This window comes from Apostichopus japonicus, chromosome 16 (genome assembly GCF_037975245.1).
Source record: "Apostichopus japonicus isolate 1M-3 chromosome 16, ASM3797524v1, whole genome shotgun sequence".
Lineage (NCBI taxonomy): Eukaryota > Metazoa > Echinodermata > Holothuroidea > Aspidochirotida > Stichopodidae > Apostichopus > Apostichopus japonicus.
Genome location: NC_092576.1, coordinates 29,820,236 through 29,877,293, shown reverse-complemented (window position 1 = coordinate 29,877,293; position 57,058 = coordinate 29,820,236). Strand labels below are relative to the sequence as shown.

Here is a 57,058-nt window from a genome sequence, read left to right as displayed (position 1 = left end):
ACATTAACACCCAGTGACAGTATTGAACGTATATTAATCACAATTACTGGCGAATACAGCACTTGGAATTGAGTCAAGGGTCAATTTAAGAGAGTAAAGTAAGCCTCGCTAGATATGTAAACATAGCTGACGCTAGACAGTATAGTATACAATGTTGATGACACAAATGTGATGACTTTATGGTGCATTATCTTGCTCTCATTTTGCAAATACCTTCCAAAATTCACAAACAAGTTAAAATCACTAACGTAAGAAGAATTCAGTTCAGCCGTCGTAACCAGCCAGACAGGTAGTAACGTTACGCGACTGTGCATAATACAAAGACTACTGTAAGGTTCAGAGGGATGGCATGTATTGCATACCACAATGGGATGGTTCGGTAGTGCCGTTTGGCTGTGCTTTTTACGTGCAAAGAAAACAGACACGTACCAAAGGTTAACAAAACCAAAAACAATCCCAGTCTGTTTAACAACCACCATAAACCCAACTGAAAACCAACAAACAGAAATCTTCTCACTCACCCACAATTGTATACAATGTAGCTTTCAACGTGACGTGAAATGGACACGGACCCAAAGGCCAACAGAATCAAAACAATAAAGCTCCACAAACCAGCCCCAAACCACAAACAGAACCCCCCAACCCATATTATGTAACGACCACGCAACACCCCCCCCCCCACACCTAACAACTAACCCACTCCAAAACTTCATCCGGGTACGCCGTCCCGATGGTAGACAACAGGCCTGCGCATTACCTGCGAAGTTTTCCCGATATGGGTCTTTTCAGCCGTTTGGCTGTCACGTTTTGTATCCCGCATGGCGGGTCACGTAAAAAGCACTGTAACCACTGCTTCGCAATGGAATATGTCAGTGCTTTTTACGTGACCCGCCTTGCGGAATCCAAAACGTCACGGCCGAACCTAAACATCCCATTCTAACAAAGAAAACTCAGGCCAAGCCAGCAAAAACGTAAAATACGCCCCAACAACCCACTCAAACAATGGAAAAACACAAAAGGACGACTAGCACTCAGCGACCAACAGCCCTCCCCTACACACTACCGTCCAAAAAAAGGCAGCCCCAGATAAACGACGAATATGGAATATGGCAATAATATCAGGTAATGCATTTTGCTTCTGTAGTGACAAAAATAATGGGATTGCGTGTACAGGGTATTTTCATATTTGTAATGAAAAATAATAGGCCTGCTTTAGGTTCGATTTGCTCGTTTCTAGCAACGAATCGAGTTGTAGCATGAACGTTAATATGTACGATATGGTTGGTTCGATTCATCTAGGCTAAGCAACTGCAGGACGTCTCTACGTTCCGACGTCTCTACGTTCCGACGTCTCTACGTTCCGACGTCTCTACGTTCCGACGTCTCTACGTTCCGACGTCTCTACGTTCCGACGTCTCTACGTTCCGACGTCTCTACGTTCCGACGTCTCTACGTTCCGACGTCTCTACGTTCCGACGTCTCTACGTTCCGACGTCTCTACGTTCCGACGTCTCTACGTTCCGACGTCTCTACGTTCCGACGTCTCTACGTTCCGACGTCTCTACGTTCCGACGTCTCTACGTTCCGACGTCTCTACGTTCCGACGTCTCTACGTTCCGACGTCTCTACGTTCCGACGTCTCTACGTTCCGACGTCTCTACGTTCCGACGTCTCTACGTTCCGACGTCTCTACGTTCCGACGTCTCTACGTTCCGACGTCTCTACGTTCCGACGTCTCTACGTTCCGACGTCTCTACGTTCCGACGTCTCTACGTTCCGACGTCTCTACGTTCCGACGTCTCTACGTTCCGACGTCTCTACGTTCCGACGTCTCTACGTTCCGACGTCTCTACGTTCCGACGTCTCTACGTTCCGACGTCTCTACGTTCCGACGTCTCTACGTTCCGACGTCTCTACGTTCCGACGTCTCTACGTTCCGACGTCTCTACGTTCCGACCATTTATTGGGACTCGTAATTTTTTTTAGCCCAAATTTTTTGCACCACAATTTTTCACCAACATGTTTTCGGACCAACTTTTTTTCGGACCAAAATATTTTTACGACCCAAAATTTTTACACCAACATGTTTCCGGAACATGAAGCGTATTCTACTTATTGTTATTATGACGTCACCCATGGCTCGCGCATTGGTGGTTTGCGCTGTGGTGTGGCGTTATATAAATCTTTTCTTATCTTTTGTTTAAATGATTCTGGGTTGGAAGACAGCCAAACTGATTCAAATTGGTTGAGTGCCCATTTGCATATGTCCATCTGCATATCAGGTTGGCACTCAACCAATGAAGGATTTTGGTGAGGGGTGAATAATAAGTTTACACCAATCGGGTTCAAGGGCAGAGCGTGTGCCCTGTGCAACGCGTCCTAATTTGTTATTTTGAAATCAGGGGTTTAAGTGTTTCATAAAGACATATCGAGGAGTTGAAGTTTATCATCCGAAGTCTACGGCCGTAGAACAGTAGGCTCCGTAATTTATATTTATACGTCTGTAGTCTTTGGGCTCTTTACATTTTAATTATCTACAGTTACAGTTTTATTCAGAATCAATAAAAGAAGACATATATTATCCAGTACCCGCTTTTCCTGATTATTTCCTGTTTCACGCTCGGTTCGACGTTATCAGTGTAAGGCCCGGCTTACCGTTCCCGAACTACCTAAAATAAGCCTTTCATTAGTAGTAATTACTCTTTGCTCTTCAGTTTAACCTAGGTTATACTCTTTAAGTTGGTGATCATGTAGTCTGCATATAATACATTTCTTTTATTCAACTGCCCAGAGAATGATTCTGAAGTTGGTGATTGAATTGAAGTTAGAAGTAGTCCTCCCAGTGACGGATCTGATGGCGCTGAACAGGCAGGAGGACGAGCTGAAGAAAAAGCTCTTTAGAACCATTAGGTATGGAATTTTCCAACTTGTTTTCTTAAATTAACTCACACTGCAATTTCAAAACAGCTGCAACAAGAACAAGCCCCTTTATAATGAACCATAACCCCTAAACATTGTTTCAATATAATAAACGAAACAATATTTTACGACTGGGTGTGAAACCCGTCAGAATCTTTATAAATGACAGATTAATGTTGTGATTTAGTGGAAATTTCATAAGTAGAAAATATCACTAAAGAAGACATTGATAGGTTTTGTAACCATGTTAAAAGGTTTGTCATGTGTTCCAATGCTAATATGGCGACTATGCAAAGTGAGAAAAGTGAACGGTAGCAGTGGGTGCAAGCGCGGTTTTAAGGACATTGTTTTCTTTTGGAGGGAGAGGGGGGGGGGGCTAATATGTCGTTTAATATGTTTAAAGGTGACCATCATCGTGCAAATGAAATAATATAAATTGTGCGGAAGTTTTGGGAAAGCCAGTTTACTGACAGAAAGAAGAAACTAGGTTGTTTACCAGAAATTATCGGAGGGAGGGGATGATTGACCAAGATTCAAGTAAATTTCCTAAACCTCGAATGGAACGTATCAGAAATACACTGGAAGGTTCTGTCTTCTGGAAAACATGAAGCAATGGAGTACACTACGATGAGATTCAACGAAAAGCTATAGTAAAATGGCACAGACGAAATGGACCTAAAGCACATCTCTTTCTTGGTGAGGAAAGACCTCTAGCACGCTGGGTTCTCACAATGGGAAACCGGGGATTTCCTGTTACTCCCAAGTAGCTGAAGGACACAATAACTGATCACAAAAGATGGAAGAAACGCTCCCTTTCGAAGCGGAAGGCCGTATAACGGCTGGCATACAGGTTTCCTGAAGAGGAATCCTAGTATTCAACTAAAGCCTACAAAAACGCTCAACTACACAAGAGCCAAAGCTACCAAACTGATGTATAAACTCGCAACTGTTTCATTTCTGACCTGAACCTTTCAGACCGGATCTACAACTTGGATGAGATAGGGTTTGGACTCAGTGGCAAACCACCTATATATGCCCTTGGATCTCCACATATTAAAGGAGCACTGCCACAAATGACTACCGCTGAGGGTGAAAAAAATCTCAGTGGGTGTTTGTGCCAATGCAGATGGTTTGCTTCTCTCTCCCCTTTTCCTATTGAGAGGAACCAGTCCCAATTCTTGGGATCCCCTGGCAAGTGAACCTCCGAAGAGTGGCATACTTTACAGCGTCAGGATGGATGGCACAAACATGTTTTCAATACTGGTTCCTAAACAGTTTTGTCCAAATAATTGGAAAAGAAAGACCACTGGTGTTACTGTTAGACTCTAATGAAAGGCATTTTGCCGATGATCTCTTCCAAACAGCAGAAGAGAGTAACATATATATCTTTACCGGTTTCTACCTAATGCCACACACTCTTTTACAGCCGCTAGATGATGTCTTTGGACACATGAAATGGTCCTACTGGGACTATCTCAGGAAACGGGTCGCACGTAATCCTGGGGAGGCGATTACACACAGAAATGTTGCTGGAATTATTGGCAACATCTGGGAAGATTTGGAAATGCCTGGGCTAATCAGGAAGAGCTTCATATCATGAGTTATGGGGCTGATGAGATTACCAGTGACCAGAAACTAGTGACAGAGAATGTGCAGACAAGGTGACAACAAATCAAGCATGACACATGCCAACAACTCAGATGCACAAAGAAAACTGTCAGCACACTGAAGAAAGGTAACAGAACTTCCTTCGGTTAAACCACACAAGAGGCCTGTTCCCACGAACGCGGGCTTGCTTCACTCTTGATCGACCTATCGAGGCTAGGGCAACTTGATCCACCCTTTTACTCCATGGGAACGGAGCAAGCCCGAGCTTGATTAAGCCCCTCATGAGAGGTGGGGTTAGGACAGCTTAAGCCCGGGTAAACGTTAATCAATGTAAATAAACTATTGCCTTGGGGTGAAAAAGATACGATGGATTTTATCAGTTGTGGTTTGCGACGCTTGCGTATTTCTATATCGACATTAACTGTGTCTATTTTCATATTGGTTGTCCATTTGTACAATGGACCGATGCAGAATGGAGGAATTACATAAGGCATTGCCGAGTAGTACACATTGTATAGCTGCCCGTGTACATCCGCATACATACAGTATAAAGTTTCAGTTGCTTTCTTGAAGACATATCCAGATAACCGCAAAGGCTATCATTATGATTATTATTATCGATATTTTCCTGTACAATATGTCGCAGAAGTAGACAGAGCGAAGTATGTGGTCGGAAGATGAAGTATTCGCATTGCTTGGCATTTGGTGCGACGAAAATAATATGTCGAAACTTGATGGGATATGCCGCAACGCTCCAGTGTACTGAGACATCTGTATGCGTATTGGAGAGAAAGGGTACGGCAGAACGGTCATCCAAATAAAGTACAAACTGAAAATTTAAGGTAGGTCTTACTGTTACTGGATTCTATTTTATCGATAATCATGAAAATAATATGTAGTAGCCCAACTTACACGTAGCCTATTTACTTACCGTACTCATCAGGCCCGTAAAATTTTACAATCTTATAGGCCTGTATAAAAGAACAATTTGTAAATCACATACCAAAGTCAAAATAAAAGGATAAGTAGAATGCATGCATTCTGCATTCAGTGAAACAAGAGCCACATCACACATGTTTGCTAACTTAAAAAGACGACTTACAATTCACCGTAAAGAATTATTGCTGTGTACATATTCCGATGCGGGAACATGTTTATAGACATGTAACCGATGTGCTGAACTTTTTCCCGCCGTTTAGACTGGGTGTCCCCGAGTCAAAATCATGGTCAATGAAGCTCGTAGTAAACGTCCATATAAGGGAATATGGGTGGAGTTTACATTCGCTATCTACAGGGTTGATGAATGACGTTTACCAGTTGAAATATGTGATTGGTTAATTGCTATCACCTAAAAACATAAAACACAAATCGCAGGACCAGCTGTTTAATAGTGTAGACTGTAGAGCTCGAACTGAAATCATGGCACAGTGCCAAATATTTCAAGGTACACGTTGACAGTCCGACACGTTTTCAGTCCGAAGATAAAATACACGTTTTTAGTCCGAAAAAAAAGGAGTTTTCAGTCCGACACCTTTTCAGTCCTAAAATAAAATTTACAATTTACATGCATCTTGGTGCATCTGTGTTTCGTCTTAAATGAGAAAAAAAAGCCCCCACTGTATGGGTGAAAAAGTAATAACGTGATTTCAAATAATCCCTGGGCTCAACCCATGCAACAACATGGATAATTAAGTGACTACGCACCATCCATGACCGAACAAGAACCGTGCGTGGTGATTACTTGCCGAAATGATCCCACCTCGCAACTCCCACCTCGCATTCCAGTGTTGTTTATTGGTGATATTATGGCATTATAACTGCTTTCATTGCCAAACTGAATACGTGTATCTCACTTTCGGACTGAAAAACGTATATTACACGTTTTCAATCTGAAAACTTGTCGGACTGAGGGGTGTACCCTCCCCCCCCCCCCCATTATCGGACTTTCAACGAATAGAAGATGGATTTAAGTTGCGCATAAACTTCGTAACGTTTGGATAAAAATAATGTCAAAGCATATGAATTCAAACTGAATAGAGGGTAAATATGTGGCTACAGTTATAACACATGGAATAGTTGTAACCACAGCAATCATTATGAATGGAATATATTTAAGATAAATATTATCATTGAAACATAAATAAGAAAAAATTGCTGAGATAAAATTCACGGATCAACTTTACAGCAAAAGGATAAACAAGGAAGTCTTCTGTTCAAACTTTCGTCGTGTTACACAAAACCACGAAAACACCGATGCACTACTTATGTATATGACGGCTGAACGATGTTTTTAAAACATATATAATTTATATTGAATTTCACCGAAAATTAACAAAGAAATTAATCTGTATTCGAACGCGGTATTTGTCGTGATTACTGCAGGAACTGTATGGATCGTGGTTTACGTCGCCATCTGCATTTGCGAAGATGACGTCACATTCTCTACTGTTGTAGTATATTTGAAATATCCATCCTAAACGATTCAAAATCGTTTCTCTGTCAAACGCATATTTTTAAAATTATTTATTGCTTTTAAGGAAACGTCCAAGGGCTACCAGACAATTCTTTTAAAGATAGCATACTGTTGTTTAACTGGGGGTGGGGGGGGGGTGGCATTATCGTGATTTTGGCACGCCAGCGAGTTTTCGTTTCACGTCATTCAGAATATGGTCCGAAATAAACAACAACAAAAAACAACAACAAAATAACGGTGGACGAAAGGTATGACGTGTTACACTTGTAAGATTTCCCGCGACCATCGTTTGGGTTAGCACTAATTTCCCGATAGCACTAATTTCTTGTAAAGTGTAAGAAATGAATTATAAACGCTGCTTAGGAGTCATACCACGTTATCTTACATCTGAACATACGACATAAGGGGATGTACAAAATACTTTTTCTTCAAATAGTTATGCGTAGGCCTACCAGGTGAGATGAATGTATATTTAGCCAGCATGAATTGATCTAGTAATAAAGGCAAGGGCGGCGGAACCGGGGGGGGGGCACAGGGGGCACGTGCCCCCACTTTTCCTCAGGATAAAAATGTGCCCTTTCTCTACATAAAAAATTTTACTCTTCATCACTTTATTTGGTCAGTAACAGATCATCTAATCCTAATTTAGAAGTATTAATGAATTTCTGTGGGTCAAACTCAAATGTTTACTATCACAAGGCTTCTAACATTCTGGTGAGTGCTTTTAAGCATATTCAATGGGTCCAAAAAATAATCCTTATACATTTCCAAAAAATACATTGCTATATTACATTGTGACTTTGTATTAAGCAGAAGCCATTTATAGCCTACTATGAATAATGAGTTTAGTTTTTATATCCCATAACCTATACCCCATCCTTTATTATTTTCACATGTTTCATGCATGTATCGATCGCGTGTGTATGGACTTGGGCTTTATAATGTTTTCACGTCATTTTGTCTCATCGACAGAAAACTTGTTCCTTCTTTCCAATGTGCACATTGGATATTGCAGGCCTAGTATGCATTTTTTCCTTGAGGGGTGGGGGCGGTGGCGGAGCGTCCATACAGTTACAGAGGGCGGATGCCCCCTGACGGACTCAAATTGACTGCTGGCGCCCTTTTCAGCTTTTTACTTATCATTGACTATTTTATTGCGCTCTCAAATACCTATTGACATTGTCACACTTTGTTGGTGTAATTTTCTGACAAAATGGCGATGACACCTATTTATTCTTTGTTTATCTGCAATTAGCAAGGCCCGGAAAGGGCCATTACCGGCAATCTAGGGAGTATCTTTACTCATAAAAAAATTATGTTCGCTCCGCGCCAACCTGTGGTGGCGCTCCGCTTAGATAGTGTCGAAAGCGCCCCGGCCTACAAACCATTCTCGCCCCCTGACCATACCCCTAAGCTCCGCCACTGAGGGTGGGGGGGCCTTGATGTAGTGATGAGTATACGCAAATAAGATAATCAATAAGAGGTTCTTAATATCAGGCTGCATCAGTCCAATTTCTGCAAAGTGCTTCCGCCGTGGAGTGTTCTAGACCTACAAAGCCTGGTCGATGAGGCGAATGTTTGTAAAAGCACACCAAAACCAATATTGCGCTTCAGATAGGAACAAGGATTTCCCTGCCCAGTGCATTGACTTTTTCAAAGATAGTAAACGTTGGCCATATCGGGTAAGCCCCGGTAGAAAATAGCGTGTGTGCGCTGCTTGGATGATATATACCCCCACGAAAAGACTCACTGCATAGCTGCCGATCGTTCTTCATATTCTCTATTGCAATAACCAGGTTCGGGCGTTTTCCAAGCCTGCCGCTATGCCCGGAGTTGACCCGTTGAAACGCGGGTTCAAATTGCAGGGCTTATCTGCGGTTACAGTTTTTGCTCCACCTATCCTTGCTTGAAGCAAGACCGGGGACCGGGGTAAAGAAGGCTAGGCGCAGGCTATGATATGTAATCAGCAAATGCCGCTCAAAAGAGTTGGATGCCCTATCTGTCGAGGAATATATGCAGAAAGTGTAAAGGTTGGGTGGCTTGGATGTGACACATGCAACCAATGGTATGATTGGTATCATATGTCATGAACGCCAAAAGAACTTGTGACTGCTAAAATGATCAGGAAAAACAATGGTGTTGTCCAAATTGTATTCTGACATACTAAACTCAGGTCAAGCGAGCCAAAAAACATACGCCCGCCGACCTGCAGAGACAAAACGCCCAACCCCCCTCTCAAACATTAAAAAAAAAAACACAAAAGGAAGGACCGACCAGCACGCAGCGAAACGAAAAACCCCTCCCCAGCACACCACCGTCCAAAAAAGACAGCCCCAGATGAACGGCGAAGATCGCCTTCAATTTGAAGGCGAATGTCACAATGTTTGTAAGTTGGGTATAGGCAAAATCTTCAATTGGTTCAGCTGGTATTCCCATGAATGGTGTTCTCATCAATGGATTCTAGCTGTCACATATATTGTTGCTTATAGGAAGCCTGTTGAGGCAATGTGTACTTTGGAAGATGAAAAAAAAACATTCCATCTATCATCGATAATTTATTTTCTTTCAGGAGGACAAAAAAACTATTGTAAAGATAGAATTTGTGTTATCATGAGTACAAAATTGCTCCACCTTTGGCCATGCAGATGGACAAACGATTATCTTGTCAAATTAAGACAGCTACTACCAAACTGAATAAGGGTATGGAAAACTATTACCAGGAGATTGGTGGACAACCTTGTATATTCAGGTGTGTGTGATTGCATCCAAAGGCATGGAAACAACCAACACCAGTCATATATCTCATTAAACTATCCCTACCCATGTTAAGAGGCAGTGGATTGACCTTGTCAACAAACTTGACAGAAATGTGGAAGAACTCGCACAGTTCAGTTTGAGGAGAACTTTCAGCATTTTTGTGGACAGAGAGAACATATTTTGAGCCTTCTTCAAGTTAATGGTAAGAGTTAAGGACAGAGATGTCTCCTTAATCACCTTGAACACCTTGAAATCATACAACATCCGTTTTATTTTTGGACAAAGGAGACAAGAAATGCAGTATAGTACTCGTTTAAGTTTCTTGGTTGGTATTCTTTTACTTATCGGTATAAACTTCTCTTGGTTCTTTGTGTTACAAAGTACCTTGTTGGTAAATTTTCTTGTCTTGCTATTGTAAACATGGCTGTAAATTCCAGCCACACTGATAATATACTTTTTATTCATGCTTTTTGCAAGAACAGATGTTTTAAAATTGAGTTTTTCGAACCAATTTCATAGGATTTGGAATGAACTCCCCTCCCCCCCCCCCCCCCCGGACCAGGAATTTGCTCTTGTGTGGTTCTTACCAGTCATTTGTGCGCAATATTAAGGAACATTTCTTAGCTTTATCACATGTGTAATTTGTCTTTTTAATTCTTATACTTGTAGGTCTGTTATTGCAAGGGTGTACAGGCCTTCGGGCTACAGGAATTTGGTTTACGTTTTGTACATCCTGATCCGCTATGTGTTTTCGTACTTCGTTCTTTGTATGAAATATATAATGAAAATGTAAAATGAAAAACAAAGATGATACTGCCATCAATTGTTTCACACCCGCTTTACCGAACTTTCTACATACACATTACCTGCACACTCATGTGACATACCTGACGAAAACATTGACATTGACAACCTATTTGGGGTGTTGCAGCTGCCTGAGGATGTTTCCTCAGATGAGGAAGACTGACTGCCCTTTCTTGTTATATTACTATGAGTGACATAACCTTAGCATCTGCTAGTAAACACAGTATGTGAAGGTCGAAACCAATTTTCATATTGAGTGTGTACAAGTACCACATTTGTTTCTTATGGAGATCCAAGGTCATTTAGGGTCACCAGGGGTCAAATTGTGAAAATCTTGTGAACCTCGGTTCTTTCAGGACAGCATGTGTCATTGTTAATTTTCGGTTGTGACATCACACTGTTTTACACTGTATTACTCAGATCAAGTATGTTGTACACCATTACTATACCCTCAGAACACAAATATTGTATAACTTGTACGGATGAAACTAATTATGTTTTAGAGTTTCATATGGTTAAAAGAAGATATAAACGAAGAAGCAAAAAGTGTATTTGTGTCCCTTTAAATCAGTTACATTTCTCTTACACTGAAATATATTTTCAACCATGCACGTCAAAGTTACTTCATCACAAGCCCTGTACTGAATGACTTGAGACTTTCCTTTAAAGAAACGCTTAACTTTTTCTGATGTGACTACATAATCATCCCGTGACTTAGACCCTAAAAAAAAAAGGAATAGGTGAAGTTGAATGGCAAGAACATAAATGATTGATATTGTGACATATGAGGGAGTTATATTTAGGAACAATATGTTATGATGACCATTTACACTGAACAACACCACCATCACAAGTTTTAAATAAATGTATACATATCATCTTTTCAGATTCTGCAGTCTATTCCAAAGGAGAATTAATTTGGTGAAAAATTTGTTGTTGAAAAGACGATTGCTTCTTGTGCCAATTCAGTGATGGGAGGCCCTCAAGACAAAACAGACATTTGGATGAGTAAAAGTAATGTAATCTACAATGGTATTGCCTGTTTCCTTTGTAAGAAACATCACAATCAATCAACTACTGCTTCACCAAATAGTCATCATTTTCATTGCTTTATCTGCTACAAGACAATTCAAAGAAGACTAGACTTTGAGAAACATTTCATTAAGTGCTGGAAAGAGTTTGGGTTCCCGGCAATCATTGAGCATGCAAGAAAAAACACTTTCTCCGAAGTAAACAAACTCAGAGATAAGAGGAAGTACTGGTAACTCTTCTAAAGATTTAATGAACACATGCCAATAATACAACACACACAAAATAGACGATCTCAAGTGCAACCGGAGGACATCCTTGAGCCGAAATGAAACCACAACAAAGAAGAAACCGAAGAAGACGGTCAGAAAAATTCCCAAAATGGTATGTGATATTTGCAAAGGTAAACTACAACAATGCAGTCTCAATCGCCACTTGCATACCAAACACAACACTGGCACCACTACCCATGGAATTCGTGTAGACAGTGCATCTTGCACTATAAGGTACATAAAACAACCAAGGGATTAAACTTCCTCTGTCATGTCCACAAACAAGCATGTGGTAAAGAGAACGCGTTGAAGTGCGTGTTGAACGACCGCATCAAGTGCAGCAGAAGTTGCTTTTAGATCTGGTTACCAGTCCTTTGAATGCCAACATTAAAAAGGTTCCAAAAGTCTACCGGAACCATCACCGCTGCCTTCAAGAAAACTCGTTAATGATGAGGTCCAGTACAGAGAAATACGAATGTTTTATAGATTCATCAGTCAAGGAAGCCATCATATTGAGATACAATGCCACAAGTCATTGTTAACCAGCCGTTCAGTTCGATTGTCAACCTCGAGATTGTAACATTATTCAGTTTATGACGGGCATGTGCACAATTACTGTCGTCTCAAGCGATGCGTTGTCTCAGTGAGTACGTGTGATCATACACGTATGTTGTAACACATTGATGTTAAATCATCGAAAGTAAAAGGAGGATTGTGGTTCATAATTGATATTTGTTCTGTCGAGCTATCATATTCTATTTTTAAGGTAATTTAATAATTCTAAGTTGGTACTTGGTGTTCCCGATTGTGAACCACTAACGTCAAGGTTTCACGTTCCATGGTATCTTCTTATTATTGTAAGCGAGAACAGTGGGCCACTCGGGCACTGCAGGCTGCATAGCAACATGCATGCATGTATACGTGGGTTTGATTATTATTACGGTAGGACTGAGCACAGTGAAGTGAGTTAATAAAGTCGAAGTACAAGATTGTTGTGTTAACTGTTCTATTTATCCGATTTGAGGAGCGGTTAGGGAACCGTCTTTAAAATTGGTGCCGAAACCCGGGAAGGGTTATTGTTTGCAGTTTTTATTCTGTTGTTGCAGTAAATACTGAACGTAGGTATGGAAAGATTGTTAAAATTCAGATCGTCGTCACGCGGGTGGGCTACCATCAAGCCAAGCAGCTAGCGGCCATGTTGAATGATGAGCCGTCGTGTACGATTGAAGCGATCAACCTACAGAGAGCAGAGTTCGATAAACGAGTTATGACATCAGATGATGTACAAGCAAATTTGGAGAAACGATAGAAGATGACGAGCAGCTCGAAGCTAACATTGGTGAATTTCGGTCTAAATAAATGTGCTCTAAAATGCAGGCTGTAAACAAAATAGCTATTCTCACACAACAGACATGATAACAGTTCATGATATAGGTCTAATCGGTAACAGTAACACTAGTGATGGACAAGTGGGGTCCGGGAATGAATTTGTTTTCCGCACCAGACTGCCACGACTGGAAATCAAAAGGTTTAGTGGTGACATAACTGAACGGCAAACGTTTTTGTACCAATTCCAAGCTGCAGTGGACAAAACCACGCTACCAAAGGTCAACAAGTTCACCTACCTGAAAAGCCTGTTGGAAGGGAGGCTCTCAATTTAATTGTGGGGCTAGCACTGACTGATACGAATTAAGGCATTGCTCTATAAACGCTACAAGACCGTCTTGGACGACCAGAGAGTATAATTTTCTCACATATCCAGGCACTTTTTAACATGGACACCGGCTCAGACCTACAGACTGAGTCATCGAAAACATCGGAGCTATGGGGTATTCGTGATGAGCTGAGCGCTCATGTTCGATCACTGGAGGCCCTAGGAGTAAATGGTGAGAAGTATGGCGTGATTCTAACACATCTTATGCTGTCCCGCTTGAAATGTCACGTCATGACATAATGAGTGTGTATTGAACGGGCACCGACAGGTTCGGATCGACCTGAAGCAGGACATTCCCTCCTTCCTTCAGGTGTGGGGAGTCCGGGCACGAAGCCAAGGGCTGACCAAACAAAAAATGTGGGCGCTGCCTTCCGTATTTGGGAATGATACCTCTGCTTGCCAAGCGAAGTTGTGTGCTCACTCTGTGGGAAGAAGGGACATGTCTTTCGCGCCTTATGTCTTTATGACAAAGAGTGGGGTCGAGCAAAGTCGCCAAGTTCTGACGCACCTACTGCCCTCGAAGGAAGCTATACGCAGGGTGGGGGAACCGGGTGATGATTCACCTTCCGCACCTGGTTAACCCTCCTCCGTCGTTGCAGACCCCACGCCCACACCGCCTCCACCACACCGCGAAGGGGACACGGGGGTCTCCACCAGCTTTCCCCATGAACTTGTCCAGTTCCGTCGCCGGTATCGCCAGATCCAATGGCTCTGTCTGACGGCGACTCCGTGGCTCTGTGGTCATCGAGTCTGATGAGGCTCTGTCTGAAGCCTAGGGGACATTGCAGTGATGACTTGCTCCTTTAATCAAACTTGTCGAAAAAAGTGCAGGAACTCTTGGTTTTTGTACTGTCCTATTCGGTATTAACTATGGACATGGGTCTGTTCATAAATTCAATGGGAAATGTACAGTCTGTTGTAATTAAATTGTGACGTTATCAACGTTCAATATTTTCGTCACATTTAATTCTTTTCCATTCTTTTATCATATATATGAGGTCTATGCAACTTAATATTATGTACCTAAGATGCATTGGTTGAAATTAGTTTTTGTGTCCCAACAGTTTTCTACTAAAATTTGTGACATTAAAGCCAATAATAGTTTTCATTTGAGGATGAAACTACGATCCTTAACCATTATTGTCCTTTACTGTTATCAACTGTACATATTATATTACAATTTCCAGATTAAGGAATAAAGTTTGACCAATTCCACACATGTTTATATACCCTGTGTCCGACGTTACGTGTCCCATTTGTAACGTCCACGACTCATTTAGCTTTGCAACTAAATCATCATTCACTTGTATTTTTTCAAATATTTTAATGTCACAATGGTGATTTAACCTCGCTGTATATATTAATATATATTAATATATTATTATTGTACAATAAATAAAGTGAAATTTATGTAGACATCAAATTTAATTATTGTTGTGTCCCATGTTCACGTAACGTCGATGAAAAGTTCGTTCGAAATTGCTATTTTATATGCGTCATAGAGTTGTATTCGTATCAAACTTCACTAGTACGATGAGGTGCACTATAGCCAAACATCACGTGACCATTTTCCCCGCAAAATCGCGCATCTCCGATAAAATATTGCTGTTTGTAAAAATGGAGTCGCTGTGAAAAGTTTAATTATCAAAATAAAAACACATTGATATATGTGTGACTGATTTTTCTCCACAACTATTGGCCCTAAGTTGGTGTAGGCCCATGCTGTGACACTAGAATAAATTCCTGTCCCGTTACGTCGGTGCATATTTGCTGCCCCTGTTACTGTTTCTCGTAGCTGTTCACTTATAGTTTACTTATGTTTGTATTCACTATTGTTTTATGTTTACTGTCGACGGGAAATAATTTCCGTTTTCTGTTTTCTGAAATGGACAATACATTTTATATCTATCTATTATCCGCGATTGGAAATGTTTTTCTTTTCAGTTTTTGCGTGAAAAAAATGTTTTCCCCCCAGAACGATAGTTCAGTGAATAAAGTAGGCTACAGATCGCTAATTTAAATATAGGCTTAGCCTAACATTAGACTACGCTAATCCGTGTAGGCTAACGTTAGGCTAGGCTAAACTGTTTTGTTTATTTGTAAACTTTATTCGACTGGGTATCCAGGTACCTCACTGTTTCCGGAATGGGTTTCTTTACATGTACAATGATGTTGGCGAAGCTTTTTTACGTGTAGGCATATAAGCCTAGATATAAGTATTGCTAAATAATTTAAGCAATATATTTTTGCTATTTTTTGGATGTTTTAAATTGGTCATTGACCCCAAACTCCCAAAGTAGACATTTGTTTCAAAGTGATATATATGGAGGCCATTGTCAATTTGTGTAAGCCTGTTGCCCCTCCCCGCCCCCCTTATATGCCCAGTCATATACCTAAAATGTAAATGTACGCTGGAGGCTATTATCAATTTTTCTACGCCTGTTGCCCCACTCCCTCTCCTAATTTGCCGTGTTGTAAAAAAAAATTTGATACTAATTTAGAATCCGTACCATCCGATATCCGACAGGCTTAAAGAGGGCGCTCTTTTTGATGGGGTGAGCGTTGTTACATGGGGCTTGGATATTTTTCGGTGACTAAAAGAGTTTGTCGGTTTTCATGAAAATAGTACAGTCGCTTCAGCGCCCATGCCCCTTCATTTTGCAAAACGTCACGGCCAAACCATCCCATTCTTACAAACGAAACTCAGGTCAAGCGAGCCAAAAAAAGTACATACGCCCACCGACCTGTACAGACAAAACGCCCAACCACCCACTGAAACATTCAAAAAAGCACAAAAGGACGACCAGTACGCAGCGAAACAAAACAGCCTTCCCCAGCACACCACCGTCCAAAAAAAGGCCGCCCAAACGGCGAAAATCGCCTTAAACTTCTACCCATTTAAAATCTTCCACACCTTGAACCGTAATTCTCTCTATTATTTCTCACTAGTTTGCTCGGATGAGATCTACACATCCATCTATGAAGAGAAGAGAAGGGAAGAAACATGATTAATGAGTAACAGTAATCGAACCCGGCATGTTACGATGCGAATTAATAATAGCGCATACTCCTAACCGATCAGGCTGTAAGCCGCTGAGGATTTGGCGTTTGGAAGAAAAATTGAAACCTAAACTTTTCCTTTATTACCATATTTGAATATTCATTACCATATAACAAAAGCGAAATAATGAATATGAAATATCTTCATGAATATATAATGAATATGCAATAAATAATATGAATATTTAACACAATTAAGAGCAAAGAATGAATATGTATTAAATAACGATAATAAACATTCTTATTGACAACGAATTCCATTGAAACGTCTCCTTTTCTGATGGTCTACTGCAGTAAGACTTAAGCAGGTGCTTATACCCCACTAATCCTATCTTGCAGCAGCTCTGTTTAAAGACACACCTTAGCGTTAAAGTTCTAGCTACGTTCCTAACTAATAAAATGGCTGAAGTTCCTTCCGCCTCTTGGAATCCCAGTTATAATCGTTCACAAGCAACTACAAACAAGCCAATGACATATGGCAGACTCCACGAAGATGTATTGAAGGACAGGCTGACGACTTTAACTTGGTTGATGTCCACGGGAGTGGTCTTTAAAGACCCGGAATGCACCACCTGTGGTGGCAAAATGAAGTTGGAAGCCATCTCTGGCCAAAAGGCAACGAGTGACGGGTAATAACAATTTGTCTTCATACGTTCTCTTCTTACTATCTCTCTTCCACATCGATGTAATCACTCCCTAAATCCACCCCGTTCTTCTAACTCCTAACCCTATTCCCTACCACTAATTCCTAACCCTATTCTCTCTCCCCCCCCCACCCCTTCAAGACATCCTTCCTAACCTCTATTTAATTATTTTAATATCTCTCTTCACGTACATAGATGGAGATGTCGTTCGAGCAAACCAATGTTGCACCAATGCAACATGTCCGTGCCAAAAAATTCATGGTTTGAGAAGTCCAACCTGACCATCAAATAGCTCCTCCAATTCACTTACTGGTGGAGTCGAAAAGTACCCCAGGATTTCCTGGAGCACGAGCTGGGGCTTTTTTTCTGGCACATGTGTGGACTGGGCTTATTTTGTCAGAGACGTTGGCGAAACAGTCATTATGAACACCAGTTCACAGATAGGTGGAAGCGGCATCCATGTCGAAAATCGACGAAAGCAAGTTTGACAAGCGGAAATATAATCGAGGGCGAATCCAAGACGGACAAAGGGTTTTTGGAGGCAGAGAGGTGGAAGACAGGGGCAAAATGTTTATGGTACCAGTGGAGAAAAGAGATGAGAATACCCTTCTTACACTCATAAAAAAGTGGATTAGGCCCGGTTCTATCATCCACAGCGACTGCTGGAAGGCTTATGATTGCCTGAGTAAAGAGGGGTATACTCATCTGAAGGTCAATCATTCTGTGGAATTCGTAAACGCGGAAACAGGAGCGTGTACGAACCACATAGAGAATGAGCGGCTGCACGCCAAAAAAAGTTTACCTGCATATGGAACAAAGGATTCCCATATGAGTGGCTACTTGGCCGAACATCGGAGGTAAAGCGTGAAGGTCTGGACCATTTCATTCAGTTCCTGTATTCCGTTTCTTCTGTTTACAATAGCACGTGGCACAGTCCGTCCGTGTAGGAACCCTTTAATTCAGTTGTATTTTATCGCATGTCAACTTTTACTTATATTTTTATTGTCGTCTTAATTTGTTATATGTTATTATTATTGAGCTTTACTCTAACCGCGTATACCCTTCAATGTTAAATAATAAAGTAAATACAGAATGTTATTCTCTGGCTTATTGTATTCCTTTCAACTCTAACCCTTTAATAATAAAATAACTAAAGACTGTCATTTGGAACTCTAACCCCTCTACCCATTTAATAATAACTCTACCCCTTTACTTCATTCCAGCGAATCATGATAAAATTCTGAGGAAGGAGCTATCAAGTCTAGGGGTTAAAAAATGAACCCAAACACATTTCACACAATATTTAATTCTTCCTCATTGCATTTCTTCCACAGTAATTTGAAGAAATGACCTTTTATGGCCATTACCGTTACAAGGCTTTTCACGACGTGATGTTGCTCTTTAAATTGAGGTTACGTGATCCTAAGAGACTAAAACCCTGCCGTAATGTGATGATGGGACTAAATGTTACGGAGTGATGGCCGGTGGTGGTGTAACTGGGTCATTGACGGTGACCTTTGCGAGTGAAGATGATGCTTTCACTGAAGGCAACGGTGCAGGTGATGATATTAAGTAAGTTTATATTTATGATGACATGATTCATCTGTTATTCTATTTCCTTATCATACAAATGCATCATGCAATATTTTGGTTGAAAATAATTGCAATTTAGAATTTTTTATCTGTAACTCTAACTGGAAATTAAATGGCTTATGGTATTCCTTATTGTTTTCATTCTAGTCCATCTCAGCCAACACGGATAAACCATGACAAGCCTCGCTCAGCCGGGACAATGGCTCATCCGTCATGCGGGACCATCGTTCTTCCTTCAACATCCAAGAAGTCGGGCCACGCTGCCGAGTCCATAGGACAGTAAGTATTTGCAACCTCCCCCCCCCCCCCTTAACCACCATTGATGTGGATGTTTACCTTGTACTGTAAGCCTAGGCTTTTGTGCATGTTAAATCTAATTCTGCATTTGTAATGTTAAGAGCAAACCTTGCTCAGGAACAGTCTTTCCCTTTTTTGTTTTACAGGATTGTGAAAGGTGGCCACTTTGTGGCCGTCCGTTTCAACCCAGGGCGGAAGACCTCTGCTACATTCGTCTACATGGCAGAGGTGATTAGTGTTGCAGAGGAGCAGGTGACTGTCAAATATATGCGAAAGCAGGGAAATAGTATGTAGTAAAAAATGTAGCAAAATGCAAACCTATTTGATATTTATCATTGTGTGATGTTAGGTTCATACCGACAACATATTTAATCTTTGTGTTCCTAAATTCAATACAGAGACACTGGTTATACCGTAATGTATGACAGTCATGACACATATCATTATATTGGTTTATCGTGTCATCAGTATGCCTGGTCTTTTACAAGTACTATATGAAAGTTTAATGTGGGCTTGCATATTACATTTGGACTCATTTTCCAGGATCACTTTCACTGGGCATTTCATCGATATCTGCGCCACATAATTCAGCAAACAGGGAACATGACACAGATATATATCATTACATATCATTACTTCTAACCTCTTTATAATAAATTTTGTCCATCTGGCATTATTTGAAGCCAAATTTGAGAATTGGCTGTTAGACTGTTGCAATGTTAGCAAATTAGAGTTGTAGTAAATTTGCAATGATTGGAATAGTCAAAATAAAAATAAATATGACATATTTTAAATAAATGTCAGATCAGCCCAGAAGAGCGACAATTCAAGTGAACCGTTGGTAAAACTGAAAGGTGATTTAAACAAAAGGGTTAATGGGCATCACTAGTAGGATTTTAATTGCATTACTAACAAGAGCCCAAGGGCACTGTGGTTCCTTGCTTGGGGTATATGACAATACACATAATATTATCAAGCAAGATTGGGCTCAAATAGTCCAAGTAATTGTGGTCCTACATGTTCCCATAAATTAACCAACACTATAGCCAACATTTTTGTGATCACAAAATGTGATCGGATTTTGGATCAAAAGGCACTTTTGAGATCTAAATATGGCGTCGAAAATGTAAGAAATATAAGAGACCTACAAGCGTGTCAACAGATATGATAACATTGGTGACCTCAGATGACATGACCTTTAAGTTTCAAAATGTTCCACCACTCCGTTCACAACTTGTCCCAAAATATCAACCATGTCACACCTTGGCATTGAGATTTAATTGCATTAAATTTCAAAAAAATAACATTGAACTTGTATACATAACTTCACACACAAAGGTCACTCGGAGGTCAACCAATTGACATTTTTGATCGGTGAGACCTAAATAGAGCATGACTGTAAAAATTCAAACATATTTTCTTTGCCCATTTTCTCCCCCCAAAATACTACTTTTTTAACATTAGCTGACCTTTGGTGACGTTGGACCACATGACCGTTAAGTTTGAAAATATTCCCCTATACCATTTGCAACTTGTCCAAAAAAATTAACCTTGTCACACCTTGGCACTGGGAGTTATTGCATTAAATGTCTGAAAATTAACTTTGACCTATTATAACTTCGCACACGAAGGTCACATGGGGGTCAACCCATTGACATTTATGATCAAAAGGTACCTTAACATCTGAAAATAGCATCGAAACTGTAAAAATCCACAAAAGATGAAAAAGTCACCAGAGGTCAAATTGAGGTCAAGGGTCACCCAGATGCGGGTCGACAATTGGATAACATTGAAGCAACTCCCAACCCTAACAGACAATTTGTTCTCAAGTTATCGCAAAAATACTAGTTTTTTATCATTAATTGACCTTTGTGACCTTGTATCAAATGACCGTTAAGTTTGAAAATATTCCCCTACTCCAAAAATATCAACCTTGTCACAACTTGGAACTGGGAGTTATTGCATTAAATGTCTGAAAATTAACTTTGACCTCATATAACTTCGCACACGAAGGTCACACGGGGGTCGACCTATTGACATTTATGATCAGAAGGTACCTTTAACATCTGAAAATAGCATCGAAACTAAAAATCCACAAAACACGAAGAGGTCACCAGAGGTCAAATTGAGGTCAAGGGTCACCCAGATGCGGATTACATTGGATTACATTGAAGCAACTCCCAACCCTAACGGACATTTCGTTCTCAAGTTATCGCAAAAATACTAGTTTTTTATCATTAATTGACCTTTGGTGACCTCGGATCACATGACCGTTAAGTTTGAAAATGCTTCCCTAACCAGTTCACAACTTGTCCCAAAATATTAATCTTGTCACACATTGGCACTGGGAGTTATTGCAGTTTTAATATTTTCGGTTTTTGGACCATAACTGACCTTTGGTGACCTTTGTGGGCACCAGAAACAATAGGGCACACCTTCTCCATATGGCGGATCTATAGTCCAAGTTTGGCCTCAATCCAACATTCCCTTATTGAGATAGAGCGTACCCAAGCAAGTGTCACAGACACACACACACATACATACACACATACATACATACACACACACACACACACGCCAACCTGGCTGCATAGGTTCCTTTTGCTAAAGCAAGGAACCAAAAATTCTTGTCGTCACACACGTTATACTGTTTCAACTAGATATTCACACCTTTACTTGTCTGCCATGATGGCACTTGGCAGTCAATTTTAAATAAATGTCAGATCAGCCCAGAAGAGCAACAATTCCAGTGAACCGTTGGTAAAACTGAAAGGTGATTTAAACAGAAGGGCTAATGGGCATCACTAGTAGGATTTTAATTGCATTACTAAACATTCTTTTCGTCACACACGCTATACTGTTTCAACTAGATATTCACACCTTTACTTGTCTGCCATGATGGCACTTGGCAGTCAGTTCACTGTGTAACCACCTTAATGTGCAATGTTGACAAAATTATGAAATGTGTAAATATGCAACTAAAGGTGGTATGTTAATATATTTTGGACAATGGTTCTGAAATTAAAATCTTACCAAAAATGTGTCACATATATTTTTTTCAGGTAGTCTCATTTCCCCAGCTGGAGATTGGAAATGCTATGGAAGGAGATGACAATGATACCATTCCGGATGTAACAGATTCTGAAGGTAAGTATATCTTAATCCTTCATCATTCTGGTAGCTTCATCTATCTCTAATCCTCACCCAATAATCTGTTGTCTTATTCAATGTAACATTTGGATATCAGTCTACACAACTAAAAGAAGAATTTAATCATTTTCGAAGGTGCTGTGAAGATGTTAAGACCTATCAGTAAATTTCGATAACTTGTGAAATTGCTTAGTTATTATGTTAACATTTAGTAACATATTGAAGAATTGGTCACTGAAATTTTCTACAAAATTAATAATTGTTCACTAACAAGATCTTTCAATTTGACATTAGGTCATATAATAATAACCGGTTGATTTACTCGAGTTCATCTTTTGTACCTTTGGCAGCAAAATGATCAATTCCACTCTCCTAGTGAGTAGCTATTTCAGCAACTTTCTTCCAAAAATGATGGATTAATGACACCATGAATCTCTTCATTTGCCACAATATGATGAAGTGTGAAATTTCAACATTTCAACAAGCGAATTGAGAATATACAAAGAACCTAACTCATCACTTGGTTGCAAATTATGAAATTAATTTAGAGTTATTTCTTGAACACTTTATTGATTTGTTTTGTATTCTTATATCTATTGAAGTGAAGATGCTTTAAAGGTGGAAGTATTACAAGGTGTCAGCATGTCAGAGCAAATGACAATATTAGTTGCATTACATATTGAGTGCCAGTCGTCCTATTACTGAACATGAATGGTTTGTGTTGAAATCTTTTGATTGACACAACAAATAAGTGCTACTTCAGTTTTGTCTTCTTTCTCTCTAAATTACACAATATAGTGATAAATAACACAATGCAAATGTCAACGAGGTACTGTGGATATAAATTTATATTTTGTTAATATCATCTTCACTGAAAATGTTATAGATCTTATTTCAAGATGTGTGGAACAGCTGGGGCTCCTAGCGGAAGAGAGGAGAATACTTCTTTCTAGGAGCACTATTCTCCAAGATGCAATCACCATGTACGCGATAGGAGACCTGGCACATCATAGACTGCTTGTGACTTTTCAAGGAGATATTGGGGAAGATGTTGGTGGGCTCTCTAGGGAGCTTTTTACAACCTTTTGGAGGGCTGTTGCACCAATGTATTTCCAAGAATATACAGTGTTGTGCCTTACACAACGTTAACACCAATGTTCCAATTGAATTCTGCTCAGACGTGGCACGCCATTGGATCAATGTTTTTCACATGGCTTTGTTCTTTAAAGGTACATCCCACCGCTGCGTTCAGATGCTACAGTATCTTATTTATTATCAGGGAGAATTCCCAGTCAGAGGCTCATCAGTGATAGATTTTTACATACATTATCAGAGTCTGACAGAGCGTTGCTTACTAACAATAACATTCATTTAAATGAAGGCACCATTCTCCCGTTTTAATACATTTTCGCCCAATATGTTTTGCAGTAGCGTATTACAAGGAATAATATTAATACTATTATACAGAGAGCTAGTGAGATTTCTGTTATAGAGCGACCATATTTTGCAATGAACTGTATGCGTGCAGGAATGGTGCAGGCGCATCCAACAGTTTGGACTAGTGTAAGCCAAGAGGAAGTAAATCAGGCACTAACCTCAAGGCAGGTCGGAGCCAAAATTCTTAATGGCCGAGGAACTGTGAGACAGCAAACGATCCCAGTTGCTCCAAGAATGCGGCAGCTTCTGAGAGATCGGACTCTGGAAGTCAGTATCCACCGTCAGGTATTCTAACAGCGCTTAGAAGTAAACGCACAATTAATCCTGGCATCAACAAGTTCGCACGATTGAATTTGACCAGTTTTGTTCAATCATATTCCCATGGCAACCACTATCAAGAACAATTTGGTCGGTCTGGAATTCAAAACCGGTGTTGATCTAAATAACACAAGTATTGTCCCTTCACAAGTTTTGGTTATCCCTTTAGAATAATGTATCACATTCTAGGGTAGTGGTGCTGAACAGGCTGCTACCACCCAGGGGGCGGCGAAAGAAAGGGGGAGGGGTTAAGTCCCCTGTTGGGAATGACCAGCCCCCCCCCCCCCCACCGGGTAAAATGTTCATTTTCTCAGGGAGCAATTACACGATAAGTATTGTGTATATGTTATTATCATTACGACCATTTTATGATTTCCTGGTAAAGTATCCAGTAGGAACATCAATCCCTAGTCGAGGAGAAAAGCAAAACAACGCCAGGGTGGACATGGACGTTCTGTAAAAGTATGGAATCCCCATATCTCAAAATACCAATGGTAGTGATGTGTTTAATTTCACTTTAAAAAAAAAACAACAACAGTGGGTGTTTGTGCCAATGCAGATGCTTTTCCTCTCTATTTCCTATTCAAAGGTACCACACCCAATTGATGGGATCCCCTGGCAGGTGCAGTGTGGCATAATACAACACCCCTCCCCCAGCACAGCAGCGTCCAAACAAAGGCAGCCCCGGATAGACGACGAAGATCGTCTTTACACACACACACACACACAAAGAAATGTTCGTAGAATTACTTGCAACATGTGGGAAGATTTGGAAAGGCCTTGTCTTATCAGGAAGAGCTTCATATCATTAGGTATTTGTCCAGTAAAAGAGAGTTGCTGTCACTGATGAGATGGACCATGACCTCCTTGACTTTTAGAGAACCCACTGACGCGGAATGTGCAAGTGACAACAAATGGAGCAACAGAACTTCCTTCGGTTAAACCACAGAAAAGGGCTAGGCGCAAGCTGTATAATGACCTGCCATATCACGTTACAAGTACAACAGCAATAGATGAAGGGACATCTACTCAGCAAATGCCGCTGAAAAGGAAGAAAGGAACCCTTGGCTACGAAAAAGCATTACCCAAAAACGGAATCAAAATCCTTCTTAATTGGATAAGCTGGTTTTCTCATGAATATAAAATAACTTAGAGCAAGCTTGTTGAGGCAATTGATGTACTTTGGCATTCCATCTATCATCCATCATTTATTTTCTTACAGGAGGACAAACAAATATTTGTTAAACAAATAGAAGACAGTGTTATCATGAAAAAAAAATAGCTGCACCTTTGGCACTGGTGATGATTCTGCAACCAAAATATCCAAATATACATGACAAAGATGCCATTGTTAGTTTGGATGCCAAGCAGAAAACCTCTCAGGGACTATACGTGAAAGATCTAGTAACCCCAATCCCTCTCATGATTGGACTTGTCCCAAGAGGCTTGCTGCCGTATTTCAGCAATTACTTGATGAAAAGTATTCTATAAAATATGTTACAACGGGAAAGCCTGTTCCTAACTTTCCACCTTGGCTTGACCCATCAGAGAAAGGGCTGGGGCGGTTATACCCTGTGTGTACAAAATATATGGCAAACCAGTTCAAATTTGGGAGTTTATTAACAAGGTAAGAAATATTTCCCCAAAAGTTAAGGATGGTTATGCCATAAAATTATCAATTGTCTGAAGTTTACCAAGGTTGTAATCAGCCAGGGTAGTTAGTTTAATTATGTCATAATAAACTGGCTTGTTCATTGTTATAGATTGATGTGTAAAGGAAATGCCCATGAAACATTTAGAAAGGACAATGTATAATTATATTTGTCTAATTGTTTTAGTTGACAGGCTATGACGACTAAGTCAAATGGGGGGGGGGGGGATAGCAGCAGTCCAAGCGAGAGGGGAATGGAAATTAACCATGATTCATAAATACTATTAATGGTTTCCTTCATGGTGATTGGTTTAGCAATCGTAACCTGCCGACTGAATTATGTTTGGAAGTTTATACCTCATTTTGTTACCAGTGAGCACTGTCACTGGTATCATTTATTTTTGTTAAGGAATTTCATCTGCAAACGAATGTTACAATACTGCCACAAACTAAAATTAGAGAAAAATGAAAATTAAGCACAGAAGGAAATCGTTGCACAGTTTTTTGGCCTAAACATAAATCACTGTTATTGTCCTTATCGTGCTGCTTGCTCGTCAAAAGGATGTGTGGCAATTGTTCATGGTTTGGCAGTCCCGGGAAAATAAATGGTTACAGGTCTGTCTCATTACTCTCTGAACATTATTGCCGTGTCCATCCATGATCTGACATAATTCACCAGTGCAATCTCCAGTGGACCTTTCCCTCCAAACTAAACTGTCAGTACAATATCAAGAAATATTGTATCGTAACAATACAATAGCAAAGGACTAGCCAGCAAAAGAAATGTTTAGCGTCCTGCCTTTTTTCCAGTGAGTCATTGCACCATGTGGGTCATGCACGACATGTAAACTGATGCAATCCATTGTTACTCGAGTGAACAGACTTACCATTAGCTATTGTAATTTGCAAGATATTTATCTTTAAAATATAGAGGTGCAAGCAAGCAGAATTACCTCTTTTTGACACAGAGGGGAAGATATTTTTCGTGAATATGACATTGTAATCGTGGATGTTATTATAACCGCTGTTTTGGAGTTATTTACTGTTAACGATTTTTCAAACATATAGGTTTGCCCATGCTAGCCTAGACAACCAGCCTAACGCACTGAATGTCGTTGAAATGCCGCTAACACAATGTGCGACCAGGACCAGCAAATAAACTTGATCTCGAGGGGATCTGCCTTGTGTAATCACGATGCTTCTGAAAATGTTGTCAGTTGATTGATTTGAAGTGCAAATTCCATGCTTCTAGTTGTCATCCTGAATTCGTCTGTTGTAGTGACACATTTTGTGATGCTTTTTGTAAAGTCTCATCTAAACGTGCACCTCAGGCTAAGAGGAAGGGAAATTTTGTTTAAATGTCATTGCGGTTTAACTCCGTACGAAACAAAGGTTACTACTGGGCCTACAACTGATGATCGCTTATCTAATTTGGAGGGGAAAACATTCTCACTTACCTCTCATGTATTGGATGTTAAAGCGCTTCCCATGCCGACTGCTCCACCTTTGATTCACAATACTGAATCTGATAACCCATAGTTCAACCGAGGTAAAATGGAAAGCATGAAATCAGTAATTGTTGCTTGGAAACACGAGGATCAACTGTCTGATGTTGATAAATTGTTAAAAACCGTTGTCATCAACAATATCCCTTTATCTAGTTCTTTTGTTAAAAAAATGCTGAGAAAGTGTTACTTTATCCCTCAGTGGGGGTACGGGATAACCTTAAGCCACATGTGGAAGATGATTGTCCGAGGAATGGTTGGTTCTTCATCACTAGAATTTTGAGCTACAAAGTGAGCTTTATATTTTGTATGAGTACAACGAAATTCGTTTCATACATTAAAAGGATTTTACACGTTTAGCAGTATATATACATGTATCGTACCAATGTCAATGCGAAGCAACACAACCGTATTACAGTTCAATAAAAGTTTAGATAAATGTTGTATTTACAAAACAGCACGTACACGAGAAGTTCTCGAAGAAACAAGAAAAATAATAAACCTATAGCCGACTAGTGAAGGATGCAAGATTCAACTGAAAAATACACAGGCTGCCTTTATTTAAGGCGTATTATCGAGAATATTCTAATGTAACTTCCTAAAGAGTAACCGTATCGTCATTGATTGAAAATGCCAACTTGTGAGGGGTGTACAATAAATGTTTATCATATATATCACAGTTATAATAAAACGATTAAACTTATGTACCGCAATGATTACAAGTATGGAATATTAAGTGTTTAATAAATTTGAAAAAAATATCTTCTACTTTGTTTGGCGATTTGAACACTTGGTAGGTAAAATGCCTTCCTAGTGCAAAATGCTATGATCCGACTAAATTTGAACTTTGACATTTGTCTTGCGTTAGCGCTAAATTTAGAAATTCCGAAAGCGCAATCCAAATACGCCAACAAAAGCTTCGCAGAATCGCATTTGTAACCGATTTAACCAACAACTTCAAATTACTTCCGCGGCTAAGTTCCCACCTTTGTGATCTTGCATTATCTTTATATTATTTACACAAAGTAATATTTTAATTGAACTGAAACTTTATATAAAGTGCCCTAGGACCATAGTATAGGTTAGGCCTAGCAAACCGGTTCCCTACTGGGTATACTACATGGTACATTTACTAACGTTAGACATATCCTAACGTTGTAGTTGCCTAGCTCATAGGGGCTTGGCCTAGTTATACTCAACTTAACACCTATATTTACTCGCGTGATTATAGGAAAGCTATCGTCGACTAGCAAACATAGGCAATTTGTTATGCATACATGAGATACCTTAAAGATGAGAACGTGACATTGTTAATGTAAATCACACAAGTTTCACCCGGAGCATGAACTTCACTTTCTTCCTAATGAAGCATACATAGTACAATGGCTGGCAATTGACAGCGATGATGAACTGAGATATATTCAGTTACAATTACAGGACCGGGACTCTTGGTACTAGGCACAATTTTATTGTTGGCAGGTAAGTTATATTTGCACTTGTTGAAATTGTTGGCTAGTCTATTTGCGTGTAGGCTATTGGGTCTAATGCAATTTACATACTACCATTAACTGTTGTTAGTTTGCCTCTTTGGTTTGTGCACCTAATCCATATCACTGTAGCATACCACTAACCTGACACTCTTTCCAAATGTACAGCTTCTTTTATGTCATTTTAATGTTTTGTTTATTTTACCCTCGAAGTTCACCGTTTACTATTGTTTACCAATGATGCCTCGTTAGCTCTAGCAGATTAGCTTAAATAATATTCTATATGGTGACAGAGCCCTTAGAAGGAAAAACTTTAACATGGCTTGTAGCATTACATCCCTACTGCCCTTTAAAGAAAAAGAAAATGAAAAAAGGACTAACAACGAGGCAGACCTTAATTTACAACATTTCCATGAATAAATGTTAAGGTGGATAGTATCCAATATACAGCAACATTATTTGGTTCTTGTGTAAAGCGATGATAACTTAAGTGAAAACTGAAGCCAAGAACTACTTTAATAATAATTTGGCACTGTTTTTGGACCCTGAATGAAACAAGCAATAAAAATGTTGATACAGGTCTATCATGTACTGAGATGCATTATGTGCCAACCTATAGTGGCACTCTGTTTAGTGTAAATATCTACTCTGGCAGCCCTAGGACCCACATCTGACTAATCAAAACTTGTCAGCTATTATGTATGTATTATATATATTGTTATATATATATATTTATATATATATATATATATATATATATATATATACACGATACAGAAATATAAGTTTATGTTTGTACTTTGTACTGTAAACAATTCCATTAATCAATTATAAACACCTGGTTGACACCATATGTTTTTCTTCTCTTTTGTAGCATGCTATGAAGATCGGCTGAAGAGGCAGAACCTTTCTAAGGAGGAATTTGTCATCGAAGAAAAGAAGTTGACGAAAAAATTGTACAGAAAAAATAATGGATGTCAACAGGGCACAATAACACCAATAAGAACGGAGTGGGACCTACTAGAATATCTAGGGATGGGAGAGATGGATGTTTTGTGTTCTTTTGAGATGTTTCACCTTGCCACGATGGTGTGCTTTTACTTAAATTATATACACATTTGCTTTTGGGACCAGAACGTATTCCTAAATATCTTGTACAAAACTGTTATATTTCATTCATATTTTGAATCGATATGTTCCTTTCTTTCTGAAAATTGACACTATTGGTTTATTGATTTCATAATATAATACTTCTTCAGATTCCTGCCAATATATTTCACCTTGCCTTTTATTGGAATTGCATTAAATAAGTTCCCAACTTTCTCACAATGTTATGTCTTTCTCACTTATGTATTTCATAACATACGTCTTCAGACTCCTGGCAGTATATATCACCTTGCCTTTTTTTTATTTGTATTGAATAAGTTAGGAACTTTCTCACTTATGTATTTCATAAGTTTCAGCAAAATATACTCACCAATGTCATGTTTTATTAAAATTGTAGTATGTTTCACATTTTGTTAATATATTTAGTTCTAAAAACCACAATATGTTGGCATCCCTCTATTCATGAATTGAAACTTATCTATTCGATTATCATATATAATATTGAGCTCTTTTAGCAAACAACCTTAAAATTGAAACCCTTGGGGGATCCCTACCAGGTCCAATACGGGAGCAGTTGAGAATCCCAGTTCAACCTATTGAAAAATATTAGCAGTAAAACATAGTTCACCCAGTACAACATAGTTGTACCCAAATTCACCCATTTCAACCTAGTTGAATATTCCACTTGAACCCACCAGGGCTAAGTCCAATCCATCGTATCAATTGTAAGAAGGCCAACAACAATCAACATAATACCCATGCAGCAAATTCTTTACGTTTTCCATTGTGACCACTGAAGGCCTCGGCGACAGAAAACCGAGTCAACTACTGCGTCGCATGTATCAACTCCTCGGAGACCAAAAACTCGAGACCTCTATCCTGAAGCAACTCTTCTTGCAACGGTTGCCCACAAATGTTCAGCTAATTCTCGCTTCTACCTCCGAGCAAGTTCACATCCACGGTTTGGCCTCGTTAGCCGACAAAATTCTAGAGGTTACTCCCTCACCAGTCGTCGCCGCAGTCGTTGACTCCGTACCAGCCATCGCAGCCACTCCACAAGTTGCTCAAGCATCAATTTCGCCCGACACATCTCACCTCGTCGCTCTAGTGGATAAGCTGTCACTACAAGTAGAAGAGCTCACCAGGACTTGTTCACCAGCTGGCAACCCAAGCTTTTGTTACTTCCATAATATCTTTGGGGATAACGCAAGAAACTGTCGCCCCCTTGCAAACACCCGAAGTCCCAGGACCTGTTAAACAAGCAGGCCAGCAACTAGGGACGACGCAGCTGTCTGGCCCCACTCCTAGGAGTCGTCTTTTGTACGTTATGGACAGAGAAACAGGAACCCGCTTCCGTATTCCTGCCACGAGCAAAGAGAAGACTACACCAGCGAGATCTTAAGAGCTGCAAACCTCACCAACATTGGTACATATGGTGAATCTTCGCTAACCCTCAACATAGGTTTACGCCGTATTTACCGATGGATTGTTGTTAAGGCTGACGTCTCAACTCCTATCATAGGTGCAGATTTCCTTGAACACTTCTCATTACTAGTTGATATTAAATCGTCCACTGCTTGATCTTGATACTTCCCTTAGTATCACTGGTATTCGTTCTACAGTAGAGTCTTCCCATCTTACTTTTCACATTGATGACCACGACTCACAGTATCGCTCGTTACTACGTCAGTTTCCGCATCTCGTGAATCCCAGTCGAAGAGCTGCCACTGTCAAACGTAACATCACCCACCATATCCTCACAAAAGGACCACCTACTTTCGCCCGTCCTCGTCGTCTCGCACCTGATCGATTACGTCTTGCCAAAAACGAGTTTGAGCATATGCTTGAATTAGGTATTATCAGACCCTCAGAAAGTTCTTGGTCTTCACCTTTACATATGGTACCCAAGAAGTCAGGCGATTGGAGACCGTGTGGAGACTATCGCTCCCTCAACAGCGTCACCATTCCAGACCGCCACCCGATACCGCATATACACGATTTTACTGGTACCCTTCATGGCAAGATAATCTTCTCTAAAATTGACCTCGTACGTGCATACCATCAAATTCCAGTTGAACCGGCCGACGTTCCAAAGACAGCGATCACGACACCTTTCGGTCTCTTCGAGTTTGTAAGGATGCCTTTCGGTGTAAAAAATGCAGCCCAAACCTTTCAACGGTTCATCGACGAGGTACTTCGAGGATTGCCTTTTGTATACGACTATGGATGATCTGTTAGTGGCTAGTTCCTCTGCCGAGGAGCATTATCAACACCTCAACCAGTTATTTCAACGACTTGACAGCTATGGCATTTATATCAACCCTAGTAAATGTGAGCTTGGAGTGTCTTCACTTGAATTCTTATGCCATCACGTTGACAGTCAGGGAATCCGTCCCCTGCCTGAGAAGGTTCAAGCAATTCAAGACTTCCCGGCACCTGAAAACCTCACTCAGTTGCGTGCATTTCTTGGTTTAGCCAATTTCTATGGACGTTTTGTTCCACATTGTGCTACCCTTATGCAACCTCTTACCGACTTACTCTCGTCTAAAGTCAAGAACAAATCTATTAAACTGACCGATGCCCAACACCAGTCCTTCAACGACATCAAGACTGCCTTAGCTCAGGTGACATTACTTCATCACCCATTGCCTCAAGCGACCCTTTCACTAATGGTGGATGCCTCCGATTTTGCTGTGGGCGGTGTCCTGCAACAGTTTATCAATGGTACATGGCGTCCATTATCATTTTTCTCTAAGCGTCTCCAGAAAGCAGAAACTCGCTACAGTGCCTTTGGCCGAGAACTCCTGGCGGTCTACCTTAGCATTCGACACTTCCGTCACTTTCTCGATGGACGAAGCTTTACGGTCTACACGGATCACAAGCCACATACTTACGCCTTTGCTTACAAGCCAGATCGCTATTCACCTCGCGAAATTCGTCACCTAGATTATATTTCGCAATACTCCACCGACCTACGTCACATTCCAGGTCGCGACAATGTAGTAGCAGACGCGCTATCTCGTAACGTATACGGCGTTACTATCTGCTCATCACCACTCGATTTGACAGCAATCGCATCTGCGCAACAACACGACGATGAGCTTATTCAGCTACGGAAATCATCTTCGTTAAAGCTTACAGATGTACCCCTTCCCGCAGCGGAGGGCACCGTTACCTGTGATGTCTCCACTGGCACAGCCAGACCTTACATTCCGCAACAATTTCGACGAGCAGTCTTCGATTCTCTTCACTCACTTTCGCACCCCGGCATCAATGCTACCAAACGACTAATCACGCAGCATTACATTTGTTCAAATGTACACAAAGATGTCTCGAATTGGTGCAAATCATGCATTAAGTGTCAACAGGTTAAGGTTCACCGTCACACGAAAACGCCAATTGGTAGTTTCCCGATGACGCAGACCCGCTTCCAGCACATTCACATGGACATTGTTGGACCACTGCCACCCTCGGAGGGATATTCCTATCTTCTCACCATCGTTGACCGCTTTACAAGATGGCCGGAAGCCATTCCGATTTCGAACATCACAGCCGAAACCGTCGCCAAATCCTTTGTTCAACGACGGGTCTCTACCTTTGGAGTTCCTTCGGTGATAACAACAGATAGAGGTTCGCAATTCGAGTCTTCCCTGTTCCGCCACCTTAATCAACTACTCGGAACACATCGCATCCGAACGACCGCCTACCATCCGGCAGCCAATGGTCTTGTGGAACGTTTTCACCGGCAATTGAAGTCAGCACTTTCAGCTGTCGATTCCACACACTGGACAGAAGTACTTCCTTTGGCCCTTTTAGGCATTCGCACCTCTCTTAAGGTAGACATGAACTGTTCCGCTGCAGAAATGGTTTTTGGCACAACACTGGCTCTTCCCAGTGACATTGTTCACCGTCTGATGATGATAGTCTGATGGACCCATCCAACTACGTGGATCGTCTTCGTCAGTACATGAATAACCTTCGTCCTGCCTTGACCAGAACGCCTCCTTACCGCAACCAAATACATCCAGACCTGCATACCTGCACTCATGTTTGGATACGTATCGACGCTGTTCGTGCGCCATTACAACCTCACTACAATGGCCCCTACCAAGTCATCGAGCGACGCGATAAATTCTTTATTCTTTTGGTGCGTGGCAAGCGATCAACCATCAGTCTGGATCGACTCAAACCAGCGTACCTCGACCACGAATTCACAACAGTCGCTAAACCTTCAGCTCCGTCTCGACGCATCGGCAAAGCCAAACCGACTACGCCTACCACACCCGATCTCCCGGCTACCTCGACACCTACACGTCCCGTAGAAAACGCCAAGCCGCCACCAACCAGAGTTACTCGGTCGGGTAGACACGTCCATTGGCCGAGCCGCTATGTTGAAGTCATCGTCATCGATTGAATCATTAGCTCCCGTTGTACGACACTTATCGTTTTACTCGATTGCTCTCATTTACTGAGCAATCTGGGGAGGAGCTAGTTGTAGTGATTTAGTTTCGTCCACCCTTCTTCAGAATTGACGGATTTCCGGAAGCCCCTGATTTTCAGGGGTTGGAAAGTTTTTAGGAAGCGTGGGCACAACCGACGAGCGACGCGAGCGAGCGATTAACTTGGCCACCCGTATATATTTTGTAGCGAACGACGTAAAAAGCACCCGTATATCGTACAGCGATTGATTCTCGGATCTTGGTATATTTAAGGATCTTTTCACAGAACGTTTATTTTCATCTGTGGATTTTACCCGAGGACACTTTATCCAACCTTAAAGTTGACTTAACTTCGAGGAACATTTTAGCGTTACCAATTATATGTGGCCTACCGTTGATTCTACCTATAGCACTTATACGTAGGTCCGCCTTACCTACTTTTACTTATACCTACAGCCATCGCGCAGAGCGAGGACTTATATTTTATTATAACCTAGATGTAGCGTGAGCATCAACACTTGTAAAAGGGGTTGGCGAAAATATTCGCCACCGATTCGTACAGTGTTTACGTGTTCATACCTATATCAGTTTAGTACCTAGAGGCTATTCGGTCGCGATGTCGATCTTTTTATACTTTAGTTTCTCCATAGAAACATCTAAAGTACGTACATTCTGTTCTACGAACTTACACAAAGAATTTTATTTCCTTCCACAGACATCCAACTAGTTCCTGCAATTGGTCCAAGACTGAAACTGCAACTGCTTCCGGTAGATTTTCTTTAACATGTTAGCAACTTGCTCATAATAAGATAAATCAAAGAGCCTTATGTGTGGCCAAAATGTGGGGAAGCTTTTAACAGTGACAGTTTGATGGTTTGGCACTTGCAAAATGTGCATGCAACTAATAAAGGAAGGATTGTTATTGAACGGTTTACTTGTGGACAGAATGGTTGTGAAAGAATATTTAGTACGAGAGTTTCCATTTTCAAGAAACATCTGAAGAGTAACCGACATGATCTAGAACAAGTTCCTTTGGCTGATATTGAGTCAGTGTCACACCCATTGCAGAACCGTCACACACAATATCAGCAGACGTACTGCCATTGGGTATTGGTTATCCCCCCCCCCCCCCGTAATAACCCAGCTACCAACAACATCCAGCAAGTCATAAAAAATTCTTTCCAGTATATTTCAATAAACAAGTTGTGAATGTTACATTGAAGAAAAAAACAGACATTCTTGACAAAAACCTAGTGAGGATGGGTTACTCAGATTTCCGTGATAGATCCTACTATAAAGAAAAGGCATTCTTAGCTGCTGCAAATACAGTCAAAATAACTATGTACATTCAAGACTCCGAAGTGACGAATCCTCTGAGTCGAAAAGCAGGAACTTATAAGTTAGCTGTATACTTTTCAATTGTAAATGTACCTCCAAAAGTACAGATCAACAAATTAATATGTTTTTAGTCATGTTGTTCAACTCCAGTGATGCCGAACTCTTTGGATACACCGAAACATTTGCTGAATTCATTCAGGGATTGAAATCTTTAGCATGAGATGGTCTTTAAATTGATATTAATAGAATGGTCTATTGAAAACTGTAGGGTTTGCCAAAATGCATCGTTATGACACAAGACATAAGCTACATGAAGAGAGAAATACTGTTAGATCCCATGAAAATTATGAACACGATATGGCCATAGATAATATGCAGGAAACTGGAATATGAAAACATGTGCATTGAAGATCCTTTCAACTTCCATGTCATTGACAACCGGTCACCCGATATCATGCATGATATATTAGAAGGAGTGTGTCCTACATAATTGAAATTGCTACTCAATGAACTTATGAATGGCTATTTTTCTTTAGAGATTCTGATGCACGCAGTACAAGCTATAACTGTGGAGCACCTGAAAAACGAAACCAACCATGTACATTTTCCTTGCTTGCTATCCGTTCTCCAGATGGTAGTTCTTCTCAAAATGTTGTTCTAATGTGGTGCCTTTTGAGACATGTAACAATAATGTTGGAAGACCTGGTTTACTTTGTTTGCTTGAGTGCATGGGAACAGCTCATAAGAGACCACCATTATGCTGTATCTTCAGTTGTTCCCAAATGAAATTGACTCGCAATGGTGCAAAGTGTTTGGCACTGAAAAAAAATGTAATGGTGATCCTCTTCACACAATATAGTTTGTTAATCATCAAGTTGGTTACAAGTTAAACCTGAAAATCCCCTTTATCTGCCAGATGAATGAAAACGATAATGAGGCAGCCCTAGTATATCGATGCAGTCACAGAATGTGCCACCAAAGTCAAAATATGGTTTCAAAGGAACTTGAAGTATGGAAATTTGGGTTTTATACTGGAGAAAAAGGATTGAGCTTCCGTGTCGTGAATGAGCTGATGAATGCGTACCTGGGTAAATTTCATCACCTGTACACTGATAATTTTTACACTTCTCTAGAGTTACTAGCTCACCTGCTCGTTCACGACACATTGGCTGTTGGAACGGTTCGCCGTGATTCCAAAATTGTTAAGTTAACCTTCACCGGTGAACAAGCGGTTCCACCGGTGCAAGTTTTTAGTATTTTAAAGAGTAAGGGTGTTGTTGTGCCTGGAGAGGTTGATGCGTTGCAAGCTCTCCAGGGTCGTAATACTTATGATGTACGTTTTACAAGTGACGTGACCCGGCAGAAGGGTGTCACGTTGCTGAGTGGGGTTGAAGGTTTGACAGTTACTCCATACGAGCGTTCCGTATGGGTAACTGTCATCCACGTAGGACTAGAGGTGCGTCAGGAACTTGTCGCAACTGTTTTAGGTCGGTTTGGGGCTGTCAAGGCCATCAAAATGTGCTCCTACGCACAGGCCCCTGGGGTGTTGAACGGGCACCGACAAGTTCGGATCGACCTCAAGCAGGACATTCCCTCCTTCCTTTTTATTGCCGGGCATAAAGCTCACGTGCGTTACCCCGGTCAGCCCCGTACCTGCTTCAGGTGTGGGGAGACCGGGCACGAAGCCAAGGGCTGCCCAAACAAAAAGTGTGGGCGCTGCCTTCGTCTTGGGCATGATACCTCTGCTTGCCCAAGCGAAGTTGTGTGCTCACTCTGTGGGAAGGAGGGGCATGTTTTTCGCGCTTGTCCCTCCTCTTATGTCTTTATGACAAAGAGTGGGGGTCAATCAAAGGCGCCAAGTTCTGGCGCACCTACTGCCCCGGAGGAAGCTCCACGCAAAGAGGGGGAACCGGGTGCACCTAGTTCACCCTCCCCCGTAGTTGCAGACCCCAACCCCGTGCCCGCACCGGGAAAGTCTCCACCAGCTTCCCCTATCAACTCGTCCAGTTCCGTCCCCAGTCCGCCGCCGGTATCGCCAGATCCGGAGACTCTGTCCGACGGCGACTCCGGGGACTCGGTGGTCATCGGGTCTCCGGAGGCTCTGTCTGACAGCGACTCCGGGGGCTCGGTGATCGTCGAGCCAAAACGTGCCACTGGGACGAGCTGGTACGACGAGATGGGGGAACCCTCTCTAAAAAGGTCGGCCTCAAGTGACGACTCGGACGACGATATGTCGTCTAGAGCGCGCTTGAAGCTTACAGAATCGTCGTCGGCGTAGTTTTGCCCCATTGCCCTCTCATGGCCCATACATTTTCAGTTGCCACTTTGAACGTGAATGGCATGAGGGATCATCGCAAGCGCAGTCGCATTTTCCAATATTGCATTTCAATGGAGGTCGACTGCGTTTGCCTGCAAGAAACACATATTTTGGAAGAAGATGTCCCTCTATGGGCTTATGAGTGGGGTGGTGGGCTGCATGCTCCGTTTGGTTCGTCTTCATCCTGTGGCACTGTCATCCTCCTGTCACCTCGTCAGGCGGGTTGTGCCACTAGGGTGGAGACGGATCACGAGGGCCGATTGGTTTGCATTCTTTTCAAGTATCCACAGGGTAACATCTCCCTTTGCAATGTGTATGCTCCCAATCGGCCTTCTGCTAGACGAGAATTTTTTAACACGCTGCCTTCCTTTGTTCCTGGTAGTGCACCATGTGTCATGGTCGGAGACTTTAACTGTGTCCCAGACTCGGGTCTTGACAGACTCGGGGCTTCTGTGTCTGCTAGTCCCGACGCTGGGATCACAGAATTGGACAGATTCACTTCGGCACACCTTTTAGCCGATGTCTGGAGGCATATGCACCCGTGTAGTACGGTGTATACGTGGGTGAGGCCTAACGGAGAAGATGCCTCCAGGATAGATCGAGTGTATGCGCCCGTAAGTTTTACATTTTCGGGTTGCGAGACGCTCAGCTGTCCGCTCTCTGACCATGACACTGTGGTAGCACGTTTTGTTTTGCCTTCCATTTTCCCCATCGGGCGGGGCCTATGGAAGCTTAACTGTCGGATTCTTGGCGAGGCAGAGTTCCGCCAGGGTTTCGAGACCAGGTACAAAGGATGGCAAACATTGAAGCCGGCCTTTGCTTCTACATCCCAATGGTGGGATGTTGTCAAGTTGCGCATCAAACGCTACGCAATTCAGTATTGCGTGACCCGCGCACGGCGTCGAAGAGAAAAATTCTCGAAGCTGTGCGCGGAGGTGAAGTTTGGCGACCCTTCGGCTGTCATCGCTTTGCAGACTTATCTCGATGAAAAGTACGCGCGCGCTACAGATGGGACCGTGGTTAGTGACCCTCACGGCATTGTCCGCGTATATAAAGAGTATTATTCGAGTTTGTTTACGCGTGGCAATGTCGACTTGTCGGCACAGGCTGATTTATTGAGGGGAATCTCAAAAACCGTTCCCCACGATGTCAATGATATTTTGGGGGGCGGAATAACCACTGTTGAGCTTTGGAAGGCGCTTTCGAAGATGAAGAATGGCAAGTCCCCGGGTTCGGACGGGCTTCCGAGGGAGTTCTACCGAACCTTCTGGGCAATAATAGGACCCGACCTCAGAGCCGTCTTCGAGGACGCCTTCCAAAACGGACTGTTAAACCAAAGTCAACGTATGGGCATGATTACTTTGCTGCCCAAGTCTGGGGACCCCTTGGATCCCCGTAACAAGCGTCCGATCACCTTGTTAAATGTGGACTACAAGTTGCTGGCTAAGGCTTTGTGCAACCGCCTTGCACTGGCTATGCCGCATCTTGTGGGTGATCTCCAGACTTGTGCAGTGAAGGGTCATTGCATCCAGCAGAACTTGTGGCTGATGCGCGACTTGACCGACTTTGTTATTGAGCGTGATCTGCCATGTGCATTGGTGTCTCTGGACCAGCAGAAAGCCTTTGACATGGTGGATCGCGGTTTTTTAATGAATGTATTGGAGACGTTTCAGTTGCACCCAAATTTTCGTAAATGGATTTCTGTTTTGTATGAAGAAAGTTTCAGTTCTGTTATCGTAAATGGGTTTTGTTCGGAGGTTTTTAACGTAGAGAGGGGGGTACGCCAGGGGTGCCCTCTGTCTCCATTACTTTATGTTTTGTTTAGCGAGTCCCTCTCTCGTCTTTTGGAAAGGGACTCCAGACTTGTTCCATTCGTTGTGCCAGGGGGTGCCAAAGTGAAATGCGCTCAATATGCAGATGACGTGACATGTGTTGTTTCGAGTCTGGGCTCCTTTCGCGCACTCTCGCAGGATTTATCTATTTTTGAGAGAGCTACCGGGGCGAAGTTGAATCCAGAAAAGACAAAGGGCCTTCGTCTTGGTAGCTGGAGATACAGAGACTTACCATTCGGTGCGTCGTGGTCGGATCAGAATATCAAAATTAATGGTATATGGTTCGGCTACGATGCACCTGGTGATGTCACCTGGAGCGAGAGGGCGGAGGTATTTGAGAGCAGGCTCGAAACCTTTGGCACCCGCTGGCTTTCGATCCTAGGGAAAGTCACCGTAGTTAATCGTTTTGTTTCGCCCATCTTGTGGTACCCGGGCGCGGTGTATCCAATTCCGCGTCGCGTCCTGATGCGGTTGGAGAGAGCGATATTTTCATTTATTTGGTCGGGTGGTACAGAGCTTGTCAAAAGGGCGGTAATGTACCAAAAACTGGAGAAGGGTGGGTTAGGGGTGGTTCATCTGGGAAGTAAGTTAACTTGTTTGTTATTTAAGCAGTTGTTTGTAGCGGTAACTGACCCAGGGTTGCCTTCTTCATATTTTGTACGTTTTTGGGGCGGTTTGCACCTGCGTCGATGGGTCCCGGCGCTGTTTAGCAACAGAGAACCGCATAGTAGTACTCCAAACAGGGTGGTGCGTGTCATTTGCTCCGCTCTGATTGAGTTGCCTCCTGTTGACCTGTCACAGCCGGCCCTCGTTCACAGTTCGTTGCGGGATAGGGCCTTGAATGCAATTTTTGTACAGGGACGTCATCCTGTCGAAGTATGGCGTTCGGTGCATTCAAGGCTGAATGGTTGCAGGCTCCGTGACCTTGCATGGAGAATTGCACATGGTGCCTTGGTGACCAATCTGAAAAGGTATCACTGGCGATTGGGTGATGGACTGTGCCCGAGGACCGGCTGTGACAGCTTAGAGAGTACTGCCCATGTTTTTTGGCATTGACCCTTTGTTTTGAACTTGTGGGAGTGGTTTCAGTCCTGGACCGACCGTTTAACGGGAGACCGTTCCTGGTCGGTAGGACAGGGTTTTGTTTTGTATGGATTAGATCCTCCAGTTTGTTCCGTTGCTGTGTTGCACCGCATCATTTTTGTTTGCTCTATTTTAAAAAACATGTTTGGCGGAATAGATGTAATTTGGTTTTTAGGGGGAAATTTGCCACTTGGCAGGCAGTCCTGGAGGCGGTGAAGTCTGACATTCGCCTTCAGATTGAAGGCGATTTTCGCCGTTTATCTGGGGCTGCCTTTTTTGGATGCTGGTGTGCTGGGGAGGGGTTTTTCGTTTCGCTGCGTGCGGGTCGTCCTTCTGTACGTTTTTGAATGTTTGAGTGGGGGGGGGTTGGGCGTTTTGTCTCTGCAGGTCGGCGGGCGTATGTTTTTTTTGGCTCGCTAGACCTTAGTTTCGTTTGTCAGAATGGGATGGTTCGGTAGTGCCGTTTGGCCGTGACGTTTTGTATCCCGCATGGCGGGTCACGTAAAAAGCACATTGGGTCATAAAAAGTGGGCCGAACCTAACATGTGTACTCAATATAAAATCAGTCATAACTCTGTCAATCTTCAACAGATTTCAGAAAAGTTGGTATCATGTGAAAGTGCAACCCCAGAAGAACCTTTATCATATATTTTGAAGTCATTAGTGATTTTATTGGGTATTTTAGTGCTTTCCATAAAACAAGAAAATGGCGTCCTAATTTGCATATTATAATTTGCATATTTAATTATTTTTCAATTTCAAATTTTGTTCTCTATTGATCTAAATCAACTTCCTAATAGGGAAGTTGTCCCTAACTTTTATAAGCCAGCCCTAACAAGATAAGGGCCCCAGACCCTAATTGTTTGCCCCACCCCTCATGCGGAAAAGGGAACTTACCATCTGTAGAAACCTTGTGTTAAATAAATAAAAAAATTCAGGAAGAACTGTGTGCTTTTTACGTGCAAAGAAAACGGACACGAAGGTCAAGAAAACCAGGAAGAACTAGACTTGCAGATTGCTGCATCAACCACGCCCTTCACAGGCAGTTGGCAAGTTTGCTAATATTTTGTTGCAAAGGAGGAGATGATGACATGTAGTGACCTAGGAATGCACACCAATAAAAATGTTGAACTGAGGCCAGCACTGGACACCAAGAAAAGGGAAATGCTGGAAAGTAAGTAACTGTCTGAAGGCTTCCTTCAGAGTTATAATACTTATGACCAAAGTTTCAGCTTTCTTTGTCCTTGAACTGTGTATGGAGTGCCCATTGATTTACTGACCTCTGCACAAAAAAGCAGACCAACTAATTAACAAAACAGATGACATTCACAAACATGAAATTTAACTTTACAAACCCTTGCTGTAGGCTTTCAAAATTCTTCAATGACACTTTCTGCTATTTACTGTGTAGGCTTTAATGTGTAGTTTTCAATCTAATCAAAGCAAGTTTCATGTTTTACTTTACTAAGAAAAATAAGAACAAACTTACTCATGAAAAAACAATATTATTTCATTTTATGGAGGGTAACTGAAATTGGATGTTTAGCAAACTAAGCCTCTGTTTTTCACCAAGCCATCATTTTTTCCCTTTCTGAGGTATCAAAGTACAGGACAGACCTGTCTGTGGTTAGATGGAAGCTGAGGGATCGACTGAAGAACATAAGAAATGACCATTAACCATTTTTGCGAGAGAGTATTCTCGAGCTTATATTCTCTCGAGAGTATTCTCAGCCTTGGAGGGGAACAGAATTCCTCGCCGTTTGATTAATATGTAGTTTAATAACATACACAGTTCATTTTTAGGTATGTATTATATTGCAGATAATAATTATTTGTCATAATTGGATCTAAATGACTGCAGTTTACAGTTTTTTTTTGCTAAGAGTACGATTTGTAGAAAATGATAACGTCATTTGGTACGGAACCATGACCACAAAAAACGTTTCTGTGCGTAATGTCGTTTGTGTATACGAAGCATCAACAGACAGCAATACTGCATCAACGAGTAGGACACTATACATACTATATCTTTCGATATTCGATAAAGCTACTTCATGTAAACTCACACTGATATTTTATATATCTCACTATATTAGGCTCCTTTGGGTCAATCTCTGTTTTCGTGGACTCCCAATTTAATGGATGTCAACATAAAATTAACTGGGAAGTTTTAATGAAAAGCCAGAGCTGCATAGCTCTGTTGGTAAAGCACAGGATATGATGTATCACCGAGTTTGGCCCATTGGAATCCCTTTCTAGCTTTCAATTTCTTGAAGCTTTAATAAAACAAAGAAGAAAATGAATTGATGTTGTTCGGATGGTAAAAAAGTGAATTTATTTGAAAGTAAACATAATGATCGCATTCCTATATATAGATGCATGCTGTGACAATTGTTGCCTGAGGAAAGTTGCAGAAGTCTACAAGAGGATTGCCTTGTTGACGGATTCCATATTCCTCATACATATGTTCTATGCATTTCCAAACTTTTATGCACTTGTGTTTTGGCCGAGTGAATAATGTGGAGTACCCTTCAAAACATGGCTATATAGGCCAAAACTTGTTTGTGTACGAAAAAAAGTAAGTTGGTAAAAATTCACGCGAAACTGGCATATCCTACCATTGTCAGGTATAGCAAATAGCTTTACCACCTCGTCGGTTATGTATCTCACGTAACTACAAAAACACAAGTAATTTTATTTTGCGAAGTTCACGTTTTCTATAAGAACATGGAAACAAGTGGCCTAAAACATGTCATTACAGGATTGAGACCATAGCTATAGGGGCCTTCATATCGTGTTATGTGTATGGTATTGAGTATGGACCGTGCCTCGTGTTTCATGGGGAATATATTGTTTTGTTCATGCGGAGGTTGGCTTCAGGTGTATACTTACCTAAATGTTACAGGGATATTTACGTACTTTTCTTGAACGTGTAAGACAATATTTCGCATAACTTAACCGATCCTTTACTGACTGATGTAATTAATTCTAAAGTGGAGCCAAAACAATTTACTCCATTAAACGCTCCTTGGAAACGTGCCAAAAATGTTGACAAACAGGTTTTAGACAGGGGATGAGCTCAGTTGTTTGGCAAGGTACCTGTGAAAATTCGCAGCATATGTAGCCTACCGTAGTATTAAAGTAGGTTTAAACACTGCAGTTGTACATAGAGTGCATGCTATTCATTGTTGTCATAATATCGGAAGTTACACAAACTTTTTAGAGATTGTAAGACAGATTTAATCTCATTTCATTTTATAACATAATATAGCTACCCCATGTTGTCATTTTAAAATTGTCATCAGTTTCGTGACAATTTAAAATCAAAAAGTTGACAGTATTTTGCATCCTGAAGTGCGAAATTTTTATCGCCAGAAACGCAAAAATACCAACTTTTGCCAGGGGCCATCGTCCCCTGGACCTCAACAAGGGGTTTTACCCTTTCACCCTACTGGGACCCTAAGGCGGTCCCCTGGACCCCATGCCATTATGCTCGCACGCTACGCGTGCTCGGTGTGTTTGCTGCGCGAACACCGGCGGGATATGAACAGTTCTTTTAGTATGTTAAAGTTGAAGTGTGTTAAAATTGAACAAGGTTTTCCAGGGTATAACTTCTGGTACTTTTTCGTGTTGCATCTTGTTAGGGACATTCTAAAAAAAATAGGATTCTCTTCGTTGTTATATACAGAATAATGTTTCACGTGACTTCAAAAGATTAAAAGAACTTGACCCGAAAGGAGAAGTTGACTGAATAAATTTAATACCAAGAAAATGCGAAAACTATGCACTTAGCCAATACGTGAAAAGGAAAGCCGTGAGATGTGTACAGCAAACAACCTACTAATAACTAACGCATTTGTATATGATCTATTCCTTAACCCATATATGCCGAGACAGCCATGGGTTATGGGAGGTTCCTCTTGGCTAATGAAAAGCCATGATTGAGAGCAGCACATTTCCAAAATAACAAGTTCTGCTGCATTTCATTTCAGAGGCATCTACAAATGAAGAAAATATTTCAATGATAAGGCAAGTCAACAAATTGTACATTCTTTTATCACTTCAAGGTTGGATATGGGCAATTCCTTACTTCTTGGTCTTCCACAAGAACAGATTCATAGACTTCAATTATTCCAGAACTCAGCTGCGCATATTGCTATATCCACCCTGTCTTCAAAAAACCTGCACTGGCTACCTGTCAAATATCGTATTATGTATAAAGTTCTCCTTATTGTCTATAAATCACTTAATTTCCGGGAATTGGGGTCGTGATTGACCCCAATTCATCTTTGAATTTAAAAAAAATTATTACTCAGCCATCTTACATCCTACAACATTCATTTAGGTATTGAAATGTATCTAAGACCATACGTTTGTGTATAAAACAAATAAAAAGGGGGGTCACTGTGATTTTTTTTAGTGGGTGGGGCCCAAAGGTCATAGGTTAATCTGAAAATGACGTAATTTGGCTAAAAATCGATGTTCGCTTCAACTAAATCGTGACAGAAAATAACAGTTGAACAAACCCCCCCATTATATTTGGTATAAACCCTAACATGTTTTGAACATATTCTGAGCATTTCAGGAATATATCTATAGAGAGTTCTGAGAAAAATGCAAATGTCCTTGAAATTTCCTGTAATTTGACACCAAAATCGTCCAAATCCGTTCATTTTTGATCCAATTCTCGTTCCCGAACGCTTCAACCTACGAACGTAATTTTTTTACCCTATTTTAGATATTTAGGCCGCTCACTTTTTTGTAATTGATAGTTATGACATAGCGCCCCCACATTCCTTTGATTATTGATAGCAACCGCCGCTGCTGTGTCAAAATTCAAAATGGCTTCCACAAGCACTGGGCGTGGGGCGCGAGCCCCCAACCAAAATTTTAGTGCGCAAGAGGTGCTGGACATGTGGGAAGACTGGTCCGAAACGGAAACTGCAGATGATGATGATGATAACCAGGTCGAACCAGTCTTCCAAGATTCCGTCCTTTTCGATGATCCAGAAATTGTAAGTCAATAGCGTTGTTTACTACAAAAGGCTAGGCTAGGCCTAAAGTTATGTCAACGTTAGGCCATTGCCATTGTATAGAAATGTATGTTATTTTTGAATGTAAGCAAAGAAAAAACTTGGAATAATGATGATAACCAAGTAATATTGTAACATACTGTAAGAAAAGTCAAAATAAAACAGGGGGCCACATAAAATTGCAAAAATAGGGGAAATCCATGGTATTTTGTTATCATTTTTGGGGTTAGCCAAATGAACAAAATATAGGCCTAGGGTAGGCTAGGCCTAACGTTATACCAACGTTAGGCCATTGCCATTGTATAGAAATGTATGTTATTTTTGAATGTAAACAAATAAAAAACTTGGAATAATGATGATAACCAAGTAATATTGTTACATACTGTAAGTCAAAATAAAACAGGGGGGGCCAAATAAAATTGCAAAATATAGGGGAATCCATGGTATTTTTTTTATCATTTTTGGGGGTGGCCATATGAACAAAAAATAGGGCTAGGCCTAATGTTATACCAATGCTAGGCTTATGCCATTGTATAGAAATGTATGTAATTCTAGAATGTAAACAAAGAAAATACATGGAATAATTATGATATTACCAAATGAGTTTACAAATTAGGGGGAACCATTGGCCTTTTTTTGTTGCGCCAAGTGAATTTACAAAACTGACATTCCTTTTGTTTTCAGGGAAACACTGTCCAACTGGCTCCAGCCTTTCTGGATCTTCCAGATGAGGCACCCGCAGCAGTTGTGCCTGTCGCCGCTGGTGCACCTCCAGCCAAACGGAGGAGAGGCCGCCCGTCTCGGCGTGTACCAGTGGTAGGACCTCCACCGAAGAGGCCATCAACACCACCACCCACCATCTCAGCCCAGGAGCGGAAGGCTTTCAAAGAACGAGTCAAACAACGTAAAGCTGCCCTCTCCGCTGTTGGGAAAGCTGATCTTCAGCAGAAGATGGCTCTTCTGGTGGAGAACGAAGAGGATCGTCACAACTGCTGCGGGGACTGGAAGTGGGAGAATTTCAATGAAGACACAGTGAGTAATCATATTTCTGTTACTTTACTAACCAATTTTTTTTTTGAAGCCTACCATGGACCGGAAAACCTGCCAACTGTAAACCTGAGTTTTATATATCTACACAAAATAAAACATTGATATATTTTTTGTATTTATACATTCAATTTTCCTTTTATTCAACAGCCTTACATCAACGAAGAGGGGCAGTTTGCCAGAGAGGGGGAGGATCCAAGAGGTCTTTCAGGAGCGGCCCACAGGGCAGTGACTGAACTAGATTTGTTGCGACTGTTTCTCACCGAAGCAGTCTTGACCAATTTGGTCAAGCAGACGAATCTGTATGCGATGCAAGAAAGGGCCAAGGAAGGAGGTAGTAAAGAGCGCTGGTCGCCCGTTACTAGAGAGGAGATAATGGCCTTCATTGGGGTAGCTATTGCCATGGGTATTGTCCACAAAGGTGACATGAGAGAATACTGGTCAACTGATGCACTCTTAAAAACACCATGGTTTCCTTCTGCAATGTCAGGTCATCGTTTCTGCATGATTCAAAGGTATTTGCATGTTGCGGATAACACTAAGGCTGACTTGACTGCTGATGGAAAGCTCTGTGATAAGTTGTACAAAGTACGCCCATTACTTGATGCCTTATTCATATCTTTCCCTAAGCACTATCATCCGGGTAAGAATCTCAGTCTGGATGAACAGATGCTCGGGACCAAGGCCCGTTGCAGCTTCATCCAGTACATGAAGGACAAGCCCACAAAGAGAGGGGTGAAATTGTGGGTCCTCTGTGACGCACAAGTTCACTATTGTTTGAATTTCCAAATTTACACAGGTGGTACTGGAGAAAAAGGATTGAGCTTCCGTGTCGTGAATGAGCTGATGAATGCGTACCTGGGTAAATTTCATCACCTGTACATTGATAATTTTTACACTTCTCCAGAGTTACTAGCTCACCTGCTCGTTCACGACACATTGGCTGTTGGAACGGTTCGCCAGGATCGTCTCAATATGCCAATGCGATTGAGGACATCTGTCGAAGTCTTCAAGCCAGATCAATCTGTTTTCTACAGTAGCCACAAGATGACAGCTTGTCGGTGGAAGGACAAGAGAGATGTATTTTGTTTATCTACAGTTCATGGCAACATATTGGAAACGATTGCTCGTAGAAAGAGGGGTACTCGTGGTGAAATGGAAGATGTTCAGAAACCAAAGATGGTTTTTGACTACAACACCCACATGGGTGGTGTAGATGTGTTCGATCAGCTTTTGTCGTACAGTCCTCTGCAACGCCGGTACAAGCGTTGGTCGACAAAAATATTTTTTCGATTGATAGATATGACAATTGTGAATTCCTTTGCTCTTTGGAAGCTGAAGCATGTCAATCTCCCACGTAACTGTCACAAAAACAATTGGTAGCCCCCTACAGAGAGAGATATGCCCACCCACTTCAGATTCGACAGGTACCAAACCGATTGAAACACGTCTCTGAACCAACCACGTACACCCCTCGAAAAAAATGTACAGTCTGCCAAGATGACAACCGCAAAACAACTAGTGGTTGTAGGAACTGCGGTGATACCATCCGCCTGCACTTCTGCATGGATGATGGGCAAATGTCCTGCTTTGCCAAATATCATAACAAAGCTGATTGCACACGCTAAAAGTTGTGCCTCTGATCTCTCTCCTGACTGCTTCAACTTCCAAAATCATAAGTTTCATATCTAGCAATCGAATAAATGCTGTTTGTACACCTTCTTCTATTTCAACAATAATGTTCCCATTTTGGCTATGATAAACACTTTACATTCTCTTGAACTTTACACTTGTGGAAGCTTGGAAGTTTGAACCCTTGTTTTTGTACTTGATACTACTGATGGGAGGTAGTATCATTGATTGATGATAGATTACAATTGAAACCATTTGTTTCTCAGAGAGTTTTAGTTTTCTAAAATGGCAATAACAACCCAGAAGTATTGTGATGGACTTTTTCCTTGTTATTCAAGTCCATACCAATACTTTGATGCTTCTCCCCTTTCTTTGTTGACCATACAGATAAGTCTGCTTTGTTTCTAGCTGCTCTTGAAATTCCTCAACCAACTTCACCTAACTGAAGATTCACCCTCTGGAAACTACAGCCTCATCACTCACTGGAATTAATTATTATTTAGAAGGGGGGGGGGGAGGAGATCTAGAACTTGGGGGGATTTTGAACTTGGGGGTTACAACTGGGGGTGGGGGGTTTAGAACTTGGGGGGTTACAACTGGGGGAGTGGGGTTTGGAACTTGGGGGAGGGTGATTTACAACTTGGGGGATTTTTTAACGATCATTATTTACATTATAATCCTACATAAATTTAATTAACAAAAATGATGAATAAAAATTACTGAACATTTAAAATTTATCTTTTCTTCCTTTATTTTATGATATATAATATAGTATATGTCATAAGTGTTTCATATATATAGATATATAGCACATTGATAGGTTACATACAGATAAGATTTGAAAACTTACATTGGGGGATTTTTGAAAAACAAAATGGCAGCCTCATTTGCATAAATTTGCATACTCAATACTTGATAATTGTAAATTTATTATATCCTAATTATATTCATAATAGAGATAGTACCCAACTCCTCCAAATCATTTCCAACAAATGTATCATGTTCAAATGTCTAAATTATTTGATGTCCACATTGGGTCATAAAAGTGGGCCGAACCTAACATGTGTACTCAATATAAAATCAGTCATAACTCTGTCAATCCTCAACAGATTTCAGAAAAGTTGGTATCATGTAAAAGTGCAACCCCAGAAGAACCTTTATCATATATTTTGAAGTCAATTTTGAAGTCATTAGTGATTTTATTGGGTATTTTAGTGCTTTCCATAAAAAACAAAATGGCGGCCTTATTTGCATATTATAATTTGCATATTTAATTATTTTTCAATTTCAAATTTTGTTCTCTATTGATCTAAATCAACTTCCTAATAGAGAAGTTGTCCCTAACTTTTATAAGCCAGCCCTAACAAGATAAGTGCCCCAGACCCTAATTGTTTGCCCCACCCCCAATGCTGAAAAGGGTCCAATGTATATTTGTTATTACATATTTATGTCCCCTCTTGTAATCTAAGATCCAGTTCTCAATTTTTATTATCTGATATTAAGTCCAAAATTCTTGGGGGTAGGTCATTTATTGTTTTTGCCCCTCGCTTATGGAACCAAGTTCCCTTAAAAATCAGACAAGCATCTACTTCTCTCTAACTTTAAGAAGAGCATAAAATCCCACTTAATGACAAAAGCTTTTATATACTCTTCTGTGTTACATTTTTATATATAAAACAAGTGCATTACGTTAGCAATAGAACATTCTGGAAGACTTCAAGGGAACTACACACTTCATAGTTCATTTAGAGTTCATTTTGCTGTAATACCACAACAAACACCAAATCTTCAGGGGCCTGGGTCCCCTATAGACCCAATTGTAATTCTGACCCCCCTTTTTAGGACCACTTTCATGTCTTCTTTTTGGCTACAGTGTCAGTACAACTAGTTTCCTGCTACAACTGGTCAAATAGACATTTCCATGTTGGAGTTTCATCATCTAGCTCCACAATGAAATACTCATACTATCCCTAGTTAGCACTATATATGCCACATATTGTGTTATTGGTTCTACATGTTATAAAAACTTAGATGCATTGGAACCATAACTATTCAGTTCTAGTCTACTCTCATTGTGATTGAGGAGCCTACTTAACTGGAACCTAACAGAAGAACTATATGTAGGCCTAGCTAGCATCTTAATGACCAACATTGAATACTATTAGCCTAACGTTAGGGTATGCAGCTCTCATGAAGACCTCAAGTGTATTCCCCAAGAACCAACCCAGCACTAATATTTGCCCTTTAACATTTTTGTCATTTTTTCAAAACACCCCTCCCCCTCCTCAATGACTAATTAAATTGTGCCTTGATAACCCAATTCTAAGTTCATACAATATTACGTTTTATTTGTGTTATATGAATATTACTAACTTTTGGGTTATTTCCGCACTGTAGTTATGTGTAGCTTGTTAATTGATGAACTCTTCTAACTAAAGCTAGTACACAAAAACACCGGACCATGTAACATATGAACCAGTACTAAACAGTAATTAAGTTACTGAAAACTCATATCTAACATTTAAGGGGTTTTGCTTAAAAATTAAGCATTTTTTTGTAACCAATTGTAGCTGGTCACCCTTCTTCTGACATATGGGGCATGGCTACAAGGGTTGAAGTCACTTGCTGGGTGGTACCAAAATACATTGAAAGATCATTGGTGCGTTCTGTCGCAGTAGCCAATGGGGGGGGGAGGGGGAGGGGGAGGAGGTAGAGTCTCCTATAGAATTTTTGAAGATGTGCTGCTTGCCTGTACATAATTTGATATTCAATAACATGTGGTGTTAATAGGTGAAATGTTTGTCAATGTCAGAGTTTTTCGATGACAGTTTTTTTTAACAACACCAGTAACACATTTTCATTTCAGACAGTATACAGTAGGGTCATGATGATATTACAAGCAGGACTCTTCTTAACAATTGGCATTTATAGTACAGTAAATAATATAAATTCTGTACAAAGGAAACAGGAGAAGGGGATTCTTTTTGAAGTCTGCATGGCCAAATCATGAGGGCAAAAAAAGAAGTGACAAATATAGCATAAAGTACTGTACCCTAGGTCAAACCATGAAAGATGGTGAAACTCATATCATACTAATACTACAGTGCACCAATGGGACTGCTTTATTATGGCACATAAACATCTTGAAATTATTTTTCCTTTTCAACTGTAGGTATCAAAGGTGGCCATGAGAAAGAAGCTATCATGGCCCAAGTCCTCAACTCTCAGCACAGCAAGTGGACCAAGCACCTCAGCTCAGCAGCACCAGAGCAGCAGTTAGAAGTAGATATTTCTACTGCTGCTAGTACTTCCGTGGGAATAGGGGATGTTTGCTCCTTTGCAAACATATTTGTAGTCCTGGTGACTTCACTTTCATGGTCTTTGTTACATGTAACTGCAATTTACAAAGTGTGTGTCATTGAGGGGGATGAGGTTAAAGATTTTATTGTGGATTCGCAAGTCCGCTGCCCAGTACCAGGGCTTTATGTTAAACCTAATTTCAAATGAACTGCTTCGTTTTGTAAACGAGTAAAAGAATTTTTTCGGCATGGTTTGGAGGCTACCACAAAGTGTTCTCTCGCTCATGGTGATAATTATTACTATGAAAGATTTTTAAGGCAGTGCCGAATTGGTAGTTACATTTGTCACCATATTACACAGACTCTGCGTGGAAATGCCTTCAGACATGTATTGGATTTTGTTATTCATGATATTGACTTTTCATTGCTTGGATTGACAGACATAAATAACTACAATGTATTATATTAAATAACTGAGTTTAGTACTTTAGATATAAAAAATTTAAAGAATGGATGTATTTCATAATGCTTTGGATCCAACAGCTCATTTCACCTTTCTTCATTCAATCAGATTTAAAACTGAATGTAGACGTATTGTTGTAGTAATTCAGAAGGCAATATGTAACAAAGGGTTTAGTGAAGCTTACAGGCCAACAATATGCAGAATCTGAAACTTCATCGGTGTTATATGAATAGTAAGCAGAATACATCAGTTGTACTAGAAACATTCAAAGTACCAGATTTTGGAGTACCTTGTGGTTTGACCTCTTCTAATAATTCTAGCTTGACAACCAACCCTATTGGACTGGCCTACATGGTGAAACATCAAGGGGCACTCTACAGCACACTGGAATCAGAAGCCGACAAGCAACATTATGAACATCCCCTCTCTGATATGATTACCAAACTTGAACCACTTTGATTTGAAGAAAGCACTAATTAATTGTGATGATCACCTGTAGACTGTAGCCTCTGGTAATTTAGGAAATGACTGCCACCACATACTACCACATGTTATTTGGAAAGGCCACTCATATACTATCTGTTAAAAAATCCAATCGTAAACACTTGGATGTAGCAGGACTGTGCTAAATGTCACTCATTGCCTGCCTAGTATTTTATAAACACTAAGGGTAAACAGTTCATAGCATGATTATATCACGTACGATTCATGTTCAAGAGTTTAGGTTTGGATTAGAGCTAATTGTGTGCTAACTTGGGCCTGGGAGCATCGCCTATCATCATTGATATGCTCCCTTAAATGTTAATAGATAAACGTTGCTAACATAAACGTTGTCATTACCAGACTTTGATAAGCAAGATTGTGTGATCAGTTCAATACATTGTGCATACATTGTGCATGCAGTTATTTTGCCATCAACTATAGTTATTCATTTGTTGTACATTTTACATTTAGGGTGCCACTTTTTCCTACGCAACTTTAACATGGTGTCATTGTTGCATAGGTACACTTTCCGAATATTTGTTATTACCGGTACTATTCTTTATCCGAAAGATTGTGTGATCAGATCAATACACTGTGCATGTAGTTATCTTTTCATTAACTATTACCTTATCTTTTCATTAACTATTACCATCACTCCATTTGTCAGGTTAAGTTCAATTGACTTTCAAAATGTATTTTTAACCATATTTCCTCATGACAATAGTTTCTATTAACACTGATTCTTTGTTATCATTATTAAACAACAAAAGTTAAGTGGTGTAAACAATTTGCTAGTAAAGTTGGTAAATGTTGAAATGTTAAGGGTTACGTTATAAAAAAAACAAGACATGCATGTCTTTACCACCGAACATATATTACAAAAACATGTGGTTTACCTTAGTTTTGAAGCAGAAAACTCCTCCTACTCAAAGTATATTTTGTGTAAGAGTGGTGTTAAACACAAAAAATGGTGTAATGTTGCGTACGTATTTTGAATACACTGGTAACATAGTCAACCATCTGTAAAAATGTAAATGATCGAAGAGTTAAAAAACCATTACTGTGTTACACTATATAGCCAAAGGCTATGGAATGACCCATATCCGTTTGATAGGAACATTTCCCACCGGAGAAGTTTCTCTTATGCTACGCATGTGACAGGCTACTGCCGACTGTGGATGGCGATGATGAACAGAACATGCCAACTTCATTAAAAGCCCTAATGCCAACACCGCAAGACAGCAGCTCTACCATCCAACACGGTTCAAGCAAAGCAACGACAGCACCATCACCCCAAGCACAAGCAACAGGAACACTACCACCCCAAGGAGCATGGACACCAGCTGCAGTGCAACCACCCCGTCCGCCACCACCCAATATGCAGTGACAACCAGCACCAGTGCAACCACCACCAGCAAAGGGACACAAACTCGAGCAATCATGCCATCAGCTCCGTCAGTGACACCGCACAACCGAGCGACCACCACAACTAAAGTAACATCAATCAGTGCTGAGCAACTTAGACTATTCAGTACAATGGATCCACGGAAAGGGCCCACTACAAAAAGAAAAAAAGGAAAGTCTGAAATTTTCACAGCCAGCTCCTGTCAAGGAAAGGATAGAAGCTGAGACAAATGCTTCAAAGTCTGGAAAGCAGAAGAAGTCACTGTTTGAAGAAAAAAAGACAGCCAAAAAACAGCAAGCCCGAGACCCACCAGAAAGAGAAACGATGAAGCCAATGCAGTAGGGGAATGGCAATGTATATACTGTGGGGAGGCCTTTGTAGTGTCAATAGACACTTGGGTTCAGTGTTCAGCTTCCAACAAGTGGGCCCATGAAGAATGCGCTGGTGTGGACGAAACAGATGCAGGTTTTGTTTGTGACCTGTGTGACTGATTAACTTGAACTGCCAAACTGCATGTTGGAACTAAATTTCACACATTTTTATGTTTCCATGATATATGAGTGTTGTGTTTGTAAAAGTAAGTTCTTCTGGTGGTATGAAGAGCTGTGGGGGCATGAGGCATGTGGTGGCAGAGGGGAAATCATTTTAGCTGAGTTGCAAAGTTCAAGTATATATGATACAATGTATCAGTGCCATAAACACATTATATATCCAGGAGACACAAAATTAATAACTGAGACGTTAAAAGAAGCATGAAATGTTAGTTGTCCTCCTTTCTAGCCACCACTGATTAATGGAGCTTATGATATTTCTTCTCTCGATCAGTTTGTTTCAGATACAGAAGATCATGACCCAAGCTATTAAACAGGAACTCACAGCAGTAAGAAATTAAAAGTTGGTAAGCGAATTATATATAGATTGGTGTATGAAGCAGGCTGTATATATGACTTCAAGGCACATGTTTAATAGAACTGATTGGTAGGTTTCATTGCAATCTACTGGAATGAACGACTGATATAGATTGTATTTCAGTGTATATTATAGATCGTCTGTAAAGCACACAGATGCAAAGTGCCTAGTGCGCTATACAAGGATATATTTACATTACATGTATCCTAACATACAGTGAAAGTGTTTACACTGCACAGCAGACTCTATGGGCCTGGTAATTCCTTTGTATTTTATCAAATGTAATGAAAAGTACTGTATTGCACCCACATGTTCCTGTAAGTGTTCCATCGGTATATGGACACATATTTTTTATGACCTCAATTGCATATTTACATATCTAACTAGCTGAATTCTAAAAAAAGAATTTTCACTACCTATCTGTCAATACTTGGGTCCCTATTGACAAAACTGAACAGATTTTAAGTAATTACAATGTTGAAATATTTTCCCCCAGGAACAATGATATGACGTGGAAATTGTATAAAACAAATAAAAAGGGGGGTAACTGTATGCCCCTAGAGAGTTCCATGAAGTAGATGACTAGCCTGGAACATCAGCTTAGTGTGTTAGGCTGTTTAATGTCGCACACCATATGACTGAACTACTGATTCGAAAAGTGTCTCACTTTATTCCCCGTTTTCTCAAAACGACTGTTTTCTGCAATGAGACGAGCATAGCTGTCAAACTATCTTCTATTTCAATCAAATTTGCTACAGAGTAACATGGTACATAATGCAATGGACTAACACTGTTTTTGCATGGAAACAATATATAACTTCCGAGGACTGCACTCATTTACAGAAATTAAATAGCAAATTTCGATATTTTCAATACATTATTTGTTAAAGTGATTTCACACTATGCTCAGTCTGTAGATCTCATCACTACCTTCAATTTGACACCCTGCATGAATCAATTGCATCTGGGAATCCAAATATTTAAGTCCCAATAAACCTCATTAATTATGGAAGTTAACCTCATTAATATGCAAATATGACGTTTGTGGCGAAAAATGTGGGAAGTGTGAACGTATTAACAATTTGCCACATAACTTTGGTTAATTTAATAAATTTTGCTACAATCAGTTTTTTGACGAGAGCCTCCTCTTAACGTATTTCTTCCCTTATAATTGGAAAAAAATTAAGCCATTATTGAAGATACAGAAATATCTATGAACATTTTAAAGGAACGCAGGCATGTGCCACTGTGTATATCCATCAGCAAAAATGTAAGAAAGATTTCAAAACAAAACGATGTTTTATGTGTATTTATTTCATGAATGAAATAAGAAACATGAAAATCACAATTTTTTCTTCCTTGTTCTTATCTGTAAGATGTTCAGTAAATGAAGACACCTTTTTGTGATTTCTTTCTATGCAAAGAAATGTTCAATTGCTTTTCACTTCCATTGAGAGTATAGTTTTTGGTATAAGATACAGGACAAGGGGTGTCACTAATCATTTTTTATAAAAACCAATCCCTAATCTTCGTAACTGCACAATCAGGAATGGTCACTGTTTTGTTGACAAGATAGCCACGTTACGGCACATAGCTGAAGACACTCCTGCTAATTATGTTACCTATAGTCTTAAGGCAGCAAAAGATCTTGGATTATGACTGAGTTTGCTATGCATGTAAACTTAGACTAAGCTCAGTCAAAGATGAAAGTAGACTTCCCTCTAAAAGGCCTTTGTGAAATACATGTCAGTTACCAAATGGCATCAGAAATCAAAATGTTTTAACCGTAACACTCTAATAACATTGTTTGATAATGATGATGTCACTGCTATTCAGCTATGCAGTAAAAGGTCAGGACTTTTTCTTTGCCGTGCTTATTACTGTATTCTAACGGAGAAAATCATCTGTGAGGGTGTAACATATGTCTGTCATATAGAAAACCATGTGTTCTTA

General features: G+C 40.6%; 2 protein-coding genes across 2 annotated transcripts; both read left to right on the top strand.

The window, feature by feature from the left end:
• Positions 1-18,144: 18,144 nt before the first annotated feature.
• On the top strand, positions 18,145-19,812 carry LOC139983744 (uncharacterized). The gene is made up of 4 exons (XM_071997471.1): positions 18,145-18,852; positions 19,021-19,152; positions 19,317-19,422; positions 19,714-19,812. Exons 1-4 carry the CDS (start codon positions 18,758-18,760, stop codon positions 19,810-19,812), a joined length of 432 nt encoding a protein of 143 aa, XP_071853572.1. The 5' UTR covers positions 18,145-18,757.
• Positions 19,813-40,983: 21,171 nt separating this feature from the next.
• LOC139982956 (piggyBac transposable element-derived protein 4-like) lies at positions 40,984-55,511 on the top strand. Its single transcript, XM_071996180.1, has 3 exons — positions 40,984-45,849; positions 46,552-46,899; positions 47,065-55,511. Exons 1-3 carry the CDS (start codon positions 45,676-45,678, stop codon positions 48,295-48,297), a joined length of 1,755 nt encoding a protein of 584 aa, XP_071852281.1. The 5' UTR covers positions 40,984-45,675; the 3' UTR covers positions 48,298-55,511.
• Positions 55,512-57,058: the final 1,547 nt, after the last annotated feature.

What these genes read in the sequence shown, in the direction of transcription:
- LOC139983744 (XM_071997471.1), top strand. Translation starts at nt 18,758, where the DNA reads ATGGCCGGTGGTGGTGTAACTGGGTCATTGACGGTGACCTTTGCGAGT. An exon ending in GGTGCAGGTGATGATATTAA is followed by an intron (nt 18,853 to 19,020) that starts GTAAGTTTATAT and finishes TTTTCATTCTAG; the next exon opens with TCCATCTCAGCCAACACGGA. An exon ending in TTAGTGTTGCAGAGGAGCAG is followed by an intron (nt 19,423 to 19,713) that starts GTGACTGTCAAA and finishes CTCATTTTCCAG; the next exon opens with GATCACTTTCACTGGGCATT.
- LOC139982956 (XM_071996180.1), top strand. Translation starts at nt 45,676, where the DNA reads ATGGCTTCCACAAGCACTGGGCGTGGGGCGCGAGCCCCCAACCAAAAT. An exon ending in TTTTCGATGATCCAGAAATT is followed by an intron (nt 45,850 to 46,551) that starts GTAAGTCAATAG and finishes TTTTGTTTTCAG; the next exon opens with GGAAACACTGTCCAACTGGC. An exon ending in AGAATTTCAATGAAGACACA is followed by an intron (nt 46,900 to 47,064) that starts GTGAGTAATCAT and finishes TTTATTCAACAG; the next exon opens with CCTTACATCAACGAAGAGGG.